Source organism: Oncorhynchus gorbuscha, unplaced genomic scaffold (assembly GCF_021184085.1).
Source record: "Oncorhynchus gorbuscha isolate QuinsamMale2020 ecotype Even-year unplaced genomic scaffold, OgorEven_v1.0 Un_scaffold_1149, whole genome shotgun sequence".
NCBI classification, from domain to species: Eukaryota; Metazoa; Chordata; class Actinopteri; order Salmoniformes; family Salmonidae; genus Oncorhynchus; species Oncorhynchus gorbuscha.
The window spans coordinates 71,592-143,680 of NW_025746015.1; the positions used below are offsets into that span (position 1 = coordinate 71,592).

General features: G+C 48.2%; 1 protein-coding gene and 1 long non-coding RNA gene across 2 annotated transcripts; both read left to right on the plus strand.

Moving 5' to 3' along the window:
* Nucleotides 1–48,110: 48,110 nt before the first annotated feature.
* On the plus strand, nucleotides 48,111–53,085 carry LOC124021623 (scavenger receptor cysteine-rich type 1 protein M130-like). The gene is given in 10 exon segments (XM_046336761.1): nucleotides 48,111–48,200; nucleotides 48,432–48,740; nucleotides 49,169–49,474; nucleotides 49,600–49,878; nucleotides 50,858–51,163; nucleotides 51,289–51,573; nucleotides 52,029–52,349; nucleotides 52,453–52,541; nucleotides 52,657–52,758; nucleotides 52,761–53,085. Coding segments are annotated over 9 exon segments (1,932 nt in total). The 5' UTR covers nucleotides 48,111–48,200; nucleotides 48,432–48,538; the 3' UTR covers nucleotides 52,803–53,085.
* A 3,166-nt stretch (nucleotides 53,086–56,251) lies between these two features.
* On the plus strand, nucleotides 56,252–61,437 carry LOC124021625. Its single transcript, XR_006836262.1, has 3 exons — nucleotides 56,252–56,491; nucleotides 58,933–58,935; nucleotides 61,302–61,437. It is a non-coding gene; the product is annotated as an uncharacterized LOC124021625 (long non-coding RNA).
* The last annotated feature ends 10,652 nt before the right edge of the window (nucleotides 61,438–72,089 follow it).

A 72,089-nucleotide genomic window follows, 5' to 3' on the forward strand; every position in this document is an offset into this window, starting at 1 on the left:
GAGAGAGAGATGAGAGAGATAGATAGGACTTATTGACAGACTGGGTTGGTAGAAGGAGACGAGGGAGGAGGAGAGAGAGAGATGAGAGATAGATAGGACTTATTGACAGACTGGGTTGGTAGAAGGAGACGAGGGAGGAGGGAGAGAGAGAGATGAGAGATATAGATAGGACTTATTGACAGACTGGGTTGGTAGAAGGAGACGGGGGAGGAGGGAGAGAGAGATGAGAGATATAGGACTTATTGACAGACTGGGTTGGTAGAAGGAGACGAGGGAGGAGGGAGAGAGAGATGAGAGATATAGGACTTATTGACAGACTGGGTTGGTAGAAGGAGACAGGGGAGGAGGGAGAGAGAGATGAGAGAGAAAGATAGGACTTATTGACAGACTGGGTTGGTAGAAGGAGACGAGGGAGGAGGGAGAGAGAGAGATGAGAGATAGATAGGACTTATTGACAGACTGGGTTGGTAGAAGGAGACGAGGGAGGAGGGAGAGAGAGAGATGAGAGATATAGATAGGACTTATTGACAGACTGGGTTGGTAGAAGGAGACGGGGGAGGAGGGAGAGAGAGATGAGAGATATAGGACTTATTGACAGACTGGGTTGGTAGAAGGAGACGAGGGAGGAGGGAGAGAGAGATGAGAGATATAGGACTTATTGACAGACTGGGTTGGTAGAAGGAGACGGGGGAGGAGGGAGAGAGAGAGATGAGAGATATAGGACTTATTGACAGACTGGGTTGGTAGAAGGAGACGAGGGAGGAGGATGAGAGAGAGAGAGAGAGAGAGAGAGAGAGAGAGAGAGAGAGAGAGAGAGAGAGAGAGAGAGAGAGTGAGAGAGGACATACTGACAGACTGGGTTGAGAGAAGGAGACAAGGGAGGAGGACGAGAGAGAGAGAGGACTTACTGATAGACTGGGTTGAGAGAAGGAGACACGGGAGGAGGAAGAGAGAGAGAGAGGACATACTGGCAGACTGGGTTGGGAGAAGGAGACAAGGGAGGAGGAGAGAGAGAGAGAGAGAGAGAGGACATACTGACAGACTGGGTTGAGAGAAGGAGACACGGGAGGAGGATGAGAGAGAGAGAGAGAGAGAGAGAGAGAGAGAGAGAGAGAGAGAGAGGACATACTGACAGACTGGGTTGAGAGAGGGAGACAAGGGGAGAGAGAGAGAGAGAGAGAGAGAGAGAGAGAGAGAGAGAGAGAGAGAGAGAGAGAGAGAGAGAGAGAGAGAGAGGACATACTGGCAGACTGGGTTGGGAGAAGGAGACACGGGAGGATGAGAGAGAGAGAGAGAGAGAGAGAGAGAGAGAGAGAGAGAGAGAGAGAGAGAGAGAGAGAGAGAGAGAGAGAGAGAGAGAGAGAGAGAGAGAGAGAGAGGACATACTGACAGACTGGGTTGAGAGAAGGAGACAAGGGAGGAGGAAGAGAGAGAGAGAGAGAGAGAGGACTTACTGACAGACTGGGTTGGGAGAAGGAGACACGGGAGGAGGATGAGAGAGAGAGAGAGGGAGGACATACTGACAGACTGGGTTGAGAGAAGGAGACAAGGGAGGAGGACGAGAGAGAGAGAGAGGACTTACTGATAGACTGGGTTGAGAGAAGGAGACACGGGAGGAGGAAGAGAGAGAGTGGACTTACTGATAGACTGGGTTGAGAGAAGGAGACAAGGGAGGAGGAAGAGAGAGAGAGAGAGAGAGAGAGAGAGAGAGAGAGAGAGAGAGAGAGAGAGAGAGAGAGAGAGAGAGAGAGAGAGAGAGAGAGAGAGAGAGGACTTACTGATAGACTGGGTTGAGAGAAGGAGACAAGGGAGGAGGAAGAGAGAGAGAGAGAGAGAGAGAGAGAGAGAGAGAGAGGCCATACTGACAGACTGGGTTGAGAGAAGGAGACAAGGGAGGAGGAAGAGAGATGAGAGAAACTCAGCAAAAAAATAAATGTCCCTTTTCCAGGACCCTGTCTTTCAAAGATAATTCGTAAAAATCCAAATAACTTCACAGATCTTCATTGTAAAGGGTTTAACACTGTTTTTCATGCTTGTTCAGTGACCCATAAACAATGAATGAACATGCACCTGTGTAACGGTTGTTAAGACACTAACAGCTTACAGACGGTAGGCAATTAAGGTCACAGTTTTGAAAACTTAGGACACTAAAGAGGCCTTTCTACTGACTCTGAAAAACACCAAAAGAAAGATGCCCAGGGTCCCTGCTCATCTGCGTGAACGTGCCTTAGGCATACTGCAAGGAGGCATGAGGACTGCAGATGTGGCCAGGGCAATAAATTGCAATGTCCGTACTGTGAGATGCCTAAGGCAGCGCTATAGGGAGAAAGGACAGACAGCCGATCGTCCTCGCAGTGGCAGACCACGTGTAACAACATCTGCACAGGATCGGTACATCGAAAAATCAAACCTACGGGACAGGTACAGAATGGCAACAACAACTGCCAGAGTTACACCAGGAATGCACAATCCCTCCATCAGTGCTCAGACTGTCCACAATAGGCTGAGAGAGGCTGGACTGAGGGCTTGTAGGCCTGTTGTAACGCAGGTCCTCACCAGACATCACCGGCAACAATGTCGGCTATGAGGACAAACCCACCGTCGCTGGACCAGACAGGACTGGCAAAAGTGCTCTTCACTGATGAGTCACGGTTTTGTCTCACCAGGGGTGAGGAAGGAATGAGCGTTTACACTGAGGCCTGTACTCTGGAGGGGATCGATTTGGAGGTGGAGGGTCTGTCATGGGCTGGGGCGGTGTGTCACATCATCATCGGACTGAGCTTGTTGTCATTGCAGGCTGTCTCAACGCTGTGCGTTACAGGAAGACATCCTCCTCCCTCATGTGGTACCCTTCCTGCAGGCTCATCCTTACATGACCCTCCAGTATGACAATGGCACCAGCCATACTGCTCGTTCTGTGCGTGATTTCCTGCAAGACAGGAATATCAGGGTTCTGCCATGGCCAACGACGAGCCAGAATCTCAGTCCCATTGAGCACGTCTGGGACCTGTTAGATCGGAGCGTGAGGGCTAGGGCCATTCCTCCCAGAAATGTCTGGGAACTTGCAGGTGCCTTGGTGGAAGAGTGGGGTAACATCTCACAGCAAGAACTGGGAAATCTGGTGCAGTCCATGAGGAGTAGATGCACTGCAGTACTTAATGCAGCTGGTGGCCACACCTGATACTGCCTGTTACTTTCTTTTTTGACCCCTCCCCCCTTTGTTCAGGGACACTTACTGACTTACTGACAGACTGGGTTGGTAGAAGGAGACAGGGGAGGAGGGAGAGAGAGATGAGAGAGAGATAGGACTTATTGACAGACTGGGTTGGTAGAAGGAGACAGGGGAGGAGGGAGAGAGAGATGAGAGAGAGATAGGACTTATTGACAGACTGGGTTGGTAGAAGGAGACGAGGGAGGAGGGAGAGAGAGAGATGAGAGAGATAGATAGGACTTATTGACAGACTGGGTTGGTAGAAGGAGACGAGGGAGGAGGGAGAGAGAGATGAGAGATATAGGACTTATTGACAGACTGGGTTGGTAGAAGGAGACGGGGGAGGAGGGAGAGAGAGAGATGAGAGATATAGGACTTATTGACAGACTGGGTTGGTAGAATGAGACGAGGGAGGAGGGAGAGAGAGAGATGAGAGATAGATAGGACTTATTGACAGACTGGGTTGGTAGAAGGAGACGAGGGAGGAGGGAGAGAGAGAGATGAGAGATAGATAGGACTTATTGACAGACTGGGTTGGTAGAAGGAGACGAGGGAGGAGGGAGAGAGAGAGATGAGAGAGATAGATAGGACTTATTGACAGACTGGGTTGGTAGAAGGAGACGAGGGAGGAGGGAGAGAGAGAGATGAGAGATATAGATAGGACTTATTGACAGACTGGGTTGGTAGAAGGAGACAGGGGAGGAGGGAGAGAGAGATGAGAGAGATAGATAGGACTTATTGACAGACTGGGTTGGTAGAAGGAGACGAGGGAGGAGGGAGAGAGAGAGATGAGAGATAGATAGGACTTATTGACAGACTGGGTTGGTAGAAGGAGACGGGGGAGGAGGGAGAGAGAGAGATGAGAGATATAGATAGGACTTATTGACAGACTGGGTTGGTAGAAGGAGACGGGGGAGGAGGGAGAGAGAGATGAGAGATATAGGACTTATTGACAGACTGGGTTGGTAGAAGGAGACAAGGGAGGAGGGAGAGAGAGATGAGAGATATAGGACTTATTGACAGACTGGGTTGGTAGAAGGAGACGGGGGAGGAGGGAGAGAGAGAGATGAGAGATATAGGACTTATTGACAGACTGGGTTGGTAGAAGGAGACGAGGGAGGAGGGAGAGAGAGATGAGAGATATAGGACTTATTGACAGACTGGGTTGGTAGAAGGAGACGAGGGAGGAGGGAGAGAGAGAGATGAGAGATATAGGACTTATTGACAGACTGGGTTGGTAGAAGGAGACGAGGGAGGAGGGAGAGATAGAGATGAGAGAGATAGGACTTATTGACAGACTGGGTTGGTAGAAGGAGACGAGGGAGGAGGGAGAGAGAGAGATGAGAGATATAGGACTTATTGACAGACTGGGTTGGTAGAAGGAGACGAGGGAGGAGGGAGAGAGAGACTGACATATAAACCAACTTAATATATTTGTATCACTGACTTCTCACCAGTGATGTCATCATAACCAGTAACCTGTTCCTCTCTTGGGCCTTAGTGGAACATTAAGCCAATATTCTATAAGAGGTGAACTCAATCCGTAGAGGTGATATTATAGGACACACTATGTGTAACTTTGCTGCTCTGCCAGCAGTTTCCTGTGGAGTTTTTCTAATGTCAGTGTTTCCTGTAGGTTGGTGGGTTTAACTGATCTTATCTGCTTAAAGGTTTGTCACGTCATAGTAGTGAGGAAGTAATGAGATAGAAGTCATATAGTCTAGCAGTATTTCTCACTCTTCAGTCCTCTCTTCATGACAGTAGACTTGTTTCGTCAGTGGAGCCCAATTTCTAGGCAGATATGATACCTGCAGTGGTACTGATGACCCTGTTGTGGAGCAGAGGTAGGACGCTGTTATACTGATATACACGTGTAGATATTTTACCATTTGCAGGGTTAGTAAAATAACATACAACTGGAAGCAGACAGTAAAAATGTGTCTCAAAGCAGGACAATGATGTGATCACCTGTAAATGTACTTTACTGTAGTCTAACTGTCCATCTGGGGACAGGCACTAATGTCAGTTAAGTTGTGATGGTGTCCTGCATCTGACTGTTGTATATTCAGTGTGTCAATTGTTGATTGTATCTGTCTCTATGTAAATTCATGAGAGTATATATTATGTAGTATATATTATATTGGTGTTATGTTAGAGTAGGAAAAGGGAGGGGTGTAGATGCTAGAGGTCTATGAGCTGAGTCAAGATCAACAGGTCCAACACTATGAGAGAGAGAGAGAACGAGAGAGAACATGCGCAAGAGAGAGAAAGAGAGATGAGCAGCGTGAGAGAGAGGAGAGGGAGGAATGGGGTGAGCAGAGGAGAGAAGAGTGGAGGGGACAAAGGAGGGGAGGGGACAGAGAAGGGGAGGGTGGAGAGGTGGAGGGGAGAGAGATTTGTGGAGGAGAGAGAATGAGAGAGAGAGAGAGAGGACTTACTGATAGACTGGGTTGAGAGAAGGAGACAAGGGAGGAGGAAGAGAGAGAGAGAGAGAGAGAGAGAGAGAGAGAGAGAGAGAGAGAGAGAGAGAGAGAGAGAGAGAGAGAGAGAGAGAGAGAGAGAGAGAGAGAGAGAGAGAGAGAGAGGCCATACTGACAGACTGGGTTGAGAGAAGGAGACAAGGGAGGAGGAAGAGAGATGAGAGAAACTCAGCAAAAAAATAAATGTCCCTTTTCCAGGACCCTGTCTTTCAAAGATAATTCGTAAAAATCCAAATAACTTCACAGATCTTCATTGTAAAGGGTTTAACACTGTTTTTCATGCTTGTTCAGTGACCCATAAACAATGAATGAACATGCACCTGTGTAACGGTTGTTAAGACACTAACAGCTTACAGACGGTAGGCAATTAAGGTCACAGTTTTGAAAACTTAGGACACTAAAGAGGCCTTTCTACTGACTCTGAAAAACACCAAAAGAAAGATGCCCAGGGTCCCTGCTCATCTGCGTGAACGTGCCTTAGGCATACTGCAAGGAGGCATGAGGACTGCAGATGTGGCCAGGGCAATAAATTGCAATGTCCGTACTGTGAGATGCCTAAGGCAGCGCTATAGGGAGAAAGGACAGACAGCCGATCGTCCTCGCAGTGGCAGACCACGTGTAACAACATCTGCACAGGATCGGTACATCGAAAAATCAAACCTACGGGACAGGTACAGAATGGCAACAACAACTGCCAGAGTTACACCAGGAATGCACAATCCCTCCATCAGTGCTCAGACTGTCCACAATAGGCTGAGAGAGGCTGGACTGAGGGCTTGTAGGCCTGTTGTAACGCAGGTCCTCACCAGACATCACCGGCAACAATGTCGGCTATGAGGACAAACCCACCGTCGCTGGACCAGACAGGACTGGCAAAAGTGCTCTTCACTGATGAGTCACGGTTTTGTCTCACCAGGGGTGAGGAAGGAATGAGCGTTTACACTGAGGCCTGTACTCTGGAGGGGATCGATTTGGAGGTGGAGGGTCTGTCATGGGCTGGGGCGGTGTGTCACATCATCATCGGACTGAGCTTGTTGTCATTGCAGGCTGTCTCAACGCTGTGCGTTACAGGGAAGACATCCTCCTCCCTCATGTGGTACCCTTCCTGCAGGCTCATCCTTACATGACCCTCCAGTATGACAATGGCACCAGCCATACTGCTCGTTCTGTGCGTGATTTCCTGCAAGACAGGAATATCAGGGTTCTGCCATGGCCAACGACGAGCCAGAATCTCAGTCCCATTGAGCACGTCTGGGACCTGTTAGATCGGAGCGTGAGGGCTAGGGCCATTCCTCCCAGAAATGTCTGGGAACTTGCAGGTGCCTTGGTGGAAGAGTGGGGTAACATCTCACAGCAAGAACTGGGAAATCTGGTGCAGTCCATGAGGAGTAGATGCACTGCAGTACTTAATGCAGCTGGTGGCCACACCTGATACTGCCTGTTACTTTCTTTTTTGACCCCTCCCCCCTTTGTTCAGGGACACTTACTGACTTACTGACAGACTGGGTTGGTAGAAGGAGACAGGGGAGGAGGGAGAGAGAGATGAGAGAGAGATAGGACTTATTGACAGACTGGGTTGGTAGAAGGAGACAGGGGAGGAGGGAGAGAGAGATGAGAGAGAGATAGGACTTATTGACAGACTGGGTTGGTAGAAGGAGACGAGGGAGGAGGGAGAGAGAGATGAGAGAGATAGATAGGACTTATTGACAGACTGGGTTGGTAGAAGGAGACGAGGGAGGAGGGAGAGAGAGATGAGAGATATAGGACTTATTGACAGACTGGGTTGGTAGAAGGAGACGGGGGAGGAGGGAGAGATAGAGATGAGAGATATAGGACTTATTGACAGACTGGGTTGGTAGAAGGAGACGGGGGAGGAGGGAGAGAGAGATGAGAGAGATAGATAGGACTTATTGACAGACTGGGTTGGTAGAAGGAGACAGGGGAGGAGGGAGAGAGAGATGAGAGAGATAGATAGGACTTATTGACAGACTGGGTTGGTAGAAGGAGACAGGGGAGGAGGGAGAGAGAGATGAGAGAGATAGATAGGACTTATTGACAGACTGGGTTGGTAGAAGGAGACGAGGGAGGAGGGAGAGAGAGAGATGAGAGATAGATAGGACTTATTGACAGACTGGGTTGGTAGAAGGAGACGGGGGAAGAGGGAGAGAGAGAGATGAGAGATATAGATAGGACTTATTGACAGACTGGGTTGGTAGAAGGAGACAGGGGAGGAGGGAGAGAGAGATGAGAGATATAGGACTTATTGACAGACTGGGTTGGTAGAAGGAGACAGAGGGACTTATTGGACTGGGTTGGGAGAGAGGAGATGAGAGATATAGGACTTATTGACAGACTGGGTTGGTAGAAGGACGGGGGAGGAGGGAGAGAGAGATGAGAGATATAGGACTTATTGACAGACTGGGTTGGTAGAAGGAGACGGGGGAGGAGGGAGAGAGAGAGATGAGAGATATAGGACTTATTGACAGACTGGGTTGGTAGAAGGAGACGAGGGAGGAGGGAGAGAGAGATGAGAGATATAGGACTTATTGACAGACTGGGTTGGTAGAAGGAGACGAGGGAGGAGGGAGAGAGAGAGATGAGAGATAGATAGGACTTATTGACAGACTGGGTTGGTAGAAGGAGACGGGGGAAGAGGGAGAGAGAGAGATGAGAGATATAGATAGGACTTATTGACAGACTGGGTTGGTAGAAGGAGACGAGGGAGGAGGGAGAGAGAGATGAGAGAGATAGGACTTATTGACAGACTGGGTTGGTAGAAGGAGACGAGGGAGGAGGGAGAGAGAGACTGACATATAAACCAACTTAATATATTTGTATCACTGACTTCTCACCAGTGATGTCATCATAACCAGTAACCTGTTCCTCTCTTGGGCCTTAGTGGAACATTAAGCCAATATTCTATAAGAGGTGAACTCAATCCGTAGAGGTGATATTATAGGACACACTATGTGTAACTTTGCTGCTCTGCCAGCAGTTTCCTGTGGAGTTTTTCTAATGTCAGTGTTTCCTGTAGGTTGGTGGGTTTAACTGATCTTATCTGCTTAAAGGTTTGTCACGTCATAGTAGTAAGGAAGTAATGAGATAGAAGTCATATAGTCTAGCAGTATTTCTCACTCTTCAGTCCTCTCTTCATGACAGTAGACTTGTTTCGTCAGTGGAGCCCAATTTCTAGGCAGATATGATACCTGCAGTGGTACTGATGACCCTGTTGTGGAGCAGAGGTAGGACGCTGTTATACTGATATACACGTGTAGATATTTTACCATTTGCAGGGTTAGTAAAATAACATACAACTGGAAGCAGACAGTAAAAATGTGTCTCAAAGCAGGACAATGATGTGATCACCTGTAAATGTACTTTACTGTAGTCTAACTGTCCATCTGGGGACAGGCACTAATGTCAGTTAAGTTGTGATGGTGTCCTGCATCTGACTGTTGTATATTCAGTGTGTCAATTGTTGATTGTATCTGTCTCTATGTAAATTCATGAGAGTATATATTATGTAGTATATATTATATTGGTGTTATGTTAGAGTAGGAAAAGGGAGGGGTGTAGATGCTAGAGGTCTATGAGCTGAGTCAAGATCAACAGGTCCAACACTATGAGAGAGAGAGAGAACGAGAGAGAACATGCGCAAGAGAGAGAAAGAGAGATGAGCAGCGTGAGAGAGAGGAGAGGGGAGGAATGGGGTGAGCAGAGGAGAGAAGAGTGGAGGGGACAAAGGAGGGGAGGGGACAGAGAAGGGGAGGGTGGAGAGGTGGAGGGGAGAGAGATTTGTGGAGGAGAGAGAATGAGAGAGAAGGGGAGGGGAGGAATGGGGTGAGCAGAGAAGAGTGGAGGGGACAAAGGAGGGGAGGGGACAGAGAAGGGGAGGGTGGAGAGGTGGAGGGGAGAGAGATTTGTGGAGGAGAGAGAATGAGAGAGAAGGGGAGGGGAGAGAGAAGGGGAGGGGATATTTGTGGAGGAGAGAGAATGAGAGAGAAAGGGAGGGGAGAGAGAAGGGGAGGGGATATTTGTGGAGGAAAGAGAAAGTGTCAAGGAAGGGCAACACTAAGGCCTCTCAACCAGCCGGCTCCACGAAGGCCCTCTCAACCAGCCGGCTCCAATAAGGCCCTCTCAACCAGCCGGCTCCACGAAGGCCCTCTCAACCAGCCGGCTCCACGAAGGCCCTCTCAACCAGCTGGCTCCAATAAGGCCCTCTCAACCAGCCGGCTCCACGAAGGCCCTCTCAACCAGCCGGCTCCACGAAGGCCCTCTCAACCAGCCGGCTCCACGAAGGCCCTCTCAACCAGCCGGCTCCACGAAGGCCCTCTCAACCAGCCGGCTCCACGAAGGCCCTCTCAACCAGCTGGCTCCAATAAGGCCCTCTCAACCAGCCGGCTCCACGAAGGCCCTCTCAACCAGCTGGCTCCAATAAGGCCCTCTCAACCAGCTGGCTCCACTAGGGCCCTCTCAACCAGCAGGCTCCACTAGGGCCCTCTCAACCAGCCGGCTCCACGAAGGCCCTCTCAACCAGCTGTCTCCAATAAGGCCCTCTCAACCAGCCGGCTCCACTAGGGCCCTCTCAACCAGCCGGCTCCACTAGGGCCCTCTCAACCAGCCGGCTCCACTAGGGCCCTCTCAACCAGCCGGCTCCACTAGGGCCCTCTCAACCAGCCGGCTCCACGAAGGCCCTCTCAACCAGCTGGCTCCAATAAGGCCCTCTCAACCAGCCGGCTCCACGAAGGCCCTCTCAACCAGCTGGCTCCAATAAGGCCCTCTCAACCAGCTGGCTCCACTAGGGCCCTCTCAACCAGCCGGCTCCACTAGGGCCCTCTCAACCAGCCGGCTCCACTAGGGCCCTCTCAACCAGCCGGCTCCACGAAGGCCCTCTCAACCAGCCGGGTCCACGAAGGCCCTCTCAACCAGCCGGCTCCACGAAGGCCCTCTCAACCAGCTGGCTCCAATAAGGCCCTCTCAACCAGCCGGCTCCACGAAGGCCCTCTCAACCAGCTGGCTCCAATAAGGCCCTCTCAACCAGCTGGCTCCACTAGGGCCCTATCAACCAGCCGGCTCCACTAGGGCCCTCTCAACCAGCCGGCTCCACTAGGGCCCTCTCAACCAGCCGGCTCCACTAGGGCCCTCTCAACCAGCCGGCTCCACGAAGGCCCTCTCAACCAGCCGGCTCCACGAAGGCCCTCTCAACCAGCCGGCTCCACGAAGGCCCTCTCAACCAGCTGGCTCCAATAAGGCCCTCTCAACCAGCCGGCTCCACGAAGGCCCTCTCAACCAGCTGGCTCCAATAAGGCCCTCTCAACCAGCTGGCTCCAATAAGGCCCTCTCAACCAGCTGGCTCCACTAGGGCCCTCTCAACCAGCCGGCTCCACTAGGGCCTCTCAACCAGCTGGCTCCACGAAGGCCCTCTCAACCAGCTGGCTCCAATAAGGCCCTCTCAACCAGCCGGCTCCACTAGGGCCCTTTCAACCAGCCGTCTCCACTAGGGCCCTCTCAACCAGCCGGCTCCACTAGGGCCCTCTCAACCAGCCGGCTCCACTAGGGCCCTCTCAACCAGCCGGCTCCACGAAGGCCCTCTCAACCAGCCGGCTCCACGAAGGCCCTCTCAACCAGCTGGCTCCAATAAGGCCCTCTCAACCAGCCGGCTCCACGAAGGCCCTCTCAACCAGCTGGCTCCAATAAGGCCCTCTCAACCAGCTGGCTCCACTAGGGCCCTCTCAACCAGCCGGCTCCACTATGGCCCTCTCAACCAGCCGGCTCCACTAGGGCCCTCTCAACCAGCCGGCTCCACTAGGGCCCTCTCAACCAGCCGGCTCCACGAAGGCCCTCTCAACCAGCCGGCTCCAATAAGGCCCTCTCAACCAGCTGGCTCCACTAGGGCCCTCTCAACCAGCCGGCTCCACTAGGGCCCTCTCAACCAGCTGGCTCCACTAGGGCCCTCTCAACCAGCTGGCTCCAATAAGGACCTCTCAACCAGCTGGCTCCACTAGGGCCCTCTCAACCAGCTGGCTCCACGAAGGCCCTCTCAACCAGCTGGATCCAATAAGGCCCTCTCAACCAGCTGGCTCCACGAAGGCCCTCTCAACCAGCTGGCTCCAATAAGGACCTCTCAACCAGCTGGCTCCACTAGGGCCTTCTCAGCCAGCTGGCTCCACTAGGGTCCTCACAACCAGCCGGCTCCTATAGGGCCCTCTCAACCAGCTGGCTCCACTAAGGCCCTCTCAGTCAGCAGGCTCCGCTAGGGCCCTCACAGCCAGCTGGCTCCACTAGGGCCCTCTAGACCAGCCGGCTCCACTAAGGCCCTCTCAACCGGCTGGCTCCACTAGGGCCCTTTCAACCAGCTGGCTCCACTAAGACCCTCTCAGTCAGCCGGCTCCACTAAGGCCCTCTCAGTCAGCCAGCTCCACTAAGGTCCTCTCAACCAGCTGGATCCACTAGGGTCCTCTTAGCCAGCTGGCTCCACTAGGGCCCTCTCAACCAGCCGGCTCCACTAAGGCCCTCTCAACCAGCTGGCTCCACTAAGGTCCTCTCAGTCAGCCGGCTCCGCTAGGGCCCTCACAGCCAGCTGGCTCCACTAGGGCCCTCTAGACCAGCCGGCTCCACTAAGGCCCTCTCAACCGGCTGGCTCCACTAGGGCCCTTTCAACCAGCTGGCTCCACTAAGACCCTCTCAGTCAGCCGGCTCCACTAAGGCCCTCTCAGTCAGCCAGCTCCACTAAGGTCCTCTCAACCAGCTGGCTCCACTAAGGCCCTCTCAGTTATCCGGCTCCACTAAGGGCCTCTCAGTCAGCTGGCTCCACTAGGGCCCTCTCAACCAGCCGGCTCCACTAAGGCCCTCTCAGCCAGATGGCTCCATTAAGGCCCTCTCAACCAGTCGGCTCCACTAAGGCCCTCTCAGTCAGCCGGCTCCACTAAGGCCCTCTCATCCAGCCGGCTCCACTAAGGCCCTCTCAGTCAGCCGGCTCCACTAAGGCCCTCTCAGCCAGATGGCTCCACTATTGCTCTCTCAACATGCTGGCTCCACTAAGGCCTTCTCAGCCAGCCGGCTCCACTAAGGCCCTCTCAACCAGCTGGCTCAACCAGGGCCCTCTCAACCAGCTGGATCCTCTAGGGCCCTCTTAGTCAGCTGGCTCCACTAAGGCCCTCTCAGTCATCCGGCTCCACTAAGGCCTTCTCAACCATCTGGCTCCACTAGGGCCCTCTCAACCAGCCGGCTCCACTAACGCCCTCTCAGTCAGCCGGCTCCAATAAGGCCCTCTCAGTCATATGGCTCCACTAAGGCCCTCTCAACCAGCCGGCTCCAATAAGGCCCTCTCAGTCAGCTGGCTCCACTAAGGCCCTCTCAACCAGCCGGCTCCAATAAGGCCCTCTCAGTCAGCTGGCTCCACTAAGGCCCTCTCAACCTTCCGGCTCCACTAGAGCCTTCTCAACCAGCTGGCTCCTATAGGGCCCTCTCAACCAGCTGGATCCACTAGGGCCCTCTTAACCAGCTGGCTCCACTAAGGCCCTCTCAGTCAGCCGGCTCCACTAAGGCCCTCTCAGCCAGGTGGCTCCACTATTGCTCTCTCAACACGCTGGCTCCACAAAGGCCCTATCAGTCAGCCGGCTCCACTAAGGCCCTCTCAACCAGCCGGCTCCAATAAGGCCCTCTCAGTCAGCTGGCTCCACTAAGGCCCTCTCAGTCAGCCGGCTCCATGAAGGCCCTCTCAGTCAGCCGGCTCCACTAAGGCCCTCTCATCCAGCCGGCTCCACAAAGGTCCTCTCAGTCAGCCGGCTCCACTAAGGCCCTCTCAACCAGCCGGCTCCAATAAGGCCCTCTCAGTCAGCCGGCCCCACTAAGGCCCTCTCAACCAGCTGGCTACACTAGGGCCCTCTCAACCAGCCGGCTCCACTAAGGCCCTCTCAGTCATCTGGCTCAACTAGAGCCTTCTCAACCAGCTGGCTCCTATAGGACCCTCTCAACCAGCTGGATCCGCTAGGGCCCTCACAGCCAGCTGGCTCCACTAGGGCCCTCTAGACCAGCCGGCTCCACTAAGGCCCTCTCAACCGGCTGGCTCCACTAGGGCCCTTTCAACCAGCTGGCTCCACTAAGACCCTCTCAGTCAGCCGGCTCCACTAAGGTCCTCTCAGTCAGCCAGCTCCACTAAGGTCCTCTCAACCAGCTGGATCCACTAGGGTCCTCTTAGCCAGCTGGCTCCACTAGGGCCCTCTCAACCAGCCGGCTCCACTAAGGCCCTCTCAACCAGCTGGCTCCACTAAGGTCCTCTCAGTCAGCCGGCTCCGCTAGGGCCCTCACAGCCAGCTGGCTCCACTAGGGCCCTCTAGACCAGCCGGCTCCACTAAGGCCCTCTCAACCGGCTGGCTCCACTAGGGCCCTTTCAACCAGCTGGCTCCACTAAGACCCTCTCAGTCAGCCGGCTCCACTAAGGCCCTCTCAGTCAGCCAGCTCCACTAAGGTCCTCTCAACCAGCTGGCTCCACTAAGGCCCTCTCAGTTATCCGGCTCCACTAAGGGCCTCTCAGTCAGCTGGCTCCACTAGGGCCCTCTCAACCAGCCGGCTCCACTAAGGCCCTCTCAGCCAGATGGCTCCATTAAGGCCCTCTCAACCAGTCGGCTCCACTAAGGCCCTCTCAGTCAGCCGGCTCCACTAAGGCCCTCTCATCCAGCCGGCTCCACTAAGGCCCTCTCAGTCAGCCGGCTCCACTAAGGCCCTCTCAGCCAGATGGCTCCACTATTGCTCTCTCAACATGCTGGCTCCACTAAGGCCTTCTCAGCCAGCCGGCTCCACTAAGGCCCTCTCAACCAGCTGGCTCAACCAGGGCCCTCTCAACCAGCTGGATCCTCTAGGGCCCTCTTAGTCAGCTGGCTCCACTAAGGCCCTCTCAGTCATCCGGCTCCACTAAGGCCTTCTCAACCATCTGGCTCCACTAGGGCCCTCTCAACCAGCCGGCTCCACTAACGCCCTCTCAGTCAGCCGGCTCCAATAAGGCCCTCTCAGTCATATGGCTCCACTAAGGCCCTCTCAACCAGCCGGCTCCAATAAGGCCCTCTCAGTCAGCTGGCTCCACTAAGGCCCTCTCAACCAGCCGGCTCCAATAAGGCCCTCTCAGTCAGCTGGCTCCACTAAGGCCCTCTCAACCTTCCGGCTCCACTAGAGCCTTCTCAACCAGCTGGCTCCTATAGGGCCCTCTCAACCAGCTGGATCCACTAGGGCCCTCTTAACCAGCTGGCTCCACTAAGGCCCTCTCAGTCAGCCGGCTCCACTAAGGCCCTCTCAGCCAGGTGGCTCCACTATTGCTCTCTCAACACGCTGGCTCCACAAAGGCCCTATCAGTCAGCCGGCTCCACTAAGGCCCTCTCAACCAGCCGGCTCCAATAAGGCCCTCTCAGTCAGCTGGCTCCACTAAGGCCCTCTCAGTCAGCCGGCTCCATGAAGGCCCTCTCAGTCAGCCGGCTCCACTAAGGCCCTCTCATCCAGCCGGCTCCACAAAGGTCCTCTCAGTCAGCCGGCTCCACTAAGGCCCTCTCAACCAGCCGGCTCCAATAAGGCCCTCTCAGTCAGCCGGCCCCACTAAGGCCCTCTCAACCAGCTGGCTACACTAGGGCCCTCTCAACCAGCCGGCTCCACTAAGGCCCTCTCAGTCATCTGGCTCAACTAGAGCCTTCTCAACCAGCTGGCTCCTATAGGACCCTCTCAACCAGCTGGATCCACTAGGGCCCTCTTAGCCAGCTGGCTCCACTAAGGCCCTCTCAGTCATCCGGCTCCACTAAGGCCCTCTCAGCCAGATGGCTCCACTAAGGCCCTCTCAAACAGTCGGCTCCACTAAGGCCCTCTCAGTCAGCCGGCTCCACTAAGGCCCTCTCAACCAGCTGGCTCCACTAGGGCCCTCTCAACCAGCTGGCTCCACTAGGGCCCTCTCAGTCAGCTGGCTCCACTAGGGCCCTCTCAGCCACCCGGCTCCACTAAGGCCCTCTCAACCAGCTGGCTCCACTAGGGCCCTCTCAACCAACCGGCTCCACTAAGGCCCTCTCAGTCAGATGGCTCCACTAGGTCCCTCTCAACCAACCGGCTCCACTAAGGCCCTCTCAGCCAGATGGCTCCACTATTGCTCTCTCAACACGCTGGCTCCACTAAGGCCTTCTCAGCCAGCCGGCTCCACGAAGGCCCTCTCAACCAGCTGGCTCCACCAGGGCCCTTTCAACCAGCTGGCTCCTATAGGGCCCTCTCAACCAGCTGGATCCACTAGGGCCCTCTTAGCCAGCTGGCTCCACTAAGGACCCCTCAGTCATCCGGCTCCACTAAGGCCCTCTCAACCATCTGGCTCCACTATTGCTCTCTCAACATGCTGGCTCCACTAAGGCCTTCTCAGCCAGCCGGCTCCACTAGGGCCCTCACAGCCAGCAGGCTCCACTAAGGCCCTCTCAACCAGCTGGCTCCACAGGGCCCTCTCAACCAGCTGGCTCCACCAGGGCCCTCTCAACCAGCTGGATCCACTAGGGCCTTCTTAGCCAGCTGGCTCCACTAAGGCCCTCTCAGTCATCCGGCTCCACTAAGGCCCTCTCAACCATCTGGCTCCACTAGGGCCCTCTCAACCAGCCGGCTCCACTAACGCCCTCTCAGTCAGCCGGCTCCACTAAGGCCCTCTCAACCAGCCGGCTCCAATAAGGCCCTCTTAGTCAGCTGGCTCCACTAAGGCCCTCTCAACCAGCCGGCTCCACTAGAGCCTTCTCAACCAGCTGGCTCCTATAGGGCCCTCTCAACCAGCTGGATCCACTTGGGCCCTCTTAGCCAGCTGGTTCCACTAAGGCCCTCTCAGTCTGCCGGCTCCACTAAGGCCCTCTCAGCCAGATGGCTCCACTATTTCTCTCTCAACACGCTGGCTCCACTAGGGCCCTCTCAACCAGCCTGCTCCACTAGGGCCCTCTCAACCAGCTGGCTCCACTAGGGCCCTCTCAACCAGCCGGCTCCACTAGGGCCCTCTCAACCAGCCGGCTCCACTAGGGCCCTCTCAACCAGCCAGCTCCACTAGGGCCCTCTCAACCAGCTCGCTCCACTTGGGTCCTCTGAGCCAGCTGGCTCCACTAGGGCCCTCTCAACCAGCCGGCTCCATTAGGGCCCTCTCAACCAGCTGGCTCCACTTGGGCCCTCTCAACCAGCTGAATCAAGGAAATTAATTAAAGTGATAAATCTAGACCTAGGTTTTATTTACTGTGGGATTTGTTCTCCATTAGTTACCCTGTTCTCATCACAACAGGTCACACATTCTGCTGACATGATTACACACTGTGGCATTTTACCTAACAGATAACAATATTTTATTTGTTTTCAAATTATTTTGGGGTCTTTGTAATCTGAAGGAAATATGTGTCTCTTATATCGTTGTACATTTGGCAGGAGGTTAGGAAGAACAGCTCAGTATCCAACTGATTTTGTGGGCAGTGGGCACGTAGCCTGTCTTCTCTCTGCCTACCTCTCTCAATAGCAAGGCTATACTCACTGAGTCTGTAAATTGTCCATTTTTTTCTCCATTTTTTTCTCAGTCACGATGGTCAGATAGTTTGCCATCATTTATGTATGTTTGGTTATAATTTGTTTGGACCAGACTGTCTGAGTTCTGTCCTGAGGCTTTGTTGGGTTAGTAGTGGTTTGTGAACTAAGCTTCAGGACCAGCTGGATGAAGGGACTTTTCTCTATGTTCATCTCTTGGTATTTCAGAGCTGGTCTCTTGTTTTCATGTGGTTATAGACATTGAAGACTTGTTTCTGGATATTAATTAGTGATGGATATTAATTAGTGATGGGTTTTAATTAGTGATGTCATGTTTTGTCTTATATTGTCTTGTCATTTTGCTTTTCCTTCTGTTCGTTTTCCCCCTGCTGGTCCTTTTAGGTTCGTTCCCTTTTTTCTCTCTCCCTCCCTCTCTCTCTTCTCTCTATCGTTCCGTTCCTGCTCCCAGCTGTTCCTATTCCCCTAATCAATCATTTAGTCTTTCCACTCCTGTTCCCTATCTTTTCCCCTGATTAGAGTCCCTATTTCTCCCCTTGTTTTCCGTTTCTGTCCTGTCGGATCCTTGTATATTGTTCACCGTGCTGTGTCTTTGTATCGCCCTGTCGTGTCGTGTTTCCCTCAGATGCTGCGTGGTGAGCAGGTGTCTGAGTCTGCTACGGTCAAGTGCCTTCCCGAGGCAACCTACAGTTTGTGATCGAGTCTCCAGTCTGTTCTCGTCATTACGAGTGGAATTGTTTTTTATGCTTTATTTACCGCTCCGATTTGTCTAGGAGTATTGCATATTTCCTTTACTGGATTAAAGACTCTGTTTTCGCCAAGTCGCTTTTGGGTCCTCATTCACCTGCATAACAGAAGGATCCGACCAAAGAATGGACCCAGCGACTACAGACGCTCGTAACACTGCCGTCGAGATCCAAGGAGCCATGCTCGGCAGACACGAGCAGGAATTGTCTGCTGCTCGTCATGCCGTGGAGAACCTGGCCGCTCAGGTTTCCGACCTCTCTGGACAGTTCCAGAGTCTTCGTCTCGTGCCACCTGTTACTTCCTGGTCTGCCGAGCCTCCGGAACCTAGGGTTAATAACCCACCTTGTTACTCCGGGCAGCCCACGGAGTGCCGCTCCTTTCTCACCCAGTGTGATATTGTGTTCTCTCTCCAACCCAACACATACTCTAGAGAGAGAGCTCGGGTTGCTTACGTCATATCACTCCTTACTGGCCGGGCTCGAGAGTGGGGCACAGCTATCTGGGAGGCAAGGGCTGATTGTTCTAACAATTACCAGAACTTTAAAGAGGAGATGATTCGGGTTTTTGACCGTTCAGTTTTTGGTAGGGAGGCTTCTAGGGCCCTGGCTTCCCTATGCCAAGGTGATCGATCCATAACGGATTACTCTATAGAGTTTCGCACTCTTGCTGCCTCTAGTGACTGGAACGAGCCGGCGCTGCTCGCTCGTTTTCTGGAGGGACTCCACGCAGTGGTTAAAGATGAGATTCTCTCCCGGGAGGTTCCTTCCAGTGTGGACTCTTTGATTGCTCTCGCCATCCGCATAGAACGACGGGTAGATCTTCGTCACCAAGCTCGTGGAAGAGAGCTCGCGTCAACGGTGTTTCCCTGCTCCGCATCGCAACCATCTCCCTCCTCTGGCTCAGAGACTGAGCCCATGCAGCTGGGAGGTATTCGCATCTCGACTAAGGAGAGGGAACGGAGGATCACCAACCGCCTGTGCCTCTATTGCGGACTTGATGGACATTTTGTCAATTCATGTCCAGTAAAAGCCAGAGCTCATCAGTAAGCGGAGGGCTACTGGTGAGCGCTACTACTCAGGTCTCTCCATCTAGATCCTGTACTACTATGTCGGTCCATCTACGCTGGACCGGTTCGGGTGCTACATGCAGTGCCTTGATAGACTCTGGGGCTGAGGGTTGTTTCATGGACGAAGCATGGGCTCGGAAACATGACATTCCTTTCAGACAGTTAGACAAGCCTACGCCCATGTTCGCCTTAGATGGTAGTCATCTTCCCAGTATCAGATTTGAGACACTACCTTTAACCCTCACAGTATCTGGTAACCACAGTGAGACTATTTCTTTTTTGATTTTTCGTTCACCTTTTACACCTGTTGTTTTGGGTCATCCCTGGCTAGTATGTCATAATCCTTCTATTAATTGGTCTAGTAATTCTATCCTATCCTGGAACGTTTCTTGTCATGTGAAGTGTTTAATGTCTGCCATCCCTCCCGTTTCTTCTGTCCCCACTTCTCAGGAGGAACCTGGCGATTTGACAGGAGTGCCGGAGGAATATCATGATCTGCGCACGGTCTTCAGTCGGTCCCGAGCCAACTCCCTTCCTCCTCACCGGTCGTATGATTGTAGTATTGATCTCCTTCCGGGGACCACTCCTCCTCGGGGTAGACTATACTCTCTGTCGGCTCCCGAACGTAAGGCTCTCGAGGATTATTTGTCTGTGTCTCTTGACGCCGGTACCATAGTGCCTTCTTCCTCTCCGGCCGGGGCGGGGTTTTTTTTTGTTAAGAAAAAGGACGGTACTCTGCGCCCCTGCGTGGATTATCGAGGGCTGAATGACATAACGGTTAAGAATCGTTATCCGCTTCCCCTTATGTCATCAGCCTTCGAGATTCTGCAGGGAGCCAGGTGCTTTACTAAGTTGGACCTTCGTAACGCTTACCATCTCGTGCGCATCAGAGAGGGGGACGAGTGGAATACGGCGTTTAACACTCCGTTAGGGCATTTTGAGTACCGGGTTCTGCCGTTTGGTCTCGCCAATGCGCCAGCTGTTTTTCAGGCATTAGTTAATGATGTTCTGAGAGACATGCTGAACATCTTTGTTTTTGTCTACCTTGACGATATCCTGATTTTTTCACCGTCACTCGAGATTCATGTTCAGCACGTTCGACGTGTTCTCCAGCGCCTTTTAGAGAATTGTCTCTACGTGAAGGCTGAGAAGTGCTCTTTTCATGTCTCCTCCGTTACTTTTCTCGGTTCCGTTATTTCCGCTGAAGGCATTCGGATGGATTCCGCTAAGGTCCAAGCTGTCAGTGAGTGGCCCGTTCCAAGGTCACGTGTCGAGTTGCAGCGCTTTCTAGGTTTCGCTAATTTCTATCGGCGTTTCATTCGTAATTTCGGTCAAGTTGCTGCCCCTCTCACAGCTCTTATTTCTGTCAAGACGTGTTTTAAGTGGTCCGGTTCCGCCCAGGGAGCTTTTGATCTTCTAAAAGAACATTTTACGTCCGCTCCTATCCTCGTTACTCCTGACGTCACTAGACAATTCATTGTCGAGGTTGACGCTTCAGAGGTAGGCGTGGGAGCCATTCTATCCCAGCGCTTCCAGTCTGACGATAAGGTTCATCCTTGCGCTTATTTTTCTCATCGCCTGTCGCCATCTGAACGCAACTATGATGTGGGTAACCGCGAACTGCTCGCCATCCGCTTAGCCCTAGGCGAATGGCGACAGTGGTTGGAGGGGGCGACCGTTCCTTTGTCGTTTGGACAGACCATAAGAACCTTGAGTACATCCGTTCTGCCAAACGACTTAATGCTCGTCAAGCTCGTTGGGCGTTGTTTTTCGCTCGTTTCGAGTTTGTGATTTCTTACCGTCCGGGTAGCAAGAACACCAAGCCTGATGCCTTATCCCGTCTTTTTAGTTCTTCTGTGGCTTCTACTGATCCCGAGGGGATTCTTCCTTATGGGTGTGTTGTCGGGTTGACAGTCTGGGGAATTGAAAGACAGGTTAAGCAAGCACTCACGCACACTGTGTCGCCGCGCGCTTGTCCTAGTAACCTTCTTTTCGTTCCTGTTTCTACTCGTCTGGCTGTTCTTCAGTGGGCTCACTCTGCCAAGTTAGCTGGTCATCCCGGCGTTCGAGGCACTCTTGCTTCTATTCGCCAGCGCTTTTGGTGGCCGACTCAGGAGCGTGACACGCGCCGTTTCGTGGCTGCTTGTTCGGACTGCGCGCAGACTAAGTCAGGTAACTCTCCTCCTGCCGGTCGTCTCAGACCGCTTCCCATTCCTTCTCGACCATGGTCACACATCGCCCTAGCTTTCATTACCGGCCTGCCTTTGTCTGCGGGGAAGACTGTGATTCTTACGGTTGTCGATAGGTTCTCTAAGGCGGCACATTTCATTCCCCTCGCTAAACTTCCTTCCGCTAAGGAGACGGCACAAATCATCATCGAGAATGTGTTCAGAATTCATGGCCTCCCGTTAGACGCCGTTTCAGACAGAGGCCCGCAATTCACGTCACAGTTTTGGAGGGAGTTCTGTCGTTTGATTGGTGCGTCCGTCAGTCTCTCTTCCGGGTTTCATCCCCAGTCTAACGGTCAAGCAGAGAGGGCCAATCAGACGATTGGTCGCATACTACGCAGCCTTTCTTTCAGAAACCCTGCGTCTTGGGCAGAACAGCTCCCCTGGGCAGAATACGCTCACAACTCGCTTCCTTCGTCTGCTACCGGGTTATCTCCGTTTCAGAGTAGTCTGGGTTACCAGCCTCCTCTGTTCTCATCCCAGCTTGCCGAGTCCAGCGTTCCCTCCGCTCAAGCGTTTGTCCAACGTTGTGAGCGCACCTGGAGGAGGGTGAGGTCTGCACTTTGCCGTTACAGGGCACAGACTGTGAGAGCCGCCAATAAACGTAGGATTAAGAGTCCTAGGTATTGTTGCGGCCAGAGAGTGTGGCTTTCCACTCGCAACCTTCCTCTTACGACAGCTTCTCGTAAGTTGACTCCGCGGTTCATTGGTCCGTTCCGTGTCTCCCAGGTCGTCAATCCTGTCGCTGTGCGACTGCTTCTTCCGCGACATCTTCGTCGCGTCCATCCTGTCTTCCATGTCTCCTGTGTCAAGCCCTTTCTTCGCACCCCCGTTCGTCTTCCCTCCCCCCTCCCGTCCTTGTCGAGAGCGCACCTATTTACAAGGTACGTAGGATCATGGACATGCGTTCTCGGGGACGGGGTCACCAATACTTAGTGGATTGGGAGGGTTACGGTCCTGAGGAGAGGAGTTGGGTTCCGTCTCGGGACGTGCTGGACCGTTCACTGATTGATGATTTCCTCCGTTGCCGCCAGGATTCCTCCTCGAGTGCGCCAGGAGGCGCTCGGTGAGTGGGGGGTACTGTCATGTTTTGTCTTATATTGTCTTGTCATTTTGCTTTTCCTTCTGTTCGTTTTCCCCCTGCTGGTCTTTTTAGGTTCGTTCCCTTTTTTCTCTCTCCATCCCTCTCTCTCTTCTCTCTATCGTTCCGTTCCTGCTCCCAGCTGTTCCTATTCCCCTAATCAATCATTTAGTCTTTCCACTCCTGTTCCCTATCTTTTCCCCTGATTAGAGTCCCTATTTCTCCCCTTGTTTTCCGTTTCTGTCCTGTCGGATCCTTGTATATTGTTCACCGTGCTGTGTCTTTGTATCGCCCTGTCGTGTCGTGTTTCCCTCAGATGCTGCGTGGTGAGCAGGTGTCTGAGTCTGCTACGGTCAAGTGCCTTCCCGAGGCAACCTACAGTTTGTGATCGAGTCTCCAGTCTGTTCTCGTCATTACGAGTGGAATTGTTTTTTATGCTTTATTTACCGCTCCGATTTGTCTAGGAGTATTGCATATTTCCTTTACTGGATTAAAGACTCTGTTTTCGCCAAGTCGCTTTTGGGTCCTCATTCACCTGCATAACAAGTGATGGATATTAAATATTGATGGATGTTAATTAGTGATGGATATTAATTAGTGATGGATATTAATTAGTGATGGATATTAATTAGTGATGGATATTAATTAGTGATGGGTATTAATTAGCGATGGATGTTAATTAGTGATGGATATTAATTAGTGATGGATATTAATTAGTGATGGATATTAATTATTGATGGATATTAATTAGTGATGGATATTAATTAGTGATGGGTATTATTTAGTGATGGGTATTAATTAGTGATGGATATTAATTAGTGATGGATATTAATTAGTGATGGGTTTTAATTAGTGATGGATATTAAATATTGATGGATGTTAATTAGTGATGGATATTAATTAGTGATGGGTTTTAATTAGTGATAGATATTAAATATTGATGGATGTTAATTAGTGATGGATATTAATTAGTGATGGATATTAATTAGTGATGGATAGTAATTAGTGATGGATATTAATTAGTGATGGATATTAATTAGTGATGGGTATTAATTAGTGATGGATGTTAATTAGTGATGGATATTAATTAGTGATGGATATTAATTAGTGATGGATATTAATTATTGATGGATATTAATTAGTGATGGATATTAATTAGTGATGGATATTATTTAGTGATGGGTATTAATTAGTGATGGGTATTAATTGATGATGGATATTGGTCTAATTCTGTCCTACATTATTTGGGCCTTTTTCTTTGTACTCTAAGAATGTTTATTTACATGTTTACATTTAAGTCATTTAGCAGACGCTCTTATCCAGAGCGACTTACAAATTGGTGCATTCACCTTATGACATCCAGTGGAACAGTCACTTTACAATAGTGCATCTAAATCTTAAAGGGGGAGGGGGGGTACATAACTAAACCCTCTCCCTGACCCCCACCAGTCTAGTACATAACTCAACTCTCTCCCTGACCCCCACCAGTCTAGTACATAACTCAACCCTCTCCCTGACCCCCACCAGTCTAGTACATAACTCAACTCTCTCCCTGACCCCCACCAGTCTAGTACATAACTCAACCCTCTCCCTGACAACCACCAGTCTAGTACATAACTCAACTCTCTCCCTGACCCCCACCAGTCTAGTACATAACTCAACTGTCTCCCTGACCCCCACCAGTCTAGTACATAACTCAACTCTCTACCTGACCCCCATCAGTCTAGTACATAACTCAACTGTCTCCCTGACCCCCACCAGTCTAGTACATAACTCAACTCTCTACCTGACCCCCATCAGTCTAGTACATAACTCAACTCTCTCCCTGACCCCCACCAGTCTAGTACATAACTCAACTCTCTCCCTGACCCCCACCAGTCTAGTACATAACTCAACTCTCTCCCTGACCCCCACCAGTCTAGTACATAACTCAACTGTCTCCCTGACCCCCACCAGTCTAGTACATAACTCAACTCTCTCCCTGACCCCCACCAGTCTAGTACATAACTCAACTCTCTCCCTGACCCCCACCAGTCTAGTACATAACTCAACTCTCTCCCTGACCCCCACCAGTCTAGTACATAACTCAACTCTCTCCCTGACCCCCACCAGTCTAGTACATAACTCAACTCTCTCCCTGACCCCCACCAGTCTAGTACATAACTCAACTCTCTCCCTGACCCCCACCAGTCTAGTACATAACTCAACTCTCTCCCTGACCCCCACCAGTCTAGTACATAACTCAACTCTCTCCCTGACCCCCACCATTCTAGTACATAACTCAACTCTCTCCCTGACCCCCACCAGTCTAGTACATAACTCAACTCTCTCCCTGACCCCCACCAGTCTAGTACATAACTCAACTCTCTCCCTGACCCCCACCAGTCTAGTACATAACTCAACTCTCTCCCTGACCCCCACCAGTCTAGTACATAACTCAACTCTCTCCCTGACCCCCACCAGTCTAGTACATAACTCAACTCTCTCCAACACAATTTCATTCCTACCTTCTGTTTGTTTTCATCCCAAGGGAAAGGTTTGGAAACACCTGCATATATATTATTATTATTATTATTATTATTATTATTATTATTATTATTATTACCTGCACATATATTAACACAGAAACAGCACAATTCATATCATATGACCTAGTAGTCCTGTAGAGCTGTTTAACATCCACACAATATGCACTACATTACATCCTCCATATAATTCATCTCATATGACCTAGTAGTCCTGTAGAGCTGTTTAACATACACACAATATGCACTACATTACATCCTCCATATAATTAATCTCATATGACCTAGTAGTCCTGTAGAGCTCTTTAACATCCACACAGTATAGCTGGGTCTCCCTGTCCTGTCCCTATGTGTCCACTGCCCTGCAGAGCCCCAACCCAACACATCCCACTCAGCTTTAGGATCTTAGTGAAACATTCACTATTGGTTTCAGGTGTGTTAGGTCAAGGCCAGAGTGACAACACACAGGACAGCAGACCCCCAGGGCAGGACTGAACAACCCAGCAGCTATTGAAAACAGGAAGTGGACATCTTTTAAATACAGACTCCTTTTGTTGTACTGTTTTCAATAAGTCATCCAGACCTTATTCAAGTTGTCCAGTAAACCCTTATAAGAGGTGAACTCAGGCAGTAGAAAGTTAGAGGTGATATCATAGCACACACTATATGTGTAACTTTGCTGCTCTGCCAGCAGTTTCCTGTGGATTTTTTCTAATGTCAGTGTTTCCTGTTGTTATGTGGGTTTAACTGATCTTATCTGCTTAAAGGTTTGTCACGTCATAGATGTGACCTGAGTCAAACTCAACAGGCCTGATGCTATATGTCAGGAAGAGAGAGAGAACGAGAGAGAGAAAGGAGGGGGTAGTGGAGAGAGAGAGGAGGGGAGGGGACAGAGGAGAGAGTAGTGGAGAGAGAGAGGGGGAAGGGCAGAGGAGAGAGTAGTGGAGAGAGAGAGGAGGGGAGGGCAGAGGAGAGAGTAGTGGAGAGAGAGAGGGGGAAGGGCAGAGGAGAGAGTAGTGGAGAGAGAGAGGGGAGAGGGCAGAGGAGAGAGTAGTGGAGAGAGAGGGGGGGAAGGGCAGAGGAGAGAGTAGTGGAGAGAGAGAGGGGAGAGGGCAGAGGAGAGAGTAGTGGAGAGAGAGAGGAGGGGAGGGCAGAGGAGAGAGTAGTGGAGAGAGAGAGGAGGGGAGGGCAGAGGAGAGAGTAGTGGAGAGAGAGGGGGAAGGGCAGAGGAGAGAGTAGTGGAGAGAGAGGAGGGGAGGGCAGAGGAGAGAGTAGTGGAGAGAGAGAGGAGGGGAGGAGACAGAGGAGAGAGTAGTGGAGAGAGAGAGGAGGGGAGGGGACAGAGGAGAGAGTAGTGGAGAGAGAGAGGAGGGGAGGGGACAGAGGAGAGAGTAGTGGAGAGAGAGGGGGGGGAGGGCAGAGGAGAGAGTAGTGGAGAGAGAGAGGGGAGAGGGCAGAGGAGAGAGTAGTGGAGAGAGAGAGGAGGGGAGGGCAGAGGAGAGAGTAGTGGAGAGAGAGAGGAGGGGAGGGCAGAGGAGAGAGTAGTGGAGAGAGAGGGGGAAGGGCAGAGGAGAGAGTAGTGGAGAGAGAGGAGGGGAGGGCAGAGGAGAGAGTAGTGGAGAGAGAGAGGAGGGGAGGAGACAGAGGAGAGAGTAGTGGAGAGAGAGAGGAGGGGAGGGGACAGAGGAGAGAGTAGTGGAGAGAGAGAGGAGGGGAGGGGACAGAGGAGAGAGTAGTGGAGAGAGAGAGGAGGGGAGGAGACAGAGGAGAGAGTAGTGGAGAGAGAGAGGAGGGGAGGAGACAGAGGAGAGAGTAGTGGAGAGAGAGAGGAGGGGAGGGGACAGAGGAGAGAGTAGTGGAGAGAGAGAGAGGAGGGGAGGGCAGAGGACAGAGTAGTGGAGAGAGAGACGAGGGGAGGGGACAGAGGAGAGAGTAGTGGAGAGAGAGGGGGAGGGGACAGAGGAGAGAGTAGTGGAGAGAGAGAGGAGGGGAGGGGACAGAGGAGAGAGTAGTGGAGAGAGAGAGGAGGGGAGGGGACAGAGGAGAGAGTAGTGGAGAGAGAGGAGGGGAGGGGACAGAGGAGAGAGTAGTGGAGAGAGAGAGGAGGGGAGGGGACAGAGGAGAGAGTAGTGGAGAGAGAGAGGAGGGGAGGGGACAGAGGAGAGAGTAGTGGAGAGAGAGAGGAGGGGAGGGGACAGAGGAGAGAGTAGTGGAGAGAGAGGAGGGGAGGGGACAGAGGAGAGAGTAGTGGAGAGAGAGAGGAGGGGAGGGGACAGAGGAGAGAGTAGTGGAGAGAGAGGGGAGGGGAGGGGAGGGGACAGGCCAAGGGAAGTAGGCGTGATGAGGGTGCTGCAGTGACCCCCAAAAATACAAGAATACAAACATTTAAATTGAATCTTTTACTTTTTGGAAAACCATTTCCCCCCTAGTGGTCCAGTACTGTATCAGCGGTTTGATAAACCCTTCTGTAGGGAGCCCAAAATAACATTATTTCTATGGGCCTGCATCCTAATCCCTACCTGTAGTCTACCTACCTCTGTCTGCATCCTAATCCCTACCTGTAGTCTACCTACCTCTGTCTGCATCCTAATCCCTACCTGTAGTCTACCTACCTCTGTCTGCATCCTAATCCCTACCTGTAGTCTACCTATCTCTGTCTGCATCCTAATCCCTACCTGTAGACTACCTACCTCTGTCTGCATCCTAATCCCTACCTGTAGTCTACCTACCTCTGGTATAATGCATTTCCACCTCTCACTCCATCAGTGTTGCTCTGTCTGCATCCTAATCCCTACCTGTAGTCTACCTATCTCTGTCTGCATCCTAATCCCTACCTGTAGTCTACCTACCTCTGGTATAATGCATTTCCACCTCTCACTCCATCAGTGTTGCTCTGTCTGCATCCTAATCCCTACCTGTAGTCTACCTACCTCTGGTATAATGCATTTCCACATCTCACTCCATCAGTGTTGCTCTGTCTGCATCCTAATCCCTACCTGTAGTCTACCTACCTCTGGTATAATGCATTTCCACATCGCACTCCATCAGTGTTGCTCTGTCTGCATCCTAATCCCTACCTGTAGTCTACCTACCTCTGGTATAATGCATTTCCACATCTCATTCCATCAGTGTTTCTCTGTCTGCATCCTAATCCCTACCTGTAGTCTACGTACCTCTGTCTGCATCCTAATCCCTACCTGTAGACTACCTACCTCTGTCTGCATCCTAATCCCTACCTGTAGACTACCTACCTCTGTCTGCATCCTAATCCCTACCTGTATTCTACCTACCTCTGGTATAATGCATTTCCACATCTCATTCCATCAGTGTTTCTCTGTCTGCATCCTAATCCCTACCTGTAGTCTACCTATCTCTGTCTGCATCCTAATCCCTACCTGTAGTCTAGAGACGTGTAGTCCACTTGTCATTCCAATCTCCTTTGCATTAGCGTAGCCTCTTCTGTAGCCTGTCAACTATGTGTCTGTCTATCCCTGTTCTCTCCTCTCTGCACAGACCATACAAACGCTCCACACCGCGTGGCCGCGACCACCCTAATCTGGTGGTCCCAGCGCGCATGACCCACGTGGAGTTCCAGGTCTCCGGTAGCCTCTGGAACTGCCGATCTGCGGCCAACAAGGCAGAGTTCATCTCAGCCTATGCCTCCCTCCAGTCCCTCGACTTCTTGGCACTGGCGGAAACATGGATCACCACAGACAACACTGCTACTCCTACTGCTCCCTCTTCGTCCGCCCACGTGTTCTCGCACACCCCGAGAGCTTCTGGTCAGCGGGGTGGTGGCACCGGGATCCTCATCTCTCCCAAGTGGTCATTCTCTCTTTCTCCCCTTACCCATCTGTCTATCGCCTCCTTTGAATTCCATGCTGTCACAGTTACCAGCCCTTTCAAGCTTAACATCCTTATCATTTATCGCCCTCCAGGTTCCCTCGGAGAGTTCATCAATGAGCTTGATGCCTTGATAAGCTCCTTTCCTGAGGACGGCTCACCTCTCACAGTTCTGGGCAACTTTAACCTCCCCACGTCTACCTTTGACTCATTCCTCTCTGCCTCCTTCTTTCCACTCCTCTCCTCTTTTGACCTCACCCTCTCACCTTCCCCCCCTACACACAAGGCAGGCAATACGCTCGACCTCATCTTTACTAGATGCTGTTCTTCCACTAACCTCATTGCAACTCCCCTCCAAGTCTCCGACCACTACCTTGTATCCTTTTCCCTCTCGCTCTCATCCAACACCTCCCACACTGCCCCTACTCGGATGGTATCACGCCGTCCCAACCTTCGCTCTCTCTCCCCCGCAACTCTCTCCTCTTCCATCCTATCATCTCTTCCCTCTGCTCAAACCTTCTCCAACCTATCTCCTGATTCTGCCTCCTCAACCTTCCTCTCCTCCCTTTCTGCATCCTTTGACTCTCTATGTCCCCTATCCTCCAGGCCGGCTCGGTCCTCCCCTCCCGCTCCGTAGCTCGACGACTCATTGCGAGCTCACAGAACAGGGCTCCGGGCAGCCGAGCGGAAATGGAGGAAAACTCGCCTCCCTGCGGACCTGGCATCCTTTCACTCCCTCCTCTCTACATTTTCCTCCTCTGTCTCTGCTGCTAAAGCCACTTTCTACCACTCTAAATTCCAAGCATCTGCCTCTAACCCTAGGAAGCTCTTTGCCACCTTCTCCTCCCTCCTGAATCCTCCTCCCACTCCCCCCCCATCCTCCCTCTCTGCAGATGACTTCGTCAACCATTTTGAAAAGAAGGTCGACGACATCCGATCCTCGTTTGCTAAGTCAAACGACACCGCTGGTTCTGCTCACACTGCCCTACCCTGTGCTCTGACCTCTTTCTCCCCTCTCTCTCCAGATGAAATCTCGCGTCTTGTGACGGCCGGCCGCCCAACAACCTGCCCGCTTGACCCTATCCCCTCCTCTCTTCTCCAGACCATTTCCGGAGACCTTCTCCCTTACCTCACCTCGCTCATCAACTCATCCCTGACCGCTGGCTACGTCCCTTCCGTCTTCAAGAGAGCGAGAGTTGCACCCCTTCTGAAAAAACCTACACTCGATCCCTCCGATGTCAACAACTACAGACCAGTATCCCTTCTTTCTTTTCTCTCCAAAACTCTTGAACGTGCCGTCCTTGGCCAGCTCTCCCGCTATCTCTCTCTGAATGACCTTCTTGATCCAAATCAGTCAGGTTTCAAGACTAGTCATTCAACTGAGACTGCTCTTCTCTGTATCACGGAGGCGCTCCGCACTGCTAAAGCTAACTCTCTCTCCTCTGCTCTCATCCTTCTAGACCTATCGGCTGCCTTCGATACTGTGAACCATCAGATCCTCCTCTCCACCCTCTCCGAGTTGGGCATCTCCGGCGCGGCCCACGCATGGATTGCGTCCTACCTGACAGGTCGCTTCTACCAGGTGGCGTGGGGAGAATCTGTCTCCTCACCACGCGCTCTCACCACTGGTGTCCCCCAGGGCTCTGTTCTAGGCCCTCTCCTATTCTCGCTATACACCAAGTCACTTGGCTCTGTCATAACCACACATGGTCTCTCCTATCATTGCTATGCAGACGACACACAATTAATCTTCTCCTTTCCCCCTTCTGATGACCAGGTGGCGAATCGCATCTCTGCATGTCTGGCAGACATATCAGTGTGGATGACGGATCACCACCTCAAGCTGAACCTCGGCAAGACGGAGCTGCTCTTCCTCCCGGGGAAGGACTGCCCGTTCCATGATCTCGCCATCACGGTTGACAACTCCATTGTGTCCTCCTCCCAGAGCGCTAAGAACCTTGGCGTGAACCTGGACAACACCCTGTCGTTCTCAACTAACATCAAGGCGGTGGCCCGTTCCTGTAGGTTCATGCTCTACAACATCCGCAGAGTACGACCCTGCCTCACACAGGAAGCGGCGCAGGTCCTAATCCAGGCACTTGTCATCTCCCGTCTGGATTACTGCAACTCGCTGTTGGCTGGGCTCCCTGCCTGTGCCATTAAACCCCTACAACTCATCCAGAACGCCGCAGCCCGTCTGGTGTTCAACCTTCCCAAGTTCTCTCACGTCACCCCGCTCCTCCGCTCTCTCCACTGGCTTCCAGTTGAAGCTCGCATCCGCTACAAGACCATGGTGCTTGCCTACGGAGCTGTGAGGGGAACGGCACCTCAGTACCTCCAGGCTCTGATCAGGCCCTACACCCAAACATGGGCACTGCGTTCATCCACATCTGGCCTGCTCGCCTCCCTACCACTGAGGAAGTACAGTTCCCGCTCAGCCCAGTCAAAACTGTTCGCTGCTCTGGCCCCCCAATGGTGGAACAAACTCCCTCACGACGGCAGGACAGCGGAGTCAATCACCACCTTCCGGAGACACCTGAAACCCCACCTCTTTAAGGAATACCTAGGATAGGATAAGTAATCCTTCTCACCCCCCTTTAAGATTTAGATGCACTATTGTAAAGTGACTGTTCCACTGGATGTCATAAGGTGAATGCACCAATTTGTAAGTCGCTCTGGATAAGAGCGTCTGCTAAATGACTTAAATGTAAATGTAAATGTACCTACCTCTGTCTGCATCCTAATCCCTACCTGTAGTCTACCTACCTCTGTCTGCATCCTAATCCCTACCTATAGTCTACCTACCTCTGTCTGCATCCTAATCCCTACCTGTAGTCTACCTACCTCTGTCTGCATCCTAATCCCTACCTGTAGTCTACCTACCTCTGGTATAATGCATTTCCACATCTCTCCATCAGCGCTGCTTGTCCATCTTCCTGAATTAAAAGATGAACAGATCAATATTGTTGGCATAACATCATTAAATATTGCTAAATTATTTATCTATAGTGTAGATGTAGCGCTGTTTTTAGTATATAATCAGCACCCAGATGCTGCTTATTCAACACAATAATATCAGACAGACCAGCTGGCCCGTGTTGACTACTATGTTGCAATGTGAATATTATCAGACTTGTCTTGTTGGTACTAAATGTTTCAGTTTCTCTGAGCCGCATCGTTCGTTTATACAATGTTTCAATATTATCAGATACACCTTGTTGATGCAATGTTTCAATATTATCAGACACCTTGTTGATGCAATGTTTCAATATTATCAGACACCTTGTTGATGCAATGTTTCAATATTATCAGATACACCTTGTTGATGCAATGTTTCAATATTATCAGAGACACCTTGTTGATGCAATGTTTCAATATTATCAGACACCTTGTTGATGCAATGTTTCAATATTATCAGAGACACCTTGTTGATGCAATGTTTCAATATTATCAGAGTTGTCTTGTTGATACAATGTTTCAGTTTCTCTGAGCCACATCGTTCATTTATACAATGTTTCAATATTATCAGATACACCTTGTTGATGCAATGTTTCAATATTATCAGAGACACCTTGTTGATGCAATGTTTCAATATTATCAGAGTTGTCTTGTTGATACAATGTTTCAGTTTCTCTGAGCCACATCGTTCATTTATACAATGTTTCAATATTATCAGATACACCTTGTTGATGCAATGCTTCAGTATTCACAGAATGTTTCCTTTCCCTGGTGAATAATGCAGACAGGCAAATACAAAATGATCTGGGTGCAGACATCATTAGGAACATCTCTGAACATCTCTGAATGCAGAGCAACAATGTAGGTGGGAAGCACATGAGAGAATGAAGCCATTGATCATACTTTTGTGATGTTCCTGCCTTGAGAAACTGGTAATTTAACGGAGGGTCTAACACATTTCTCCTATTTGTCTGTCTCTAGTCCAGGATGCATTGCGTGGTGCCTTTGCCAGAGATATTATAGAAAGGGGTCTGAGTCTATATTAGTCTTTGTGGTTAGGCCCTGGCTGATGTGAGAGTGGGCTTGCAGGCTGGGTCTGAGTCTATATTAGTCTTTGTGGTTTGGCCCTGGCTGATGTGAGAGTGGGCTTGCAGGCTGGGTCTGAGTCTATATTAGTCTTTGTGGTTAGGCCCTGGCTGATGTGAGAGTGGGCTTGCAGGCTGGGTCTGAGTCTATATTAGTCTTTGTGGTTTGGCCCTGGCTGATGTGAGAGTGGGCTTGCAGGCTGGGTCTGAGTCTATATTAGTCTTTGTGGTTAGGCCCTGGCTGATGTGAGAGTGGGCTTGCAGGCTGGGTCTGAGTCTATATTAGTCTTTGTGGTTAGGCCCTGGCTGATGTGAGAGTGGGCTTGCAGGCTGGGTCTGAGTCTATATTAGTCTTTGTGGTTAGGCCCTGGCTGATGTGAGAGTGGGCTTACAGGCTGGGTCTGAGTCTATATTAGTCTTTGTGGTTAGGCCCTGGCTGATGTGAGAGTGGGCTTGCAGGCTGGGTCTGAGTCTATATTAGTCTTTGTGGTTAGGCCCTGGCTGATGTGAGAGTGGGCTTACAGGCTGGGTCTGAGTCTATATTAGTCTTTGTGGTTTGGCCCTGGCTGATGTGAGAGTGTGCTTGCAGGCTGGGTCTGAGTCTATATTAGTCTTTGTGGTTAGGCCCTGGCTGATGTGAGAGTGGGCTTACAGGCTGGGTCTGAGTCTATATTAGTCTTTGTGGTTAGGCCCTGGCTGATGTGAGAGTGGGCTTACAGGCTGGGTCTGAGTCTATATTAGTCTTTGTGGTTAGGCCCTGGCTGATGTGAGAGTGGGCTTACAGGCTGGGTCTGAGTCAGACTGAAACCAGATAAAGAGAAGAAACCACTGTCTGGTTTTGACATGTTGATATTGTGTGACAGTGGACAATGCTAATGAATTCAGAGAAGCTACTGTACCAGGTTACTTTATAAGGTAAACTCAGCTTATTAATACACACACACATTGACGTAGGTGATCATACCACCAGGTAGTGACCACATGTATATAATCAGCTGTGAACTTGTGATGTTATAGGACACTATGTGTAACTTTGCTGCTCTGCCAGCAGTTTCCTGTGGAGTTTTTCTAATGTCAGTGTTTCCTGTATGTAGGTGGGTTTAACTGATCGTATCTGCTTAAAGAAAGGAGATAGGAATCCAATTTAATGAAACAATATATAATGCCCTTCCCAGCAGACTGTTGACCAATCACGTTCAGGTTGTCATGCTGCGTCACACGGTTGTTAAAATAATCGTCACGCAATCCCTTGTCGAGAAATGTGCCTATTTTCTTCGAAAGTACGTAATGCCACGATTCCAAAGCTATACGATACTACAGATAGCAAGTTAATTACCTCACATCTCGGAAAAGACTAGTAATGTTGTGATTCTTGTTGACTAAATTCGTGTTAATGTTGGGTTTTTGAGCTTAGTGCCCAGTAGACTCCATTGACTCCGTGAAGGAGAGCGATCCCTGTCCCAGAGTCGCCCAGAATGCACCGCGTGGGCCAATGACGTAGGCTCGTCAACGTTTCCCATCTCCTCAAAAGTATATCTGCCGTTGTGATTTAAACTCCTCTCTGGGAGACACATCGATCTGCAGGTTGAACATGGTGAGATTGGAGACTCCTAAATTGATAGTGCAGTTTGTTTAGGTGATTTAACAGCTAGTTAGCCACTTCACATGCTGATATTGTCTTTGGTATTATTGTGTGTAGAGACATTTAGCTAGTCAGTCAGCCAGCCCACACAGAGAGCATTGCATTGTGGATGTTGTAGTCGAGTTGAGCTGCAACAGATTTTGTTACCAACCTTATTATTAGGGATGCACCGATAGTAAATTTTTGGCCGATACCGATATCCAATATTTTCCTTGCCAAAAAGAAACCATACCGATATAAAACATTTTGCGACCTTTTAAGCATTCTAGTACAGTTAAATAGTGAATGTCTGGGAACATTTCTGTTAGTTTTTGCTGTTCTCCAAATACTACTTTTGAGTTTATAGTAAATTACTTCAACTGGTGGAGGGATTCTACACACCCCATTTAGCCATACCCTAGGTTTATCTGTATTTCTACACACCCCATTTAGCCATACCCTAGGTTTATCTGTATTTCTACACACCCCATTTAGCCATACCCTAGGTTTAGCTGTATTTCTACACATCCCATTTAGCCATACCCTAGGTTTAGCTGTATTTCTACACACCCCATTTAGCCATACCCTAGGTTTATCTGTATTTCTACACATCCCATTTAGCCATACCCTAGGTTTAGGCTGTCTGGAGTGGTTCTCAATCAGAGGCAGGTGTTTATCGTTGTCTCTGATTGGGAACCATATTTAGGCAGCCATATTCTTTGGTTGTTTTGTGGGTGATTGTCCTTAGTGTCCTTATGTCCTTTTTCTGTCGTGTGGTACTTAGCACCAGTGTTAGGCTGTTTCGGTTTTCGTATTACGTTTATTGTTTTTGTATTTGATTCGTGTTTACTTTGGCTCATTAAACATGGATCGCAACAGCCACGCCGCATTTTGGTCCGACTCTCCTTCACACCTAGAAAACCGTTACAGAATCACCCACCACAAACGGACCAAGCAGCGTGTCAACAGGCAGGAGCGGCAGGAGAGGCAACAGAGGCAACAGCAGCAGGAGCAGCAGCAGCTGCAGTGGGAGAGGCTGCATTACTTGGAGAAATGGACATGGGAGGACGAACTGGACGGTGAAGGACCCTGGGCTCAGCCTGGAGAATATCGCCACCCCAAGGAAGAACTGGAGGCGAAGAAAGCGGAGAGAGGCGCTGGTATGAGGAGGCAGCACGGCGACGCGGATGGAAGCCTGAGAGTCAGCCCCAAAAATGTATTGGGGGGAGGCTCACAGGGAGTAGGGCTATGCCAGGTAGGAGACCTGCGCAAACTCCCTGTGCTTACCGGGGGGCTAGAGAGACCGGGCAGGCACCGTGTTATGCTGTGGTGCGCACGGTGTCTCCAGTGCGGGTGCATAGCCCGGTGCGGTATATTCCAGCTCTGCGTATCGGCCGGGCTAGATTGCGCGTCGAGCCAAATGCCATGAAGCCGGCTCTACGCATCTGGTCCCCAGTGCGTCTCCTTGGGCCGGCTTACATGGCACCAGCCTTGCGCTCAGTGCCTCCGGTTCGCCTACATAGCCCAGTGCGGGCTATTCCACCTTGCCGCATTGGCAGGACGACCGAGAGCATTCAACCGGGTAAGGTTGGGCAGGCTCGGTGCTCAAGAGCTCCAGTGCGCCTGCACGGTCCGGTCTATCCAGCACCACCTCCACACCCCAGCCCTCCGGTTACAGCTCCCCGCACAAGGCTTCCTGTGCGTGTTCTCGGTCCAGTCCCACCAGTGCCAGCACCACGCATCAGGCCTACAGTGTGCCTCGCCTCTCCAGCGCCGCCGGAGTCTCCCGCCTGTTCAGCGTAGCCAGAGCTGCCAGCCTGCATGGAGCAGCCAGAGCTGCCAGCCTGCATGGAGCAGCCAGAGCTGTCAGTCTGCATGAAGCAGCCAGAGCTGCCAGCCTGCATGGAGCAGCCAGAGCTGTCAGTCTGCATGGAGCAGCCAGAGCTGTCAGTCTGCATGGAGCAGCCAGAGCTGTCAGTCTGCATGGAGCAGCCAGAGCTGTCAGTCTGCATGGAGCAGCCAGAGCTGTCAGTCTGCATGGAGCAGCCAGAGCTGTCAGTCTGCATGGAGCAGCCAGAGCTGTCAGTCTGCATGGAGCAGCCAGAGCTGTCAGTCTGCATGGAGCAGCCAGAGCTGTCAGTCTGCATGGAGCAGCCAGAGCTGTCAGTCTGCATGGAGCAGCCAGAGCTGTCAGTCTGCATGGAGCAGCCAGAGCTGTCAGTCTGCATGAAGCAGCCAGAGCTGCCAGTCTGCAAGGAGCTGCCAGTCTGCAAGGAGCTGTCAGTCTTCAAGGAGCTGCCAGTCTGCACGGAGCTGCCAGTCTGTGAGAAGCCGCCAGAGCTGTCAGCCTACATGGAGCAGCCAGAGCCGCCAGTCAGCGTGAAGCAGCCAGAGCCGCCAGTCAGCATGGAGCAGCCAGATCTTTCAGTCTGCCAGGATCCGCCAGTCAGCCAGACTCTTCCAGATCCGCCAGTCAGCCAGACTCTTCCAGATCCGCCAGTCAGCCAGACTCTTCCAGATCCGCCAGTCAGCCAGACTCTTCCAGATCCGCCAGTCAGCCAGACTCTTCCAGATCCGCCAGTCAGCCAGACTCTTCCAGATCCGCCAGTCAACCAGACTCTTCCAGATCTGCCAGTCAACCAGACTCCTCCAGATCTGCCAGTCAACCAGACTCTTCCAGATCCGCCAGTCAGCCGGGATCTGCCAGAATTGCCAGTCGGCCAGGATCTGCCAGTCGGCCAGGATCTGCCAGTCGGCCAGGATCCGCCAGTCGGCCAGGATCCGCCAGTCGGCCAGGATCTGCCAGTCAGCCAGGATATGCTGAAACCACCAGCCAGCCAGGATCTGGTAGATCTATCTACCTGCCTGGGCTTCCTCTCACTCCTGAGCTTCCTCTCTCTCCGGAGCTTCCTCTCACTCCGGAGCTTCCTCTCACTCCGGAGCTTCCTCTCACTCCGGAGCTTCCTCTCACTCCGGAGCTTCCTCTCACTCCGGAGCTTCCTCTCACTCCGGAGCTGCCCTTCAGTCCCGAGCTGCCCTTCAGTCCCGAGCTGCCCTTCAGTCCCGAGCTGCCCTTCAGTCCCGATCTGCTCCTCAGTCCAGTGGGGTTCTGGGTGAGGACTATTGGGCCATGGTCGGCGTCGAGGGTGGACTATCCAGGGGCGTGAGGAGAGGGGACAAAGACATTGACTGAGTGGGGTCCACGTCCCGCGCCGGAGCCGCCACCATGGACAGACGCCTACCCGGACCCTCCCTGTTGTTTTGAGGTGCGTTCGGGAGTCCGCACCTTAGGGGGGCGGTTCTGTCACGCCCTGGTCAAAGTATTTTGTGTTTATCTTCATGTTTGGGTCAGGCCAGGGTGTGGCATGGGGTTTTTGTATTGTGGTGTGTTTTGTCTTGGGGTTTTGGTATGTATTGGGATTGTAGCTAGTGGGGTGATCTAGCAAAGTCTATGGCTGTCTGGAGTGGTTCTCAATCAGAGGCAGGTGTTTATCGTTGTCTCTGATTGGGAACCATATTTAGGCAGCCATATTCTTTGATTGTTTTGTGGGTGATTGTCCTTAGTGTCCTTATGTCCTTTTTCTGTCGTGTGTTACTTAGCACCAGTGTTAGTCTGTTTCGGTTTTCGTATTACGTTTATTGTTTTTGTATTTGATTCGTGTTTACTTTGGCTCATTAAACATGGATCGCAACAGCCACGCCGCATTTTGGTCCGACTCTCCTTCACACCTAGAAAACCGTTACAATTTAGCCATACCCTAGGTTTATCTGTATTTCTACACACCCCATTTAGCCATACCCTAGGTTTATCTGTATTTCTACACATCCCATTTAGCCATACCCTAGGTTTAGCTGTATTTCTACACATCCCATTTAGCCATACCCTACAGCCCCAAACTACTTCCTGACGCTTTGAACACACCGACTGCATCACAGCTGCATAACATTTTGCGCAGCTAGACAACTATACTGATGCAGGTACCTTTTACACAGCTAGGCAACTATACTGATGCAGGTTCCTTTTGCAGGTGGTCGCATGCGGTTGGACACATGGAGGAGAGAATCATTTTCTCAGTTTCCTCAAAACCGTGTCTTTTTGAAACAACTGCTGACAGCTACAGGGACATAAACACAAACAATGCTGCCTGGAGACAAGTGTCCATGATAGTAGGATCGCCAGGTCAGTTTAGTCGTGAGCTTGTGCTAAATGTGGCTAGTTAGCTAGCTAGCTAACCTAGCCAATGAGGTGTGTGTGAAAGAAATAGTCAAATAAGTTATGCTAGTTACTACCCCTGATAACTTTCCCAAATAATAATGTTTAAAAGAGTGTGAGTTTGTATGCTAGATAAATAGTAATGGAAATGGTAGATACTATGTAATACACTTTTCACTGAGACATGGCGTGTCCATCAATTTAAATCCCCACTTGTAAGGAAAGAATATACAGTGCCTTGCGAAAGTATTCGGCCCCCTTGAACTTTGCGACTTTTTGCCACATTTCAGGCTTCAAACATAAAGATAAAACTGTATTTTTTTGTGAAGAATCAACAACAAGTGGGACACAATCATAAAGTGGAACGACATTTATTGTATATTTCAAACTTTTTTAACAAATCAAAAACTGAAAAATTGGGCGTGCAAAATTATTCAGCCCCCTTAAGTTAATACTTTGTAGCGCCACCTTTTGCTGCGATTACAGCTGTAAGTCGCTTGGGGTATGTCTCTATCAGTTTTGCACATCGAGAGACTGACATTTTTTTCCCATTCCTCCTTGCAAAACAGCTCGAGCTCAGTGAGGTTGGATGGAGAGCATTTGTGAACAGCAGTTTTCAGTTCTTTCCACAGATTCTCGATTGGATTCAGGTCTGGTCTTTGACTTGGCCATTCTAACACCTGGATATGTTTATTTTTGAACCATTCCTTTGTAGATTTTGCTTTATGTTTTGGATCATTGTCTTGTTGGAAGACAAATCTCCGTCCCAGTTTCAGGTCTTTTGCAGACTCCATCAGGTTCTTCCAGAATGATCCTGTATTTGGCTCCATCCATCTTCCCATCAATTTTAACCATCTTCCCTGTCCCTGCTGAAGAAAAGCAGGCCCAAACCATGATGCTGCCACCACCATGTTTGACAGTGGGGATGGTGTGTTCAGGGTGATGAGCTGTGTTGCTTTTACGCCAAACATAACGTTTTGCATTGTTGCCAAAAAGTTCAATTTTGGTTTCATCTGACCAGAGCACCTTCTTCCACATGTTTGGTGTGTCTCCCAGGTGGCTTGTGGCAAACTTTAAACAACACTTTTTATGGATATATTTAAGAAATGGCTTTCTTCTTGCCACTCTTCCATAAAGGCCAGATTTGTGCAATATACGACTGATTGTTGTCCTATGGACAGAGTCTCCCACCTCAGTTGTAGATCTCTGCAGTTCATCCAGAGTGATCATGGGCCTCTTGGCTGCATCTCTGATCAGTCTTCTCCTTGTATGAGCTGAAAATTTAGAGGGACGGCCAGGTCTTGGTATATTTGCAGTGGTCTGATACTCCTTCCATTTCAATATTATCGCTTGCACAGTGCTCCTTGGGATGTTTAAAGCTTGGGAAATCTTTTAGTATCCAAATCCGGCTTTAAACTTATTCACAACAGTATCTCGGACCTGCCTGGTGTGTTCCTTGTTCTTCATGATGCTCTCTGCGCTTTTAACGGACCTCTGAGACTATCACAGTGCAGGTGCATTTATACGGAGACTTGATTACACACAGGTGGATTGTATTTATCATCATTAGTCATTTAGGTCAACATTGGATCATTCAGAGATCCTCACTGAACTTCTGGAGAGAGTTTGCTGCACTGAAAGTAAAGGGGCTGAATAATTTTGCACGCCCAATTTTTCAGTTTTTGATTTGTTAAAAAAGTTTGAAATATCCAATAAATGTCGATCCACTTTTTATATCTTTATGTTTGAAGCCTGAAATGTGGCAAAAGGTTGCAAAGTTCAAGGGGGCCGAATACTTTCGCAAGGCACTGTACATGAAAAAAATCAACAATGTATTGGACAGAACTATGAGGTCTAAAGGTCTGGCTTTCCAAGACATTCTGTTCATCTGCAAGCAGACCAATCAATCAATCAATTTATTTTGTATAGCCCTTAGTACATCAGCTGATATCTCAAAGTGCTGTACAGAAACCCAGCCTAAAACCCCAAACAGCAAGCAATGCAGGTGTAGAAGCACGGTGGCTAGGAAAAACTCCCTAGAAAGGCCAAAACCTAGGAAAAAACCTAGAGAGGAAGCAGGCTATGTGGGGTGGCCAGTCCTCTTCTGGCTGTGCTGGGTGGAGATTATAACAGAACATGGCCAAGATGTTCAAATGTTCATAAATGACCTGCATGGTCGAATAATAATAAGGCAGAACAGTTGAAAGTGGAGCAGCAGCACGGCCAGGTGGACTGGGGACAGCAAGGAGTCATCATGTCATGTAGTCCTGGGGCATGGTCCTAGGGCTCAGGTCCTCCGAGAGAGAGAAAGAAAGAGAGAAAGAGAAAATTAGAGAGAGCACATGTGGGGTGGCCAGTCCTCTTCTGGCTGTGCCCGGTGAAGATTATAACAGAACATGGCCAAGATGTTCAAATGTTCATAAATGACCAGCATGGTCAATAATAATAAGGCAGAACAGTTGAAACTGGAGACCTGATGATTGTAGATGGAGAGAGAACCTGTTATTTAAAATGGAAGAATATAACTTCCTGTAGCCTATATAATGTAACAATGACAATAATCCCTTCATATATACTGTAGTTGAAGGTTATTTTAGTGTCGTAAAAAGTTTTCATTAAAACAAATCAGGATGTTTGGTGGAAGGATTCAGTGTTCTGCTGTGTATCGAGGGGTTTATATGAAAGTGGTAGATTTGTAATTCTTTACCAGAGAAAGTTCTGAATTACTTTTCTTTGGGTGATCTCAGTCTTTGACAATTCAGCTACTTTGTTCACAGTCCTACTGTAATGTTCTGGGTGTAGCTGGTGCAGAGGAGTCAGGACAGTAGAGATGAGATGTAACTTTACTCAAATATTCCAATATAAATATTCCAATAACGTGTCGTAAATACAGAGCCCACAGTAACAGACCGAACATACATAAAACAGAGGGTTAAATAATAAATGTCATTTGGAATTGGAACCAGGCGTGTAAAACAAAGACAAAACAAATGGAAAATGAAAAGTGGATCGGCGATGGCTAGAAGGCCGATGACGTCGCTGCCCGAACAAGGAGCGGGACCGACTTCTGTGGAAGTTGTAACAGTACCCCCCTTGACGCGCAGGGCGATCCGGATGGAGATGGTGGAACTCCCGCAGCAACGAAGGGTCCAAAACGTCCTCCACCGCTACCCAGCATCTCTCCTCCGGACTGTACCCCTCCCACTCCACGAGGTACTGAAGGCCTTTCGCCCGACGCCTCGAGTCCAGTATGGCTCAAACAGCATACGCCGGGTTCCCCTCGATGTCCAGAGGGGGTGGAGGAACCACCTGCACCTCAGACTCCTGGAGTGGACCAGCCACCACCAGCCTGAGGAGAGACACATGGAACGAGGGGTTAATACGGTAATCGGGGGGAAGCTGTAACCTGTAGCAAACCTCGTTCAGTCTCCTCAGGACTTTGAATGGCCCCACAATCCGTGGGCCCAGCTTCCGGCAGGGCAGGCGGAGGGGCAGGTTTCGGGTCGAGAGCCAGACCGGGGCCTCACTGCACTGATGGCCAATGTCTCCACGCCTTCAGAGTCTTGGCAACAGCCAACAGCTCCCGGTCCCCCACATCATAGTTTCGCTCCACCGGGCTGAGCTTCTTCGAAAAGAAAGTACAGGGGCGGAGCTTTAGTGGAGTACCAGAGCGCTGAGGGAGCACGGCTCCTATCCCAGATCCGGATGAGCCAGCAGGGGAGCCGAGGTAAACAGAGCCCTCGGGTGACCAAAAGCCCTGTCCGCCTCAGCCATCCACTGCAGTCGCACCGGTCCCCCCTTCAGCAGTGAGGTAATGGGAGTCGCTACCTGAACAAAGCCCTGGAAAAACTTCCGGTAGTAGTTGGCTACCTGACCAAAGCCCTGGATAAACCTCCGGTAGTGGTTGGCTACCTGACCAAAGCCCCGGATAAACCTCCGGTAGTAGTTGGCTACCTGACCAAAGCCCCAGATAAACCTCCGGTAGTAGCTGGCTACCTGATCAAAGCCCTGGATAAACCTCCGGTAGTAGTTGGAAAACCATAGAAATGTGGTCACTCTCCATCTCCACCCCTGAAGTGGAAATGCAGTCACTCTCCATCTCCTCCCCTGAAGTGGAAATGCGGTCACTCTCCATCTCCACCCCTGAAGTGGAAATGCAGTCACTCTCCATCTCCACCCCTGAAGTGGAAATGCAGTCACTCTCCATCTCCACCCCTGAAGTGGAAATGCAGTCACTCTCCATCTCCACCCCTGAAGTGGAAATGCAGTCACTCTCCATCTCCACCCCTGAAGTGGAAATGCAGTCACTCTCCATCTCCACCCCTGAAGTGGAAATGCATTCACTCTCCATCTCCACCCCTGAAGTGGAAATGCAGTCACTCTCCATCTCCACCCCTGAAGTGGAAATGCGGTCACTCTCCATCTCCACCCCTCCACCCCTGAAGTGGAAATGCGGTCACTCTCCATCTCCACCCCTCCACCCCTGAAGTGGAAATGCGGTCACTCTCCATCTCCACCCCCGAAGTGGAAATGCAGTCACACACTTGGCGCGTGTAGCGGAGTATATCAGAATGTGGTCGATATATACACCACTACACCCTGCCCCTGCAGGTCCCGGAAAATCTCGTCTACAAAGGCCTGGAAGACATCAACCCGTACGGCATGACAAGGTACTCATAGTGCCCTGAGGTGGTACTAAATGACGTCTTCCACTCGTCCCCCTCCCGGATACGCACCAGGTTGTAAGCGCTCCTGAGATCCAATTTTGTGAAGAAGCCCTGTGCATTGACTCTATCGCACTGGATATGAGAGGCAGCAGGTAGCTGTACCTCACAGTGATTTGGTTGATACCTTGATAGTCAATGCACGGGCGCAGACCACCATCCTTCTTCACCGCCAGAACAAGGACAGGGACCGACTTCGGCGGAAGTCGTGACGCAGACCACCATCCTTCTTCACCGCCAGAACAAGGACAGGGACCGACTTCGGCGGAAGTCGTGACGCAGACCACCATCCTTCTTCACCGCCAGAACAAGGACAGGGACCGACGTCGGCGGAAGTCGTGACGCAGACCACCATCCTTCTTCACCGCCAGAACAAGGACAGGGACCGACGTCGGCGGAAGTCGTGACGCAGACCACCATCCTTCTTCACCGCCAGAACAAGGACAGGGACCGACTTCGGCGGAAGTCGTGACGCAGACCACCATCCTTCTTCACCGCCAGAACAAGGACAGGGACCGACTTCGGCGGAAGTCGTGGCGCAGACCACCATCCTTCTTCACCGCCAGAACAAGGACAGGGACCGACTTCGGCGGAAGACGTGACGCAGACCACCATCCTTCTTCACCGCCAGAACAAGGACAGGGACCGACTTTGGCGGAAGTCGTGACGCAGACCACCATCCTTCTTCACCGCCAGAACAAGGACAGGGACCGACTTCGGCGGAAGTCGTGACGCAGACCACCATCCTTCTTCACCGCCAGAACAAGGACAGGGACCGACGTCGGCGGAAGTCGTGACGCAGACCACCATCCTTCTTCACCGCCAGAACAAGGACAGGGACCGACTTCGGCGGAAGTCGTGACGCAGACCACCATCCTTCTTCACCGCCAGAACAAGGACAGGGACCGACTTCGGTGGAAGTCGTGACGCAGACCACCATCCTTCTTCACCGCCAGAACAAGGACAGGGCCCGACTTCGGCGGAAGTCGTGGCGCAGACCACCATCCTTCTTCACCGCCAGAACAAGGACAGGGACCGACGGCGGTGGAAGTCGTGACGCAGACCACCATCCTTCTTCACCGCCAGAACAAGGACAGGGACCGACTTCGGCGGAAGTCGTGACGCAGACCACCATCCTTCTTCACCGCCAGAACAAGGACAGGGACCGACTTCGGCGGAAGTCGTGACGCAGACCACCATCCTTCTTCACCGCCAGAACAAGGACAGGGACCGACTTCGGCGGAAGTCGTGGCGCAGACCACCATCCTTCTTCACCGCCAGAACAAGGACAGGGACCGACTTCGGCGGAAGTCGTGACGCAGACCACCATCCTTCTTCACCGCCAGAACAAGGACAGGGACCGACTTCGGCGGAAGTCGTGACGCAGACCGCCATCCTTCTTCACCGCCAGAACAAGGACAGGGACCGACTTCGGCGGAAGTCGTGACACCTACAACTGTCACCTTACGTAACAACTGATTTACTTAACTAAAGGCACATCTCAATATGTGGTCCAGGTGTCTTAGTGTTCCTATAGAAACCTGTGTCCAAACACAGCATTAAATAGCATCTAATCAGAATAGTGTACAGAGAAGTTATTACAGCTATTTAAATATAATGCGCTTTTTAGTGTTTATTCTGTGTCATTAAAAAAATCACTGTTGCCTATTAGATCAATATCAGTGTGAACACATCTGATTGGACTAGATCCATGTTGCGGTGAGACACGTCTGATTGGACTAGATCCATGTTGAGGTGAGACACGTCTGATTGGACTAGATCCATGTTGCGGTGAGACACGTCTGATTGGACTAGATCCATGTTGAGGTGAGACACGTCTGATTGGACTAGATCCATGTTGAGGTGAGACCATACCATGTCTTTATTGGTTTGTATGAGAAGGCAGTTTGGGAGAAGGTGGTGGACCGTTTGAGGATTCTACAGTTCCCCTGGTGGAGGTTCATGGAAAACTGATATTTAAGTCTGAGGTTGAAGAAAACAAATTTGGTGCTGCAATGTTGTGTGTTATCTTGAATACCAGGCAGATGTTGGAGTACAGAATGAAATGGAGAGGAGAAGGGGAGAAGAGGAGAAGAGGAGACAAGAGGGGGAGAAGAGGAGAAGAGAGGAAAGGAGAGAAGGAGAAGGAGAAGCGAGGGGGAGTAGAGGAGAGGAGAAGGGGAGGAGAGGAGAAGCGAGGGGGAGTAGAGGAGAAGAGAGGAGAGGGGGAGAAGAGAGGGGGAGAAGGGCAGAGGGGGATAAGAGGGGGAAGATAGGGGCAGAAGAGTAGATGATAGGCAGAATAGGAGAAGAGAGGGGAGAGGAGGATAAGAGAGGAGAGAGGAGGAGAGGGGAGAAGAGGAGAGGGGGAAAGAGGAGAAGAGAGTGAGAAGAGGAGAGAAGAGGGGTAGAATTGGGGGAAGAGAGGGGGAAGAGAGGGGGAGAAGAGGGGAAGAGAGGGCGAGAAGAGTAGAGGGAGGAGAAGAGAGGGGAGAAAAGTAGAGGTGGGAGGGGAGGGGAGAAGGGAGGGGGAGAAGATCAGAGGTGGGGGGAAGAGGAGAAGGGGAGAGGGAGGGGTAGAATTGGGGAGAAGAGGAGAAGAGAGGAGAGGGGGAGGGGAAGAGAGGGGGATAAGGTGAGTGGGGAGGAGAGAGGAGAGGAGGAGAAAAGGAGAGAGGAGAGGAGAAGAGGAAAGGGGGAGAGGAGGAGAGGGGTGAAAAGGAGAAGAGGGGAAGAGAGGAAAGGAGAGAAGGAGAAGCGAGGGGGAGTAGAGGAGAGGGAGAAGGGGAGGAGAGGAGAAGCAAGGGGGAGTAGAGGAGAAGAGAGGAGAGGGGGAGAAGAGAGGGGGAGAAGGGCAGAGGGGGATAAGAGGGGGAGAAGAGGAGAGGGGGAGATGAGGGGGAAGATAGGGCCAGAAGAGTAGATGATAGGCAGAATAGGAGAAGAGAGGGGGAGAAGGGGAGAAGAGGAGAGGGGGAGAAGAGGAGAAGAGAGTGAGAAGTGGAGAGAAGAGGGGTAGAATTGGGAGAAGAGGAGAAGAGAGGAGGAGAGAAGAGGGGGAAGAGAGGAGAAGAGAGGGAGAGAAGATGGAGAGAGAGGGGGAGAAGAGGGGAAGAGAGGGGGAGAAGAGGGGAAGAGAGGGCGAGAAGAGTAGAGGGAGGAGAAGAGAGGGGAGAAAAGTAGAGGTGGGAGGGAAGGGGAGAAGAGAGGTGGAGAAGAGAGGGGGGAAGAAGAGGAGAGGTGAGGAGAGGGGAGAAGAGGAGAAGAGAGGTGGAGAAGAGGAGAAGAGAGATGGAGAAGAGGAGAAGAGAGGTGGAGAAGAGGAGAAGAGGAGAAGAGAGGTGGAGAAGAGGAGAAGAGGAGAAGAGGAGAAGAGAGGTGGAGAAGAGGAGATGAGGAGAAGAGAGGTGGAGAAGAGGAGAAGAGGAGAAGAGAGGTGGAGAAGAGGAGAAGAGGAGAAGAGAGGTGGAGAAGAGGAGATGGGGAGAAGAGGAGAAGAGAGGTGGAGAAGAGGAGAAGAGAGATGGAGAAGAGGAGAAGAGAGGTGGAGAAGAGGAGAAGAGGAGAAGAGAGGTGGAGAAGAGGAGAAGAGGAGAAGAGAGGTGGAGAAGAGGAGAAGAGGAGAAGAGGAGAAGAGAGGTGGAGAAGAGGAGAAGAGAGGTGGAGAAGAGGAGATGGGGAGAAAAGGAGAGAGGAGAGGAGAAGAGGAAAGGGGGAGAGGAGGAGAGGGGTGAAAATGAGAAGAGAGGGGAGGAGAGGAGAAGATCAGAGGTGGGAGTGGAGGGGAAGAAGAGGAGAGGAGAGGGGGAGAAGAGAGTGGGAGAAGTGGAGAGGGAGGGGTAGAATTGGGGAGAAGAGGAGAAGGGAGGAGGAGAGAAGAGGGGGAAGAGGGGTGTAGATTGGAAGAGAGGGGGAAAAGAGTAGAGGGGGAAAAAGAGGAGAGGGGGAGTTGAGGAGAAGAGAGAGGGGAGAAGGGGGAGAAGATGAAGAGAGAGGGGGAGAAGAGGAGAGGGGGAGAAGATGAAGAGAGAGGGGGAGAAGGGGAGAAGAGAGGGGTTGAAGAGGAGTAGAGAAGGGAGGAGAGCGGAGAAGAGGAGTAGAGAGGGGTTGGAGGGGAGGAGAGGGGCGAGGAGTTGAGAGGGGAGGAGAGGAGAGGAGAAGAGAGGGGGAGAAGAGTAGAGGTGGGAGGAGAGGGGAGAAGAGGAGAAGAGAGGGGTTGAAGAGGAGGAGAGAGGGGGAGAAGAGTAGAGGTGGGAGGAGAGGGGAGAAGAGGAGAAAAGAGGGGTTGAAGAGGAGGAGAGAGGGGGTGAAGAGGAGAGGAGAGGGGAGAAGAGTAGAGGTGGGAGGAGAGGGTAGGAGAGGAGAAGAGAGGGGGAGTTCATTAACTCAATTCTATTGACAATGTTTGTCTATGGAGATTGCATGGCTGAGTGCTTGATTTGATACATCTGTCAGGAAGGGGTGTGGCTAAAATAGAGTCCACTCATTTGAAGGGGTGTCCACATACTTTTGTATATATAGTGTATGTACACATTACATTACATCATTACATTTAAGTCATTTAGCAGACGCTCTTATCCAGAGCGACTTACACATGGGTGTTGTTGCACCAACGATAATCCTGTCTTCCCATCACATCATGAAAGGTCATGTTGATGTTCATTTAACCTCTGTCTCTCTCTTCCTCTGACTCCTCCCTTTCTCCTTTGTTTCTCTCTGTCTTTCTCTCTGTTTCTCCTCTGTCTCTCTCTCTTTCTCCTCTGTCTCTCTCTTTCTCCTCTGTCTCTCTATGTTGATGTTCATTTAACCTCTGACTCCTCAATTTCTCCTTTGTTTCTCTCGGTCTCTTTCTCTCTCTTTCTCCTCAGATCTCCAGGCTCAAAGCGTCAGTCCACCAGGTAGGTAGAGTATAAATCTACAGTGATTATAGCAGTTCAATATTAGTCAACTTTATTATCCCACATGGAGAAATTCATGTGTCCATACAAACCATTCTAAACCCCAATAACAAGTAGTGTTTTATGGAACTACTAATACTTGTCAACCACAAAGCATCACTGCTGTTAGAATAACAGAATCACTGTCATCATCTGTCCTCACCACTGTGTTTTCCTCTCTGCTGTTTACAGCTGAACTCTCAGTCAGACTGGTGAATGGGACCACTTCCTGTTCTGGGACAGTGGAAGTCTTCTACAGAGGAGAGTGGTCAGGTCTATGTTCTGGGTGGTGGGACATAATGAGAGAGACAAAGGTTGTGTGTAGAGAGCTGGACTGTGGGAATCCTGTATCTGTATCTAGAGGAGGTCTGGTTGAAAATGGAAGAGGAGAAGTCATGATATATAGGTGTAGTGGAGATGAGTCTTCTATTAGACAGTGTGACATCACAGGAGGACCTGGTGTCTGTGATGGTAGATATTATCATCATGTGACCTGTTCAGGTAAGAGACTGGTCATATTGAGAGATTTATTTATACATTATACAATATTACCATGTATCATGTTTTATGTGTTTTTATTTCATTTAAATAGAGGGAGAGATGTCAGATGTATTTAAACATTATATTTGTGTTTGTCATATTGGTTTATGGGAGATGTTCATGGGCAGATCATTGTAGTTCAGATGGTACTGAAGTGAAGCTGCCTGATGGATGTCCAGCTGTTTATTTTCTATAAAGTGAAGTGAACTTATTCCTGTCTCCTGCCTGCATTATTCCCAACCCGATCCTGAGTGACTAAGAACCCATTTCTACCTCTTACAGTATCAAACATAGCAAACTACTATCTTTTATCCAACATATTTGTGTTTAGTCCTTGACAGTGTCATCAACAAAACTGATTGAATGTTCAACCAACTCTTTTTCTCCAGAGTCTGTGCGGCTTGTGGATGGAGCTGGTCTCTGCTCTGGGAGAGTGGAGGTGAAGTCCAATCAGTCCTGGGCCTCAGTGTGTGAAGCTGACTTTGACTGGCAGGATGCAGAGGTAGTCTGTAGGGATGTTGGCTGTGGGGCTCCTGCAGCTCTACAGGGGGGGCTCTATGGAGGAGGTGAGGGTCAGACCTGGGATAAAGAGTTCCAGTGTAAAGGCAAAGAGTCCCTTCTCCTGGACTGTGACACCTCAGACAGAGAGAACAACACCTGCCTACCTGGTAATGCTGTTGGACTCACCTGCTCAGGTAAGAAACAGTTTGTCACTCAATCAACATTGTTTCTCATCTGGAGTGAAGAATATGAGAGAAAATATAGGTGTGTTTTAGTGAGAAAATAGTAAGATTACTGTCTCTCTCTTTTCTTTTCTCAGAGCCTGATGATGTGAGGCTGGTGGGAGGAGGCAGTCGCTGTGCTGGTGGAGTGGAGTGGTACGACCAGGGAGAGTGGAGGACTGTGGGAGCTGGATTGTGGGACCAGGAGAATGTAGCTGCAGTCGTGTGTAGACAGATGGGTTGTGGCTCCACTGTTTCAGTACTTCCTGGAGACACCACTAGAGGGATTGGAGTTTACTGTTCTGGGTCTGAGTCTTCACTGAGGGAGTGTAGGAGAAGTTATGATCTCCATCCTGGACTCACAGTGATCTGCTCAGGTAATAACAAGATACACTATATTACCAATAGTATGTGGACATTAGTGGGTTCGGCTATTTCAGCCACACCTGTTGCTGACAGGTGTATAAAATCGAGCACACAGCCATGCAATCTCCATAGACAAACATCGTCAGAAAACTGTTCTTACTGAAGATGTCAATGAATTTCAACGTGGAAAATCTCGGAGCAACAACGGCTCAGCCGTGAAGTGGTAGACAACACAAGCTCACAGAACAGACAGTCGAGGGCTGAACCACGTAGAGCGTAAAAATAATCCTCTGTTGAAAAACTCACTGCTGAGTTCCACATACTTTAGTCCATGTATTATATCTCCTTCCTGGACTCACAGTGATCTGCTCAGGAAATATCAACATATTATAATTATATTCAACTGATTTCCTTCATTCATACAACTTCCTCTGCACCTCTCATGATGACTGTTTAACTTGTCAGTCTGCTTTACTAAATAGATCACTCAGTCAAGTAGGAATCAAATACAACTTAAATATCCCAGAATGCTTTGTATTTGAGTGTTACCTCAGTGAACGTCTCTACTCACTACCACTGTCACAAAGAGAGGAGGAGGGAGGAGGAGAGGAAGAGGGAGAGATAGGAAAGATCAAATATATTTTTATCACTGAGTTCTCATCAGTGATGTCATCATAACCAGTAACCTTTTCTCCTCTTGGCCCATCCTGACCCTGACATACAGCATCAGACCTTGTAGATCAGATGGTACTGAAGTGAAGCTGCCTGATGGATGTCCAGCTGTTTATTTTCTATAAAGTGAAGTGAACTTATTCCTGTCTCCTGCCTGCATTATTCCCAACCCGATCCTGAGTGACTAAGAACCCATTTCTACCTCTTACAGTATCAAACATAGCAAACTACAATCTTTTATCCAACATATTTGTGTTTAGTCCTTGACAGTGTCATCAACAAAACTGATTGAATGTTCAACCAACTCTTTTTCTCCAGTGTCTGTGCGGCTTGTGGATGGAGCTGGTCTCTGCTCTGGGAGAGTGGAGGTGAAGTCCAATCAGTCCTGGGCCTCAGTGTGTGAAGCTGACTTTGACTGGCAGGATGCAGAGGTAGTCTGTAGGGATGTTGGCTGTGGGGCTCCTGCAGCTCTACAGGGGGGGCTCTATGGAGAAGGTGAGGGTCAGACCTGGGATAAAGAGTTCCAGTGTAAAGGCAATGAGTCCCTTCTCCTGGACTGTGACACCTCAGACAGAGAGAACAACACCTGCCTACCTGGTAATGCTGTTGGACTCACCTGCTCAGGTAAGAAACAGTTTGTCACTCAGTCAACATTGTTTCTCACCTGGAGTGAAGAATATGATAGAAAATATAGGTGTGTTTTAGTGAGAAAATAGTAAGATTACTGTCTCTCTCTTTTATTTTCTCAGAGCCTGATGATGTGAGGCTGGTGGGAGGAGGCAGTCGCTGTGCTGGTGGAGTGGAGTGGTACGACCAGGGAGAGTGGAGGACTGTGGGAACTGGAGACTGGGACAGGCCCAAGATGTTTTTATCTGCAGTAGTGTGTAGACAGATGGGTTGTGGCTTCAATGTTTCAGTACTACCTGGAAACACCAATAAAGGGTTTGGAGTTATCTGTTATGGGTCTGAGTCTTCACTGAGGGAGTGTATAAGAAGTCATCGTCTCCTTCCTGGACTCACAGTGATCTGCTCAGGTAATAACAACATATTATAATTATATTCAACTGATTTCCTTCATTCATACAACTTCCTCTGCACCTCTCATGATGACTGTTTAGCTTGTCAGTCTGCTTTACTAAATAGATCACTCAGTCAAGTAGGAATCAAATACAACTTAAATCTCCCAGAATGCTTTTGTATGTGATTGTTCTCAGTGAACGTCTCTACTCACTACCACTGTCACATGTCATGTTATTGTCACATCTAAATGAGGAAAGTAGTTGAGGAGCTACGTTTTCTTTTTCTCTCCTCTTGTTCCAGATGTCCTGCTTCAGCCTGATATCAACATATGTTGTCTCAGTGACTGTAGGCCCACTACTCATGTTGCCCTGTGAGGGAGGGTGGCTGGCACTGTTACATGCTGATGTTATTGTCATATTTATAGGAAACTAGTTGAAGAGGTTTTTCTTGTTCTCTTTTATTGTTACAGATCTCCTGGTCCAGCCTGATATCTTCCTGACTGACCCAATGGGAGGGGTCTTCAGGGGCCACCAGGGGCCTGAGATGTTCAGGGGCTACAACTTCACCATCACCTGCTCCACTCAGCCACAGTACCCAGGAGGCTCCTTCCTCCTCACGTTCACCGGCTCCAACAGAACCCAGACCCAGCCAGCTGTCAATCACTCTGCTGCCTTCCTCTTCCCTGCTGCAGATGACTCCCACCAAGGGAACTACATCTGTGTTTATGACAATTATGTTTTCTCTCATAATTTCTCCTCTGAGAGTGAGCTCCTCTCCCTCACCATCACAGGTAACTGAACAGGAACCAGACTTATAACTTTGTCATTGACAGATTTCCCACAGATCTATGTGAAGATGATCAGTCCCCTCATCAAAGGTGTTTCTGTTTGCAGCCTCTCCTCTGCCAGCCTTCATCATCAGACACGTTGTAGTGCTGCTTATCCTACTGACAGCCATCACCACCTCCTACCTGTACTACAAGGTAAAGACATTTACTCAGATGTTACAAGTCATTCAAACGAGAGGGGGAGAGGGAGGGAGAGAGAATGGAGATACCAGAGAGTAAATGTCTGACTGTTGGTGCTGTGTCTCTCTAGCCCACCAGGAGGCAGAAGAGAGTGAACAGGGTGAGCAGCATGGATCTTTATGTCAATGCCATGGAGATGGTCTCTCTGAGCTCCAGAGCTGAAGCTGGACCGGGAGAGGAGAGAGCAGCCCAGGGGACGGAGTAGGAGTAGAATGAATCTGACCCTACATGCTGATCTTAGGTCAGTTGTGTGTTTTAAATCGATGGTCAGCAGTGGACTGGTGTTTAAAATGTGGTGACAAACCTGAAGTGGTTCTAATTTTAATAACAAGTTCAGAATTAGTTTAACTTTCTAGAACCTTGGAAGAAATCTAAAAGTAGTGACTACAACCACCATTATTCATTTAGTTTGGTTTTTACCACCAGAGAAACATGGTGTTTTGAGTAACATGGGGTTCTGGGTAACATGGGGTTCTGGGTAACATGGGTTTTGGTAACATGGGGTTTTGCTAACATGGGGTAACATGGGGTTTTGGTAACATGGGGTTTGGGTAACATGGGTTTTGGGTAACATGGGGTTTTATTATTGTAAGATAGTAGCTACATTTCGTCTGTTTGTGTTCCAGAATGTGTTGCTTTTTGCTTTTGTCTTCATGTCTTTATCTTGGTTTGTTGTTGGGGTTTGTTTTTATGATGTTGTTTACTTCATTATGTTATTGATTATAAATGTTAGGATATTGATTATGATGTAGATTAGTGTTATGTTGTTAGTAGTATATAGATGATGATGTTATTTATTATACATGTTAGGATATTGATTATGATGTAGATTAGTGTTATGTTGTTAGTAGTATATAGATAACGATGTTATTGATTATAAATGTTAGGATATTGATTATGATGTAGATTAGTGTTATGTTGTTAGTAGTATATAGATAACGATGTTATTTATTATACATGTACATGTTACATGTTATGTTATTGATTATTGATTATGATGTAGATTAGTGTAATGTTGTTAGTAGTATATAGATAACGATGTTATTTATTATACATGTTAGGATATTGATTATGATGTAGATTAGTGTTATGTTGTTAGTAGTATATAGATGATGATGTTATTTATTATAAATGTTAGGATATTGATTATGATGTAGATTAGTGTAATGTTGTTAGTAGTATATAGATAATGATGTTATTGATTATAAATGTTAGGATATTGATTATGATGTAGATTAGTGTAATGTTGTTAGTAGTATATAGATAACGATGTTATTTATTATACATGTACATGTTACATGTTATGTTATTGATTATTGATTATGATGTAGATTAGTGTAATGTTGTTAGTAGTATAGAGATAATGATGTTATTGATTATAAATGTTATGATATTGATTATTGATTATGAAGTAGATTATTGTTATGATGTTGCTCTTTAAACTGCCATGTTATCAACTGAATGCTTTTAATAAAATTACAGGCTGTCAGTCTTGTGTGAATTCATTATTAGACAGACTACAACATACAGTATGAATTAACTGAGATCAGTCTGTGTGATTCCCCTCTTGGACAGACTACAACATACAGTATGAATTAACTGAGATCAGTCTGTGTGATTCTCCTCTTGGACAGACTACAACATACAGTATGAATTAACTGAGATCAGTCTGTGTGATTCCCCTCTTGGACAGACTACAACATACAGTATGAATTAACTGAGATCAGTCTGTGTGATTCCCATCTTGGACAGACTACAACATACAGTATGAATTAACTGAGATCAGTCTGTGTGATTCTCCTCTTGGACAGACTACAACATACAGTATGAATTAACTGAGATCAGTCTGTGTGATTCCCCTCTTGGACAGACTACAACATACAGTATGAATTAACTGGTCATACATTTGGCAGGAGGATAGGAAGTGCATCTCAGTTTCCACCTCATGTTGTGGGCTGTGTGCACATAGCCTGTCTTCTCTGGAGAGCCAGGTACTGACCTGTATATAGTCCTGCTATTGTTATTTTACTGCTGCTCTTTAATAACTTGTTACAGGCCAACCCAGGTGGTACACTTCAGTAGGATAATAGTAGACCAACCCAAGCTGTACTGGTCAGTAGGATAATAGTAGACCAACCCAAGCTGTACTGTTCAGTAGGATAATAGTAGACCAACCCAAGCTGTACTGTTCAGTAGGATAATAGTAGACCAACCCAAGCTGTACTGTTCAGTAGGATAATAGTAGACCAACCCAAGCTGTACTGTTCAGTAGGATAATAGTAGACCAACCCAAGCTGTACTGTTTAGTAGGATAATAGTAGACCAACCCAAGCTGTACTGTTTAGTAGGATAATAGTAGACCAACCCAAGCTGTACTGTTCAGTAGGATAATAGTAGACCAACCCAAGCTGTACTGTTCAGTAGGATAATAGTAGATCAACCCAAGTGGTACTGTTCAGTAGGATAATAGTAGACCAACCCAAGCTGTACACTTCAGTAGGATAATAGTAGACCAACCCAAGCTGTACTGTTCAGTAGGATAATAGTAGATCAACCCAAGTGGTACTGTTCAGTAGGATAATAGTAGACCAACCCAAGCTGTACTGTTCAGTAGGATAATAGTAGACCAACCCAAGCTGTACTGTTCAGTAGGATAATATTCAATCAATCAGTAGGACATATTCAATCAATCAGTAGGACATATCAGTAGGACATATCAGTAGGACATATTAGTAGGACATATCAGTAGTACATATCAGTAGGACATATCAGTAGGACATATCAGTAGGACATATCAGTAGGACATATCAGGTGGACATATCAGTAGGACATATCCGTAGGACATATCAGTAGGACATATTCAATCAACCAGTAGGACATATCAGTAGGACATATTCAATCAATTCTTATCCCAGTCTGCTGTTCCCACATGCTTCAAGAGGGCCACCATTGTCCCTGTTCCCAAGAAAGCTAAGGTAACTGAGCTAAATGAATAACACCCTGTAGCACTCACTTTCGTCATCATGAAGTGCTTTGAGAGACTAGTCAAGGACCATATCACCTCCACCCTACCTGACACCATAGAGGGTAGGTAACAACATCTCCACCCCGCTGATCCTCAACACTGGGGCCCCAAAAGGGTGAGTTCGGAGCCCTCTCCTGTACTCCCTGTTCACCCACGACTGCGTGGCCACGCACGCCTCCAACTCAATCATCAAGTTTGCGGACGACACTACAGTGGTAGGCTTGATTACCATCAAGCATATATATATATATATATATATATATATATATATATATATATATATATATATATATATCAACGACGAGACGGCCTACAGGGAGGAGGTGAGGGCCCTCGGAGTGTGGTGTCAGGAAAATAACCTCACACTCAAAGTCAACAAAACAAATCTAAATCTACAAGATGTCTCTCCTGTGTGTGTTCTCTGGTGTATAGTCAGATGGCGAGATGGAACAAAACTCTACATCAGAAAATACATACATGAAGGAGTTGTTTTATGATATCAATGAAATGATGTCACAATGTCGAATGTTTTAACATTGTTGTAGGAGTATTTCAATGATGTCACAATGTAGAATGTTTAAACATTGTAGAAGGAGTATTTTAATGATGTCACAATGTAGAATGTTTTAACATTGTAGAAGGAGTATTTTAATGATGTCACAATGTAGAATGTTTTAACATTGTAGAAGGAGTATTTTAATGATGTCACAATGTAGAATGTTTTAACATTGTAGAAGGAGTATTTTAATGATGTCACAATGTAGAACACTAAACGTTTGCCCCCTGTTCAATTGATTTCTGCATGATATGGATATTAAGCCTCAGGGGGAAAATCCAGGCTCTGAATTGAAAGAGTGATATTTATATGATATAACAGAAAGTGACTATGTCATGCAGGTGAAAGAGGACCCAAAAGCGACTTAACAGAAACAGAGTTTATTCAAGTCCAAACAGGGAATAACAGAAATCCTCTAGTCTGTAGAGGGGAATAACAGGAGAAGCGGCCACAGACTGCAGGTCGCTTCGGGTAGGCGCAGGCCGTAGTTGACAGAGACACCTGCTCACACGCAGCATCTGATGAAGGCAAAAAACACGACAGGACAGGGCGAAACACAATCACAGCACGGTGAATACTAAACAAGGAACCGACGGGACAGGAACGGAACACAAAGGAATAAATAGGGACTCTAATCAGGGGAAAGGATCGGGAACAGGTGTGGGAAGACTAAATGATGATTAGGGGAATAGGAACAGCTGGGAGCAGGAACGGAACGATAGAGAGAAGAGAGAGCGAGAGAGTGAGAGAGGGAGGGGGAGAGAGAGGGATAGAAAGAGGGAAAGAACCAAATAAGACCAGCAGAGGGAAACGAATAGAATGGGGAGCACAGGGACAAGACATGATAATAAATGACAAACATGACAGTACCCCCACTCACCGAGCGCCTCCTGGCGCACTCGAGGAGGAATCCTGGCGGCAACGGAGGAAATCATCGATGAGTGAACGGTCCAGCACGTCCCGAGACGGAACCCAACTCCTCTCCTCAGGACCGTAACCCTCCCAATCCACTAAGTATTGGAGACCCCGTCCCCGAGAACGCATGTCCATGATCTTATGTACCTTGTAAATAGGTGCGCTCTCGACAAGGACGGGAGGGGGAGGGAAGACGAACGGGGGTGCGAAGAAAGGGCTTAACACAGGAGACATGGAAGACAGGATGGACGCGACGAAGATGTCGCGGAAGAAGCAGTCGCACAGCGACAGGATTGACGACCTGGGAGACACGGAACGGACCAATGAACCGCGGAGTCAACTTACGAGAAGCTGTCGTAAGAGGAAGGTTGCGAGTGGAAAGCCACACTCTCTGGCCGCAACAATACCTTGGACTCTTAATCCTGCGTTTATTGGCGGCTCTCACAGTCTTCCCCGCAGACAAAGGCAGACCGGTAATGAAGTCTAAGGCGATGTGAGACCATGGTCGAGAAGGAATGGGGAGCGGTCTGAGACGACCGGCAGGAGGAGAGTTACCCGACTTAGTCTGCGCGCAGTCCGAACAAGCAGCCACGAAACGGCGCGTGTCACGCTCCTGAGTCGGCCACCAAAAGCGCTGGCGAATAGACGCAAGAGTGCCTCGAACACCGGGATGACCAGCTAACTTGGCAGAGTGAGCCCACTGAAGAACAGCCAGACGAGTGGAAACAGGAACGAAAAGGAGGTTACTAGGACAAGCGCGCGGCGACGCAGTGTGCGTGAGTGCTTGCTTAACCTGTCTTTCAATTCCCCAGACTGTTAACCCGACAACACGCCCATAAGGAAGAATCCCTCGGGATCAGTAGAAGCCACAGAAGAACTAAACAGACGGGATAAGGCATCAGGCTTGGTGTTCTTGCTACCCGGACGGTAAGAAATCACAAACTCGAAACGAGCGAAAAACAACGCCCAACGAGCTTGACGGGCATTAAGTCGTTTGGCAGAACGGATGTACTCAAGGTTCTTATGGTCTGTCCAAACGACAAAGGAACGGTCGCCCCCTCCAACCACTGTCGCCATTCGCCTAGGGCTAAGCGGATGGCGAGCAGTTCACGGTTACCCACATCATAGTTGCGCTCAGATGGCGACAGGCGATGAGAAAAATAAGCGCAAGGATGAACCTTATCGTCAGACTGGAAGCGCTGGGATAGAATGGCTCCCACGCCTACCTCTGAAGCGTCAACCTCGACAATGAATTGTCTAGTGACGTCAGGAGTAACGAGGATAGGAGCGGACGTAAAACGTTCTTTTAGAAGATCAAAAGCTCCCTGGGCGGAACCGGACCACTTAAAACACGTCTTGACAGAAGTAAGAGCTGTGAGAGGGGCAGCAACTTGACCGAAATTACGAATGAAACGCCGATAGAAATTAGCGAAACCTAAAAAGCGCTGCAACTCGACACGTGACCTTGGAACGGGCCAATCACTGACAGCTTGGACCTTAGCGGAATCCATCTGAATGCCTTCAGCGGAAATAACGGAACCGAGAAAAGTAACGGAGGAGACATGAAAAGAGCACTTCTCAGCCTTTACGTAGAGACAATTCTCTAAAAGGCGCTGTAGAACACGTCGAACGTGCTGAACATGAATCTCGAGTGACGGAGAAAAAATCAGGATATCGTCAAGATAGACAAAAACAAAGATGTTCAGCATGTCTCTCAGAACATCATTAACTAATGCCTGAAAAACAGCTGGCGCATTGGCGAGACCGAACGGCAGAACCCGGTACTCAAAATGCCCTAACGGAGTGTTAAACGCCGTTTTCCACTCGTCCCCCTCTCTGATGCGCACGAGATGGTAAGCGTTACGAAGGTCCAACTTAGTAAAGCACCTGGCTCCCTGCAGAATCTCGAAGGCTGATGACATAAGGGGAAGCGGATAACGATTCTTAACCGTTATGTCATTCAGCCCTCGATAATCCACGCAGGGGCGCAGAGTACCGTCCTTCTTCTTAACAAAAAGAACCCCGCCCCGGCCGGAGAGGAAGAAGGCACTATGGTACCGGCGTCAAGAGACACAGACAAATAATCCTCGAGAGCCTTACGTTCGGGAGCCGACAGAGAGTATAGTCTACCTCGAGGAGGAGTGGTCCCCGGAAGGAGATCAATACTACAATCATACGACCGGTGAGGAGGAAGGGAGTTGGCTCGGGACCGACTGAAGACCGTGCGCAGATCATGATATTCCTCCGGCACTCCTGTCAAATCGCCAGGTTCCTCCTGAGAAGTAGGGACAGAAGAAACGGGAGGGATGGCAGACATTAAACACTTCACATGACAAGAAACGTTCCAGGATAGGATAGAATTACTAGACCAATTAATAGAAGGATTATGACATACTAGCCAGGGATGACCCAAAACAACAGGTGTAAACGGTGAACGGAAAATCAAAAAAGAAATAGTCTCACTGTGGTTACCAGATACTGTGAGAGTTAAAGGTAGTGTCTCAAATTTGATACTGGGAAGATGACTACCATCTAAGGCAAACATGGGCGTAGGCTTGTCTAACGGTCTGAAAGGAATGTTATGTTTCCGAACCCATGCTTCGTCCATGAAACAACCCTCAGCCCCAGAGTCAATCAAGGCACTGCATGTAGCACCCGAACCGGTCCAGCGTAGATGGACCGACATAGTAGTACAAGATCTAGATGAAGAGACCTGAGTAGTAGCGCTCACCAGTAGCCCTCCGCTTACTGATGGGCTCTGGCCTCTTACTGGACATGAATTAACAAAATGTCCAGCAACTCCGCAATAGAGGCACAGGCGGTTGGTGATCCTCCGTTCCCTCTCCTTAGTCGAGATGCGAATCCCTCCCAGCTGCATGGGCTCAGTCTCAAAGCCAGAGGAGGGAGATGGTTGCGATGCGGAGCAGGGAAACACCGTTGATGCGAGCTCTCTTCCACGAGCCCGGTGACGAAGATCTACCCGTCGTTCTATGCGGATGGCGAGAGCAATCAAAGAGTCCACATCTGAAGGAACCTCCCGGGAGAGAATCTCATCCTTAACCACTGCGTGGAGTCCCTCCAGAAAACGAGCGAGCAGCGCCGGCTCGTTCCACTCACTAGAGGCAGCAAGAGTGCGAAACTCAATAGAATAATCCGTTATGGACCGTTCACCTTGGCATAAGGAAGCCAGGGCCCTAGAAGCCTCCCTACCAAAAACTGAACGGTCAAAAACCCGAATCATCTCCTCTTTAAAGTTCTGGAACTTGTTAGAGCAATCAGCCCTTGCCTCCCAGATAGCTGTGCCCCATTCTCGAGCCCGGCCAGTAAGGAGTGAAATGACGTAAGCAACCCGAGCTCTCTCTAGAGTATGTGTTGGGTTGGAGAGAGAACACAATCTCACACTGCGTGAGAAAGGAGCGGCACTCAGTGGGCTGCCCGGAGTAGCAAGGTGGGTTATTAACCCTAGGTTCTGGAGGCTCGACAGGCCAGGAAGTAACAGGTGGCACGAGACGTAGACTCTGGAACTGTCCAGAGAGGTCGGAAACCTGAGCGGCCAGGTTCTCCACGGCATGGCGAGCAGCAGACAATTCCTGCTCGTGTCTGCCGAGCATGGCTCCTTGGATCTTGACGGCAGTGTAACGAGCGTCTGAAGTCGCTGGGTCCATTCCTTGGTCGGTTCCTTCTGTCATGCAGGTGATAGAGGACCCAAAAGCGACTTAACAGAAACAGAGTTTATTCAAGTCCAAACAGGGAATAACAGAAATCCTCTAGTCTGTAGAGAGGAATAACAAGAGAAGCGGCCACAGACTGCAGGTCGCTTCGGGTAGGCGCAGGCCGTAGTTGACAGAGACACCTGCTCACACGCAGCATCTGATGAAGGCAAAAAACACGACAGGACAGGGCGAAACACAATCACAGCACGGTGAATACTAAACAAGGAACCGACGGGACAGGAACGGAACACAAAGGAATAAATAGGGACTCTAATCAGGGGAAAGGATCGGGAACAGGTGTGGGAAGACTAAATGATGATTAGGGGAATAGGAACAGCTGGGAGCAGGAACGGAACGATAGAGAGAAGAGAGAGCGAGAGAGTGAGAGAGGGAGGGGGAGAGAGAGGGATAGAAAGAGGGAAAGAACCAAATAAGACCAGCAGAGGGAAACGAATAGAATGGGGAGCACAGGGACAAGACATGATAATAAATGACAAATATGACAGACTAACACAAAAAGAGCTGTGTTACACTTACAGCATTGGTGACCCACTTGAATCAAAATGTAGCTAGATGTTTTCTACAAGTTGTCCTCTAACCAGTGATGTACACATTATTCACAGATTCCGTGTGGTTTTTGAGCTGTTAGTTTTAACATGCAACCTCATCTCCAGACTCTCACGCAAATGATTTCAACATGATATCGATGAGGGATGAAAAATAAGTGTTGCGTTCCTTTGTTTAACGACCTCTAAATGTAAATGCATCTCTCCAAAATGTAGCTGACTGTCTTCTGCAGGTTGTCCTCTAACCAGGGAGGTAAAATATATCTCCCATTTCCATGTGTTTTTTAGTCGTGTTAGTTTCAACAGCACCTACAACCTGATTTGTCCGCTAACCAGTGATACTTAATACTTATTTTCCACCATAATTTGCAAATAAATTCATTAAAAATCCTACAATGTGATTTTCTGGATTTTTTTTCTCATTTTGTCTGTCATAGTTGAAGTGTACCTATGATGACAATTACAGGCCTCTCTCAACTTTTTAAGTGGGAGAACTTGCACAATTGGTGGCTGACTAAATACTTTTTTGCCCAACTGTACACTAAATACATGTAATATAGCCTATATAGTCTGATCCTTACATAACATTCTAACCACTAGGCTGCTGCCCCACTACTACACTAAATACATGTAATATAGCCTATACAGTCTGATCCTTACATAACATTCTAACCACTAGGCTACCCTGCTGCCCCAATAATACACTCAATACATGTAATATAACCACTACCCTGCTGCCCCAATAATACATTAAATACATGTAATATAGCCTATACAGTCTGATCCGTACATAACATTCTAACCACTAGGCTACCCTGCTGCCCCAATAATACATTAAATACATGTAATATAGCCTATACAGTCTGATCCTTACATAACATTCTAACCACTAGGCTACCCTGCTGCCCCAATAATACATGTAATATAGCCTATACAGTCTGATCCTTACATAACATTCTAACCACTACCCTGCTGCCCCAATAATACACTCAATACATGTAATATAGCCTATACAGTCTGATCCTTACATAACATTCTAACCACTAGGCTACCCTGCTGCCCCAATAATACACTCAATACATGTAATATAACCACTACCCTGCTGCCCCAATAATACATGTAATATAGCCTATACAGTCTGATCCTTACATAACATTCTAACCACTAGGCTACCCTGCTGCCCCAATAATACATGTAATATAGCCTATACAGTCTGATCCTTACATAACATTCTAACCACTAGGCTACCCTGCTGCCCCAATAATACACTCAATACATGTAATATAACCACTACCCTGCTGCCCCAATAATACATTAAATACATGTAATATAGCCTATACAGTCTGATCCTTACATAACATTCTAACCACTACCCTGCTGCCCCAATAATACATTAAATACATGTAATATAGCCTATACAGTCTGATCCCTACATAACATTCTAACCACTACCCTGCTGCCCCAATAATACACTCAATACATGTAATATAGCCTATACAGTCTGATCCTTACATAACATTCTAACCACTAGGCTACCCTGCTGCCCCAATAATACATTAAATACATGTAATATAGCCTATACAGTCTGATCCTTACATAACATTCTAACCACTACCCTGCTGCCCCAATAATACACTCAATACATGTAATATAGCCTATACAGTCTGATCCTTACATAACATTCTAACCACTAGGCTACCCTGCTGCCCCAATAATACATGTAATATAGCCTATACAGTCTGATCCTTACATAACATTCTAACCACTACCCTGCTGCCCCAATAATACACTCAATACATGTAATATAGCCTATACAGTCTGATCCTTACATAACATTCTAACCACTACCCTGCTGCCCCAATAATACATGTAATATAGCCTATACAGTCTGATCCTTACATAACATTCTAACCACTAGGCTGCTGCCCCAATAATACATGTAATATAGCCTATACAGTCTGACCCTTACATAACATTCTAACCACTAGGCTGCTGCCCCAATACTACACTAAATACATGTAATATAGCCTATACAGTCTGATCCTTACATAACATTCTAACCACTAGGCTACCCTGCTGCCCCAATAATACACTAAATACATGTAATATAGCCTATACAGTCTGATCCTTACATAACATTCTAACCACTACCCTGCTGCCCCAATAATACATGTAATATAGCCTATACAGTCTGATCCTTACATAACATTCTAACCACTAGGCTGCTGTGTTATGCAGGTGAATGAGGACCCAAAAGCGACTTGGCGAAAACAGAGTTTTTAATCCAGTAAAGTACTTTACAAACGAAAGGCATAATACTACTCGTAATGACGAGAACAGACTGGAGACTTGATCAAGAACTGCCGGTTGCCTCGGGAAGGCACTTGAACGTAGCAGACTCAGACACCTGCTCACCACGCAGCATCTGAGGGAAACACGACACGACAGGGCAATACATAGACACAGCACGGTGAATTATAGACAAGGATCCGACAGGACAGGAACGGAAAACAAGGGAAGAAATAGGGACTCTAATCAGGGGAAAAGATAAGGAACAGGTGTGGGAAGACTAAATGATTGATTAGGGGAATAGGAACAGCTGGGAGCAGGAACGGAACGATAGAGAGAAGAGAGAGCGAGAGAGTGAGAGAGGGAGGGGGAGAGAGAGGGATAGAAAGAGGGAAAGAACCTAATAAGACCAGCAGAGGGAAACGAATAGAAGGGGAAGCACAGGGACAAGACATGATAATCAATGACAAAACATGACATGCTGCCCCAATAATACACTAAATACATGTAATATAGCCTATACAGTCTGATCCTTACATAACATTCTAACCACTAGGCTACCCTGCTGCCCCAATAATACACTCAATACATGTAATATAGCCTATACAGTCTGATCCTTACATAAAATTCTAACCACTAGGCTGCTGCCCCAATAATACACTAAATACATGTAATATAGCCTATACAGTCTGATCCTTACATAACATTCTAACCACTAGGCTACCCTGCTGCCCCAATAATAAATGTAATATAGCCTATACAGTCTGATCCTTACATAACATTCTAACCACTAGGCTACCCTGCTGCCCCAATAATACATGTAATATAGCCTATACAGTCTGACCCTTACATAACATTCTAACCACTAGGCTACCCTGCTGCCCCAATAATACATGTAATATAGCCTATACAGTCTGATCCTTACATAACATTCTAACCACTAGGCTGCTGCCCCAATAATACACTAAATACATGTAATATAGCCAATACAGTCTGATCCTTACATAACATTCTAACCACTAGGCTGCTGCCCCAATAACACACTAAATACATGTAATATAGCCTATACAGTCTGATCCTTACATAACATTCTAACCACTAGGCTACCCTGCTGCCCCAATAATACACTAAATACATGTAATATAACCTATACAGTCTGACCCTTACATAACATTCTAACCACTAGGCTGCTGCCCCAATAATACATGTAATATAGCCTATACAGTCTGATCCTTACATAACATTCTAACCACTAGGCTGCTGCCCCAATACTACACTCAATACATGTAATATAACCACTACCCTGCTGCCCCAATAATACACTCAATACATGTAATATAACCACTACCCTGCTGCCCCAATAATACACTAAATACATGTAATATAGCCTATACAGTCTGATCCTTACATAACATTCTAACCACTAGGCTACCCTGCTGCCCCAATAATACATGTAATATAGCCTATACAGTCTGATCCTGATATAACATTCTAACCACTAGGCTGCTGCCCCAATAATACACTAAATACATGTAATATAGCCTATACAGTCTGATCCTTACATAACATTCTAACCACTAGGCTGCTGCCCCAATAATACACTAAATACATGTAATATAGCCTATACAGTCTGATCCTTACATAACATTCTAACCACTAGGCTGCTGCCCCAATAACACACTAAATACATGTAATATAGCCTATACAGTCTGATCCTTACATAACATTCTAACCACTACCCTGCTGCCCCAATAATACATGTAATATAGCCTATACAGTCTGATCCTTACATAACATTCTAACCACTACCCTGCTGCCCCAATAGTACATTAAATACATGTAATATAGCCTATACAGTCTGATCCTTACATAACATTCTAACCACTAGGCTGCTGCCCCAATAACACACTAAATATATGTAATATAGCCTATACAGTCTGATCCTTACATAACATTCTAACCACTAGGCTGCTGCCCCAATAATACACTAAATACATGTAATATAGCCTATACAGTCTGATCCTTACATAACATTCTAACCACTAGGCTGCTGCCCCAATAACACACTAAATATATGTAATATAGCCTATACAGTCTGATCCTTACATAACATTCTAACCACTAGGCTGCTGCCCCAATACTACACTAAATACATGTAATATAGCCTATACAGTCTGATCCTTACATAACATTCTAACCACTAGGCTGCTGCCCCAATACTACACTCAATACATGTAATATAACCACTACCCTGCTGCCCCAATAATACACTCAATACATGTAATATAACCACTACCCTGCTGCCCCAATAATACACTAAATACATGTAATATAGCCTATACAGTCTGATCCTTACATAACATTCTAACCACTAGGCTACCCTGCTGCCCCAATAATACATGTAATATAGCCTATACAGTCTGATCCTGATATAACATTCTAACCACTAGGCTGCTGCCCCAATAATACACTAAATACATGTAATATAGCCTATACAGTCTGATCCTTACATAACATTCTAACCACTACCCTGCTGCCCCAATAATACATGTAATATAGCCTATACAGTCTGATCCTTACATAACATTCTAACCACTACCCTGCTGCCCCAATAATACACTCAATACATGTAATATAGCCTATACAGTCTGATCCTTACATAACATTCTAACCACTAGGCTGCTGCCCCAATAACACACTAAATATATGTAATATAGCCTATACAGTCTGATCCTTACATAACATTCTAACCACTAGGCTGCTGCCCCAATAATACACTAAATACATGTAATATAGCCTATACAGTCTGATCCTTACATAACATTCTAACCACTACCCTGCTGCCCCAATAATACATGTAATATAGCCTATACAGTCTGATCCTTACATAACATTCTAACCACTACCCTGCTGCCCCAATAATACACTCAATACATGTAATATAGCCTATACAGTCTGATCCTTACATAACATTCTAACCACTAGGCTACCCTGCTGCCCCAATAATACATGTAATATAGCCTATACAGTCTGACCCTTACATAACATTCTAACCACTAGGCTGCTGCCCCAATAATACATGTAATATAGCCTATACAGTCTGATCCTTACATAACATTCTAACCACTAGGCTACCCTGCTGCCCCAATAATACACTCAATACATGTAATATAACCACTACCCTGCTGCCCCAATAATACATTAAATACATGTAATATAGCCTATACAGTCTGATCCTTACATAACATTCTAACCACTAGGCTACCCTGCTGCCCCAATAATACATTAAATACATGTAATATAGCCTATACAGTCTGATCCTTACATAACATTCTAACCACTACCCTGCTGCCCCAATAATACACTCAATACATGTAATATAGCCTATACAGTCTGATCCTTACATAACATTCTAACCACTAGGCTGCTGCCCCAATAATACACTATATACATGTAATATAGCCTATACAGTCTGATCCTTACATAACATTCTAACCACTACCCTGCTGCCCCAATAATACACTCAATACATGTAATATAGCCTATACAGTCTGATCCTTACATAACATTCTAACCACTACCCTGCTGCCCCAATAATACATGTAATATAGCCTATACAGTCTGATCCTTACATAACATTCTAACCACTAGGCTGCTGCCCCAATAATACATGTAATATAGCCTATACAGTCTGACCCTTACATAACATTCTAACCACTAGGCTACCCTGCTGCCCCAATAATACATGTAATATAGCCTATACAGTCTGATCCTTACATAACATTCTAACCACTAGGCTGCTGCACCAATAATACACTAAATACATGTAATATTGCCTATACAGTCTGATCCTTACATAACATTCTAACCACTAGGCTACCCTGCTGCCCCAATAACACACTAAATACATGTAATATAGCCTATACAGTCTGATCCTTACATAACATTCTAACCACTACCCTGCTGCCCCAATAATACATGTAATATAGCCTATACAGTCTGATCCTTACATAACATTCTAACCACTACCCTGCTGCCCCAATAATACACTAAATACATGTAATATAGCCTATACAGTCTGATCCTTACATAACATTCTAACCACTAGGCTGCTGCCCCAATAATACATGTAATATAGCCTATACAGTCTGATCCTTACATAACATTCTAACCACTAGGCTGCTGCCCCAATAATACACTAAATACATGTAATATAGCCTATACAGTCTGATCCTTACATAACATTCTAACCACTAGGCTGCTGCCCCAATAATACATGTAATATAGCCTATACAGTCTGACCCTTACATAACATTCTAACCACTAGGCTGCTGCCCCAATAATACATGTAATATAGCCTATACAGTCTGACCCTTACATAACATTCTAACCACTAGGCTACCCTGCTGCCCCAATAATACATGTAATATAGCCTATACAGTCTGACCCTTACATAACATTCTAACCACTACCCTGCTGCCCCAATAATACACTAAATACATGTAATATAGCCTATACAGTCTGATCCTTACATAACATTCTAACCACTAGGCTACCCTGCTGCCCCAATAATACACTAAATACATGTAATATAGCCTATACAGTCTGATCCTTACATAACATTCTAACCACTAGGCTGCTGCCCCAATAATACACTAAATACATGTAATATAGCCTATACAGTCTGATCCTTACATAACATTCTAACCACTAGGCTGCTGCCCCAATAATACACTAAATACATGTAATATAGCCTATACAGTCTGACCCTTACATAACATTCTAACCACTAGGCTGCTGCCCCAATAATACATGTAATATAGCCTATACAGTCTGACCCTTACATAACATTCTAACCACTACCCTGCTGCCCCAATAATACATGTAATATAGCCTATACAGTCTGATCCTTACATAACATTCTAACCACTAGGCTGCTGCCCCAATAATACACTCAATACATGTAATATAGCCTATACAGTCTGATCCTTACATAACATTCTAACCACTAGGCTGCTGCCCCAATAATACACTAAATACATGTAATATAGCCTATACAGTCTGATCCTTACATAACATTCTAACCACTAGGCTGCTGCCCCAATAATACACTAAATACATGTAATATAGCCTATACAGTCTGACCCTTACATAACATTCTAACCACTAGGCTGCTGCCCCAATAATACATGTAATATAGCCTATACAGTCTGACCCTTACATAACATTCTAACCACTACCCTGCTGCCCCAATAATACATGTAATATAGCCTATACAGTCTGATCCTTACATAACATTCTAACCACTAGGCTGCTGCCCCAATAATACACTCAATACATGTAATATAGCCTATACAGTCTGACCCTTACATAACATTCTAACCACTAGGCTGCCCTGCTGCCCCAATAATACACTCAATACATGTAATATAGCCTATACAGTCTGATCCTTACATATCATTCTAACCACTAGGCTACCCTGCTGCCCCAATAATACACTCAATACATGTAATATAGCCTATACAGTCTGATCCTTACATATCATTCTAACCACTAGGCTACCCTGCTGCCCCAATAATACACTCAATACATGTAATATAGCCTATACAGTCTGACCCTTACATAACATTCTAACCACTAGGCTACCCTGCTGCCCCAATAATACATGTAATATAGCCTATACAGTCTGACCCTTACATAACATTCTAACCACTAGGCTGCTGCCCCAATAACACACTAAATACATGTAATATAGCCTATACAGTCTGATCCTTACATAACATTCTAACCACTAGGCTACCCTGCTGCCCCAATAACACACTAAATACATGTAATATAGCCTATACAGTCTGATCCTTACATAACATTCTAACCACTAGGCTACCCTGCTGCCCCAATACTACACTAAATACATGTAATATAGCCTATACAGTCTGATCCTTACATAACATTCTAACCACTAGGCTGCTGCCCCAATAACACACTAAATACATGTAATATAGCCTATACAGTCTGATCCTTACATAACATTCTAACCACTAGGCTGCTGCCCCAATAATACATGTAATATAGCCTATACAGTCTGATCCTTACATAACATTCTAACCACTAGGCTGCTGCCCCAATAATACACTAAATACATGTAATATAGCCTATACAGTCTGATCCTTACATAAGCTTCTAACCACTAGGCTACCCTGCTGCCCCAATAATACATGTAATATAGCCTATACAGTCTGATCCTTACATAACATTCTAACCACTAGGCTACCCTGCTGCCCCAATAACACACTAAACACATGTAATATTGTCATGTTTTGTCTTAGATTGTCTTCTCATTTTGCTTTTCCCTCTGTTCATTTTCCCCCTGCTGGTCTTTTTAGGTTCGTTCCCCTTTTTCTCTCTCCCTTCCTCTCTCTCTCTCTCTATCGTTCCGTTCCTGCTCCCAGCTGTTCCTATTCCCTAATCAATCATTTAGTCTTCCCACACCTGTTCCCTATCCTTTTCCCTGATTAGAGTCCCTATTTCTCCCCTTGTTTTCCGTTTCTGCCCTGTCGGATCCTTGTCTATTGTTCACCGTGCTGTGTCTGTGTATCGCCCTGTCGTGTCGTGTTTCCCTCAGATGCTGCGTGGTGAGCAGGTGTCTGAGTCTGCTACGTTCAAGTGCCTTCCCGAGGCAACCTGCAGTTCTTGATCGAGTCTCCAGTCTGTTCTCGTCATTACGAGTGGAATTATGCTTTATGATTGTAGATTTACTTTACTGGATTAAAGACTCTGTTTTCGCCAAGTTGCTTTTGGGTCCTCATTCACCTGCATAACAAATATAGCCTATACAGTCTGATCCTTACATAACATTCTAACCACTAGGCTACCCTGCTGCCCCAATACTACACTAAATACATGTAATATAGCCTATACAGTCTGATCCTTACATAACATTCTAACCACTAGGCTACCCTGCTGCCCCAATACTACACTAAATACATGTAATATAGCCTATACAGTCTGATCCTTACATAACATTCTAACCACTAGGCTACCCTGCTGCCCCAATACTACACTAAATACATGTAATATAGCCTATACAGTCTGATCCTTACATAACATTCTAACCACTACCCTGCTGCCCCAATAATACATGTAATATAGCCTATACAGTCTGATCCTTACATAACATTCTAACCACTAGGCTACCCTGCTGCCCCAATAATACACTCAATACATGTAATATAGCCTATACAGTCTGATCCTTACATAACATTCTAACCACTAGGCTACCCTGCTGCCCCAATAATACACTATATACATGTAATATAGCCTATACAGTCTGACCCTTACATAACATTCTAACCACTAGGCTGCTGCCCCAATAATACACTAAATACATGTAATATAGCCTATACAGTCTGATCCTTACATAACATTCTAACCACTACCCTGCTGCCCCAATACTACACTAAATACATGTAATATAGCCTATACAGTCTGATCCTTACATATCATTCTAACCACTAGGCTACCCTGCTGCCCCAATAATACACTAAATACATGTAATATAGCCTATACAGTCTGATCCTTACATAACATTCTAACCACTAGGCTGCTGCCCCAATAATACACTCAATACATGTAATATAGCCTATACAGTCTGATCCTTACATAACATTCTAACCACTAGGCTGCTGCCCCAATAATACACTCAATACATGTAATATAGCCTATACAGTCTGATCCTTACATAACATTCTAACCACTAGGCTGCTGCCCCAATAATACATGTAATATAGCCTATACAGTCTGATCCTTACATAACATTCTAACCACTAGGCTGCTGCCCCAATAATACATGTAATATAGCCTATACAGTCTGATCCTTACATAACATTCTAACCACTACCCTGCTGCCCCAATAATACACTAAATACATGTAATATAGCCTATACAGTCTGATCCTTACATAACATTCTAACCACTAGGCTACCCTGCTGCCCCAATAACACACTAAATACATGTAATATAGCCTATACAGTCTGATCCTTACATAACATTCTAACCACTACCCTGCTGCCCCAATAATACACTAAATACATGTAATATAGCCTATACAGTCTGATCCTTACATAACATTCTAACCACTAGGCTGCTGCCCCAATAATACATGTAATATAGCCTATACAGTCTGATCCTTACATAACATTCTAACCACTAGGCTACCCTGCTGCCCCAATAATACACTAAATACATGTAATATAGCCTATACAGTCTGATCCTTACATAACATTCTAACCACTAGGCTGCTGCCCCAATAATACATGTAATATAGCCTATACAGTCTGATCCTTACATAACATTCTAACCACTAGGCTGCTGCCCCAATAGTACATTAAATACATGTAATATAGCCTATACAGTCTGATCCTTACATAACATTCTAACCAC